We start from the raw sequence: 72,089 nt of genomic DNA on the forward strand, positions 1-72,089 counted from the left end.
CACACTTGAAAGCAGAAGGTAACAGCAATCTGTGTCATGTGCAGAAGGTACATGATGATAAGGGGAAAAACACTAACTCAGTTCAATTCCTTGCTATACTGCATCACCTCCGTGTCCTCAACATAAATATATTAACGGCCCATTCCAGATATAAATACCCTTTACCTCAGTCTCTAATATTCTTTTTTACACAATGTGAAGTACTTAATAAAAACCCATGAGATATACAAAGGAGCAATACAATAGAGCAAGAAGGAAAAAAAAAACACATTGCCAAGAGATAAAGCAGTAAAAAAAATAATATTCAGAGATGACCCTAATATTATTATCTAGGAGGCAGAGACTTTCAAAATACTATGATTAATGTGGTAAAGTAACAAGTGGAAGAAGTGCACAGCATGCACAAAGAGATGCAGAATTTCATCAGAGAAATAAAAAGTATTTTTAAAAAAGATCAATGAAAATCTAGAAATAAAAAAGTAATATCAGAGATAATTCTTTCAGTGTGAAGAAGTAAGACTGTATATATCTGATTAAAGAATCATTTAACTTGCAGATAGATCCATAAAAATTATCTAAACTGAACAAAGAGAAATAGTGCAAAAGATAGAATATTCATCAGCTATGGTACAATATCAAACAGTCTAATCTATATGTAATTGGACTTGCAGAACAAGAATAGAGTAGGACAGAAAAAAATATTTTAAGATACAATGACCATTTGGTTTTTCAAAATTTAATAAAAATGAGAAAATCCTACATCTGTCTTTCTCCCCCTTTCTGTCTCTCTGTTTCTCTCTCTCTCTCTCTCTCTCTCTCTCTCTCTCTCTCTCTCTCACACACACACACACAGGCATATTATACTCAAATGGTTGAAAATCAGAAATAGAAAATATCTTGAAAACAGACAGATAAAAAGAAATACACATGCAGAGGAGAAAGGTAAGAATTATGGCACACTTTTTAGTTTTTTTCAAAAATAAGAAAATAGAGTTATATCTTTAATGTGCCAAAATTGAAACAAACAAAACACATCAATTTAGAGTCAAACATTTGGGGAGCATATCTTTAAAAAATGAAAGTAAAATAAAAAAAATTTTCAGAGAAATGGAAGATGACAGAATTCGTTACCAGCAGGTAGGAAATGTGGCAGAAAATAAACTTGAATACACACAAAGAAATGAAGAGAGCCATAAATACTAAAAGTAAAGGTGAATTTTTTTTAACATTTATTTATTTTTGAGAAAGAAAGAGAGCATGAACGGGGGAGGGTCAGAGAGAGGGAAGCACAGAATCTGAAACAGGCTCCAGGATCTGAGCTGTTGGCACAGAGCCCGACCCAGGGCTCGAACCCACGGACCGCGAGATCATGACCTGAGCCCAAGTCGGCTGCTTAACGGACTGAGACACCCAGGCGCCCCAGTAAGGGTGAATTTAAAAGATAGTTTTCATATAACTAATTGCTGTAAAGAATGACTATAGTAACAATGTATTTTGGCAAGTATACTTAGAAGTAAAATATATGACAATAATACTACACAAAATGGAATTAAGGAAAAGGACTTATACCATTGTATAGGTTTTACACTATGTTTGATGTGGCATAATATTATTGAAGTTAGGCTATAATAAGGTAAAAACTCAGGCTGTAAATGCTGAAACAACAAATAAAAAAATTTAAAAGAGAATAATTCCCAAGCCAATAGTGGAGATAAAATGAAATAATGATAAAATAGGTCAGGAAAGAGGGGAGAAAAAAAGGAACAAGGAACAGATATGTCAATTAAAAAAAACAATTCCATTAGTAATATGTTAGATTTATTAATAAATACATTAAATGTAAATGGCTAAACACCCCCATTTAAAATGTGAAGAATAACAAACTGAATACAAATAAAACCAAGACCAAACTACATGCAGTCTACAGCAATGTCCCTTAAATATAGAGATAAATTAAAAGATGAAAAATCAAGCCATGTGAAAACATCAAAGACATTGGGAATGTCCCTATTAATATCATAGAAAGTATACTTCAAAGGAATAAATAATACCAGGAATCCAGAGGGCATCACATAATTATAAAAGTGTCAATTTAATAACATAGAGTTCCCAAATGTATACGCTTCTAATAACAGAGGTTCAAAATGCACAGAAAAAAAAAAATCAAATTTAAAGTAGAAATACACAAATTCCCAATTAGGGCTGGAGACTTAACACTCCTTTCAGTAATTTATAGAACAAACAGCAAATCAGGAGGGATAGAAGAGACTCCAGATACTCCATCAACCAGCCTGACATAACTGCTGCTTCTGGAACATCCCACACAGCAATAGACAACTTTGTGTTCATAAGTGTTCATGGAATATTCACCAAGAGAGACCATATTCTGGGCCAGAAATGAAGTTCTAATAATTTTAAAAGAATTGAAGCCATACATGCAACATATGCTCTCTGATTACAACAGAAGTAAACTAGATTACAGCAAAGATACTTGGAAAATTTCCAAAGAGTTGATAATCAACACAAATATAAATGCAAACAACATAATTCCAAGTAACCCATATGTTGAGTTAAAAAATAATTACAAAGGAATTTGGAAAATTCTTGGAATGCAATGAAAATAAAAACAGAACTTATCAATATTGGGAATCAGCTAAAGAAGTATTTAGAGGAAATTTTATAGTATTCAATATTCTTATTAGAAAATAATATTGCACATAAATAATTTAAACATCTGTGAGAAAGTAGAACATAAGAGTAATTAAGACTCAAAGGAAACAATTGGAAAGCAGAAATTTACAATAAGAGAAAAAATCAGTATCTGAAAAAAAGAAAGGGAGAATCAATGATACGAAAAGCCTAGCCAGAATGATTACTAAGAAAAAAAGAAGACATAAAAATTATCAATATCAAGAATAAAGGAAATACTAAGCCATAAAATTCCCAGAAGATAACAAAGGAAAAATCTAGAAACTTAGGGTTTGGCAATGACTTTTTAGATACAACATTAAAGGCATGATCCATGAAATAAAGGATTGATAAACTGAACCTCATTAAAATTAAGAATTTCTGTTCTGTGAAAGACACTATCAAGATAATGGATAAGAAAGCCACCAACTGGGAGGAAGTAATTGCAAAAGACATATCTGATAAAGGACTGTTACCTAAAATATACAAAGAACTCCTGAAACTCAACAATAAGGAAATGAACAATTCAATTCAACATGGGCCAAAAACCTTAGGAAGCAGCTACTCAAAGAAGATATGCAGATGGAAAAATAAACATATGGAAAGATACACCACATCATAAGTCATAGGGAAATGCAAATTAAAGCAATGAAATGTTACTGCACACCTATTAGAATGGCCAAAACCCAGAGCGCTAACAGTACCGAGTGCTGGCAAGGATGTGAAGTGAAGAACATTCATATATTTCTGGTGGGAATGCAGAAGAGTACAGCTATTTTGGAAGGCAGTTTGGCAGCCTTTTACAGAATTGAACATATTCTTATCAAACAATCCAGCAACCATGTTCCTTTGGTGCTTACCCTAAGGAAGTGAAAACTCATATTTACAAAAAACAGAAACAACCCTGCTCACAGATATTTATAACAGCTTTATTCCTAATTGCCAAAAATTGGAAGCAACCAGCATGTCCTTCAGTAGGAGAATGAATAAAGAAACTGGTACAATAAAAAGATATGGAGGAACCTTTAATGTATGTGTATTAGTAAATAAAAGGAGCCAATCTGAAAGTGTTACATACTGCATGATTCCAACTATATGATATTCTAGAAAAGTCAAAACTATGGAGACAGTAAAAAGAATCAGTGGTTTCCAGGGTTTAGGAAGGAAAGACAGATGAATAAGCAGGGCACAGAATATTTTCTAAGGCAGTGAAATTATTCTGTATAATACTACTATGGTGAACACCTTCCATTTGAAATTTGTCCAAACCCATAGAATTTACAAGACAAAGAATGAAACCTAATGTAAACTGTGGACTCTAGGTAGTCATGATGTGTCAGTGTAGGCTGTTGAATTATAATGAATGCACCTCTTTGGTAGGGAATGTTGATAATGGGAGAGACTATGTTTGTGTGTAAGCAGAGAATGTGGGAAATCTCTCTACATTCTGTTCAGCTTTGCTGTGAACTGAAAACTGCTCTAAAAAATAGTCTATTAAAAAAAAATGAAGACGTTGTTAAAAAATCCCCCAGATCAACACTGCCCTTCCCCTGCTCGCTCACTCACTCACTCTCTCTCTTAAAGTAAATAAACATTGAAAAAATTATTCCCATAAATTTTACAACTTAGATGAAATAGAGAAATGCTTTAAAAGATATAAATTACCAAAGATTGGTCAAGAAAATAGGTATCCTGGATAGCCCTGTATCCATTAAAGACAATGAAAATGTGGTTAAAAGTATTTCCACAAAGAACATGTCACTGGTAAACTCTACCAAATATTTAAACGGCAAGTAATACTAACTTTACACAAGTTCTTCCAGAAACAAACAAACAAACAAACAAACAAAAACAGTAGGGAATTCTGGCACATTCATGAGGCCAGCAGTGATAACAAAACCAGACAGAGACATTATACATAATGAAAATCACTGTACCACTAATAAACATAGACAGAAAAAATCTTTAACAAAATAAAAGCAAACCAAATCTAGCAATATATAAAAACAACAATACATCATCAAGTATGATGTATACCAGGATTGCAAGGTTATTTAAACACTTAAAAAAAAAATCAATGTAGAGCAATGTATTAGGCTAAAAAGAAAAAAAAAGCATGCAGTTTTTTTTTTTTGCAGTTTTCTAAATAGATGAAAAAAGTTCTACACCCGTTCATAGTAAAAATTCTTAATCAATGAAGACAAGAAAGAACTATTTGCTTAATTGTGCTGCCTTGTGAATGCTCAGTATGGGAGTTGGTTAATGTTAAAGGAGAAACTGCATGTGTAAATAGGGATTCCTTTCTCTGTGGCTCTTGTTTTTGGAGGGAATCTTGATCCTCAAGCTCTAGCTTAAGGGTCAGTTGTTGCCTCCTTAACCTAGTATAACTGTCCCAAGCGTTAGGTCACTGCTTTCTGTCTGGCTTCTATGAAACTGGTTATTTATTTTAAAATGTTCTGAAAAGGAAAAAAAAGTGGAGGCAAGGATAGCACTCACCTCAGAGCACTTCCTGTCTCTTAGGGATCTTATCCCTGCAATTCTTGCATACCTTCTTTGCTCTGTGTTGCTTCCAAATAACTGTTTTCTATATTTTGTTCAACTTTAATGGTTGTTTTTGACAGGAAGATTAGTTTAATACCAATTACTCCATGAGAGCCAGAAACAGAAGTCTTTATGTCTTTACTTACACTTAATGTCTTATACCTTTAGACTTATTCAACATGATTATTTAGTATTCTGTGCAATAATTTCACTATTTGAGCTTTTTGTGGGACTCCTTCTTAGGTCTTTTGCAATAGTTGGGTTTTGATCATAGAGCACCCCCATCCCCAGCCTACCCATTTAATGATTTTTTTTCTTTTCTTTTTTTTAACTATAGGCTTATGTTTTTTGAGATCTAGGCTGAAGTCATGTTCCTCCAGAAGTGATTGTCATTCACTTCTCTTGTGCCATCTATGTGCACATCTAGAGTGCCACAATGGCAGGGATTTTTTAGGTTAAAATCTCCATGTCTTACTTACCATTGTAGGAAATTTATTTTTTCTTTCCCCCTGAAATCATTGCTTGAGAAAGGGGATTTGCCTAGTTTCCTGGGAAGAAAGGCTTACTTATTTCTAGATGCCCTTATATCAAAGTATTGCCCTGGATGGCCCTAGTCTAATGCCAAGGTAGGGGCACCTCCTCTTATATTTTCTACCTGAAGGTGGTCTTGGGCTTTGTCTTGTGTCTTCTCTGAAGCTGTGAAAGCCCAATATTAAGTTCATTCACATTCTTCATGGTAGAAGTAAAATTCAGTCTCTTGCTAATCCCCCTCTAAAGTTCCAGTTTTACTGACTTTTTAACCAATAATATTCCATTTCTAATTGCCAGTCTTTTACTATATTTTTTTAAAGGGAGCTTAAAATACTTTATCCATTTCTTTTGGTTGTTTTTATAGGGAAAGCTGGTAAGACCCTGTGGACTGCCTCACTCCCAGAAATAAATATCTATAATCACTTTCACGTATATCATTTTAGTTGATTCTTATGACTGTTTGTGAAAAAGATGTCATCATTAACAACATCACACAAATACAGATACTGTTACTGTTGCTGTCTTTTGCTCCAAATTCATGGCCAGAAAGCAGCATCGTTTTGCTTCAAATCAGATTTTGACACTGGACCTAATATTCTTTTCATGATACTTTTCTGGTCATTGTTCCACCTCTGGAGAACAATAATTTTGGCTTCCAAAATTTACACATCAGCTCAAAAGTTGGAAAGATAACACACACACACACACACACACACACACACACACACACACGTACACACACACACACACACACACATTCCACTCTGAGTCCTCACTTACACATCATTCTGAAATTTCTCTTGATTCATCAAACAAGCTCAATTTAGAAAGGACATAGCCATCATCATTTGTGCAGCTATTCCGAGTGGCATCACCAGATATTCTCCATCAAAGGAACATCTCTGAACAGCAGTGTAATGTCAGTGCTGGCTGCCTCCCAGAGAAAATTAATCATAATACCAGGAGTTAGAAAGATCCTACATAGATTTCAGGAATATTGCATTTCTTTACCCTAAAGTTCACATTCTACCTGCTGTGTTTCATTACAAAATCCAGATATCATACAAAAACATCACAGCTACACTCCTCACTGTATGTATTTTAATCAGAAATCTTTGATCCATGTGATATTGGCCCTGCAGGCAAAAGCTTCCTTTTGTGTTAAGATATGTTCTACTCTATCACCAGTATGAGGTCCATTCTAGTTGGTAAAAATATTTTCAGGAAAATCAGGGGGGGAACAGCATACTTAAACAAGTAGATCATGTGAGAATTAGCAAAAGGTAATATTTAGATTGGTAAGATAAATATTCATTTATCTTCATCCTCTCAAGTTGATAGAAGGTATATAATTTGGGGCTGCATTTGTTTTTACGTATCAGCCATTGTGGTAAGGTCTTCTATCTTTCCCTTAGAAGACCTTAGAAGCCCTTTCAGAGACTGGCCAGTTCTTTTGGAAACCCATATCCTGGATCTACCTGCAAAGAAATACATTGCTGGCTTTGGAAAATCTTGCCATTTGGGAATTCTTGCAAATGTTGGTTGATGTTTTTGTGTGTTGTGCTCAATTCCATTTGTTAATAACTTCTACATCTTCTTGGCAGTGTGTCTACACACGCCCCTGCCCTATTTGGTTTTCTCAAATTCTCTAGGTTTTTATATAGGGTCAGAGCACCAAGGGATTTTATATACTAAGACATATATTAAGAAATAAGGGAAATATTTTTATTAGCCATATGAATTTATCACATTTGTGTAGGGCTTGAGGTTCTAATATAAATATGGGCAGCAATATCATGTATTGAAACTTAAGAGAAAACAACAAACTTTTTCCATGGTCCCAGTGTTTATAAAACCATAGATAAGGTATTGTTGTTGCTCCTAATCTTATTTTCCCCAGCTTTATTGAGGTAAAACTAACAAATAAAATTGTACATATTTAAGCTGTACAGCTTGATGTTTTGATGTACATAGACATTGTGAAATACCACAATCAAGCTAATTAACATATCCATCACCTAATATAGCTATCTTTTTTTTCTTTCTTTTCTTGGCGGGGGGGGAGGGGTGGCTGAGAACACTTGGAATCTACTCACTTAGCAAATTTCAAGTACAGTGTTATTAACTATAGTTACATTGCTTACCTAATCTTAATTTTTTAACGATTCAGGAAAGTAAGCAGTTGAGAGACTCCCCCAGATACACACAGCTCCAGAAGAATTAAAGCCTCCTTCATGGTGGCAGGATATATGAATTTATGACACCGTTTTCACTAAGTGTAATTGTGTCTTCATAACCTTTATGAAAAAAAAAGAGAAAAAATGCTTTTGCTTCTGGAAAAGGCTGCCCTCTCTCTCCCTTTTGCCTCTTTGTTCTTTTCTCTTCACACTCAATCCAGTTGCTCTATTTCTGCAGTTCTGTCACCAAAGCAGTTCATTATTTAGTCAGCTCAGTATCAAGTAAAACTTGTTGCTGGTCTGGTTCTGATCTTTTGACCTATTTTCAATAATTGGTTCTTTTTTTTTTTCTTAACAACATAGTGTGATAAAATGTGTATGGGTTTTGGACAGCTGGGCTCAAGTGTCAGTTGTGCTAATTTTAGAGGTGGGTCTTAATTCTCTTTTATACCTTATTCCATAAAATGGGGATGATAATTCATACTCTGGAGGACATTTGTGATAACCAGATGAAGTAATGTATATTAACTTGTTTGGAACATCATAGACACTCAACAAATAGTTCTTTTGTCACCGAGAGTCCTAGCCCAATAAACTGAGATGATAAACTCAAAAGTTAATTAAAGACAATTTAATTAGGATACTTTAATTAAAGATACTTTAATCAGGTGTGGGCAGGGTTAAGGGATGATCAGCAGGTGGTGAAACACACAGGAAATAATAGCAAATCGAAGTTGTTACCACTCTAGCGCTGAATGGATAGAGGATCCGTGTTCCCTACTGAGAATTATAGGCATATGTGAGAGGCTTCTTGACATGATCTGTGACCTTCAGCAGAAGAAAGTAGCTGTTGCCAAAACCCCCCTGCCAGGAGTAGAGGAAGGGTAGGTGGAGACAAAAATAATATGGTTATCTATCTTCATGCCCTCTTATATCCTTCTGGGATCCTTTATCAACTGATCCCAACTGGATACTAAAAGGCAAGGAAGCCCAAATAATGCTGTCTGGAGCCATCACCCTTCTGGGACACAGAGTAGAAATAGAAAGATAAATAATGAATGCAAAGAAACAAATGAAGAATCATCAGCACAATTTATTTTCTTCACCTTCTACTTCTCTTACTCCAGTATTTTATTTACCTACATTGATCACTTTTCCCACTATTAGCTGCCAATATAGACTGTGAGGTTTTTGAAAGCAAGGATAGTATTTACTCATGACTTTAGCATTTCCTAAAAGATGCATCACCAAACAGGTTGTGTGTGAAAATGCTACCTGCTATATACCTCTTTTGAAAAAGCACATTAGCAGTACAAAAGCTCTCAAAACTTCTGTACAAAATGATAGTAATAATAAATATCTGCTCACAGAGTTACTTTTCAAGTAATGCCACTAATCCATAAGCACTAGTTCCAGGAAATGCAGTTTTGAAAATTAATGCATCCCTAGTGCCTCATGCCTAGTGTCTAGGAGGCAGAATATACTGTATGGTCAATAGACATATAGTAGATGCATAAATAATGGGCTTCCTCTATGACTGGTCCTGAATTGCTTTTGCTGAAGTCCTTATCTTCTCTTTCCCCCCCTCCAGAAACTGGATTTTTTTCTTCTAGCAGGAATATAATTGGAGTTCCATATTTGTCTCAGGGTACCTACATGCCTAGCTGCCTATAGGTGATCTAGATTATATTATAGATCTATATTATATTATGAGTGAACAGTAAGTATTATCAGCAGCATCAAAATCTCTGCATTTGGCTTCTATTTTAGATTCCCAAATATTATGTTCTATCTTACTGTGTTTTAGGATAACTTATTACTCCTGAGAGAAATGCCATCAGTACTGGATGTATCTGGCTCTGAATTCAGAAAAAGCCACCTTGCAGCCATTTGCCTTAGCTTCCTTCCATAACCTGTACCTGAGTGTGTTCCTTTTGGATTGGTACAATCAGATTGGATAACGCTATCCCAGTTCCTAATGCCTTGGCTCACTCCCAGTGAATTTTCACCACCATTTCCTTTCCCTACAGATTCTTCACCATGAAGCAGCATCTGATTTATTTATTTTCTAGGTCAAAGAATCCATACAGATGAGGTGATATTTCTGCAGAAATTTCTTCAAATGCCCCTATGCCTTCTGCACAACATCATACCCCCTTTATGTCTTTAAATAACAATTAAATATGAATTAAACTAAAATTAACATAGGAGAGTCAAATTTAATGAGAAAGCAGAAGAGATGAGGAAAGCGATTTTCTAGAGGAGATTAACTGTATTTTTCTCAAGAGAGTTCCTTATCTTAGTGAGTATAAGAGCCAGAAGGAATAAGAGACCAAGAAAAAAAAAAAAAGACAATTGCCATAGAAGAGATAAAGTCTTTAATAATCACCCATGTTCAGGATTTTTTCCTCCTCCCTTCCTGGTTTAGTAATAACGGAAACAGACTGGTGGAGGAAAAAAGCGTCCAACATTACACAGAAATGTATATGTTCTTGAAGATTTGGAATAGCAAAAGCAATGACCTGGAGTCTCCTCAGTGGAGACTCTGATCATAATAAGCCAAGGTCCTGTGACTTCATTTCCACATATTCCCTGGATAGTATAAGGTGGTCTTCTGCATTTTAAAAAAGGTACAGTGGCACTGCATGCCTTGGTTAAGCATCTCAGCTCAGATCTTGATCTCAGTGTCATGAGTTCAAGACCCACAATGGGCTTCATGCTGGGCATGGAGCCTACTTAAAAAAAAATACATCTGTACATACATAAAAATTCAAGATTTTCCCTTTTGGTCATAGAAGCATGTTGACATATACCATAAAGCCACAGAGAGGAAAATGCATGCTCCTTCCCCAGTTATCAGCTGAAAGAAAATCACTGGCCTATAATTCAGCCTTTATTATTGTATTGTGAGGGTTCAGTCAGGGAAGCAGAACCACTAGGAGTTATATGGAAAAAGGAGTTTATTATAGGTATTAGGCAGTATACGTTGTAAAAGGTAATAAAGAAGTCTATGAAAGCTCTTGTTGCATCTGGCGACGGACCCGGTGTTTCTGTAGGTCAGCACAGTTGGCAGTGGGGAGAAAACCTGGGACATGAAGCAAAGGAGAGTGACCAGTTGGAACCCAGGAGAACAGAATGAAACCCACATCTATACCCAATCTCAATAATGTGGTGTTTTCATAGACCAATGGAATAGAATAGAGACTCCAGAATTGGACCCACAAAAGTATGGCCAACTAATCTTTGACAAAGCAGGAAAGACTATCCAATGGAAAAAAGATAGTCTCTTTAACAAATGGTGCTGGGAGAACTGGGCAGCAACATGCAGAAGATTGAAACTAGACCACTCTCTTACACCATTCACAAAAATAGAGTCAAAATGGATGAAGGACCTGAATGTGAGATAGGAAACCATCAAAACCCTAAAGGAGAAATCAGGAAAAGACCTCTCTGACCTCAGCCACAGCAATTTCTTACTTGACACATCCCCAAAGGCAAGGGAATTAAAAGCAAAAATGAACTATTGGGACTTCATGAAGATAAAAAGCTTCTGCACTGCAAAGGAAACAATCAACAAAACTAAAAGACAACCAACGGAATGGAAAAAGATATTTGCAAATGACATATTGGACAAAGGGCTAGTATCCAAAATCTATAAAGAACTCACCAAACTCCACATCCAAAAAACAAAGAATCCAGTGAAGAAATGGGAAGAAAAAATGAATAGACACTTTTCTAAAAAAGACATCCAGATGGCCAACAGGCACATGAAAAGATGCTCAACATCAGTCCTCATCAGGAAAATACTAATCAAAAGCACACTGAGATACCACCTCACGCCTGTCACAGTGGCTAAAATGAACAAATCAGGAGACTATAGATGCTGGTGAGGATGTCTAGAAATGGGAACCCTCTTGCACTGTTGGTGGGAATGCAAACTGGTACAGCCGCTCTGGAAAACAGTGTGGAGGTTCCTCAAAAAATTAAAAATAGATCTACCCCATGATCCAGCAATAGCACTGCTAGGAATTTACCCAAGAGATACAGGAGTGCTAATGCATAGGGGCACTTGTACCCCAATGTTTATAGCAGCACTTTCAACAATAGCCAAATTATGGAAAGAGCCTAAATGCCCATCAACTGATGAATGGATAAAGAAATTGTGGTTTATATACACAATGGAATACTACATGGCAATGAGAAAGAATGAAATATGGCCTTTTGTAGCAACATGGATGGAACTGGAGAGTGTTATGCTAAGTGAAATAAGTCCTACAGAGAAAGACAGATATCATATGTTTTCACTCTTATGTGGATCCTGAGAAACTTAACAAAAGACCATGGGGGGAGGGAAAGGGGGGAAAAAGAGAGGAAGGGAGGCAAACCAGAAGAGACTCTTAAAAACTGAGAATAAACTGAGGGTTGATGGGGGGTGGAAGGGAGGGGAAAGTGGGTGATGGACTTTGAGGAGGACACCTGTTGGGATGAGCACTGGGCATTGTATGGAAACCAATTTGACAATAAATTTCATATTACAATTTTAAATATAATGTGGTGTTTAGCAGAACCTGGTACCCTTCACCACTAAGCTACACATGTGCCTGAGAAAAGCTAAAAGTGATAAGAAAGGACCTTGGATGAGCTCCAGGTTGGTCTTTTCTCTTTTCCAATCAGGTGAGGTAGCAGATCAGTGACAATATGCATGTGTTTCAATAGTACCTGTCATGCTACACCAACCCTCAGAGTGGAATAACTGCTGATTTTCTTCATCTTTCCAAATCTTGCACAAATTTTTCCTACAGCTCATCTTAACCCAGAACCATATAGGAAGAAAATTCTGGAAATCATACTTCTAATATGGTGCAGTTGACACAGTGTAAAACCACAGCAATTGTGATACTTTTGTGCTATAAATTTAGGAACTCAGGCATCTGAATAGATTCTGGGACTAATATCTCTGATACTTATGGAACTCGGAGTGGTTTGGAACACAAAGGGCCTCCTAGACATTGAGGTCAAATAGCCATGTGTCTACTTGTTCTGATGCTGCTAGAAGGTGTGGTCATGAACCTTTGTTCTTTGTATAAAATGAGGATTTCATGGAGCTGCAGCCTGTCCTATGTCTGAATGTCAAACATTTTACTCAGGAATTAAATAGACTTCACTATTAGTAATGCTAAAACCTCTCCCTGTTCTTGTATTTGGTTTATTTCTAAAACACTTTTCATAAGGGTTCAAAGATCTGTGATAAGAATGCAGATGGGATTTATACCAAAATCATTCTGACAGCTGAAGATTATACTGTGAGTGCAAATTATCAATCTGAAAAGAGAGGGCTTTACTGCATGTAAAATAAAAAAGGTGTTGATTTATATCTGATTCATGGTGTGAGTAGTTGCATTATGAAAGATCAATGAACATTATCATCAGAATAATGTCACACTATTACAATTATGGTGCATCAAAAATGCAAACCTAATTGCTTAACTTTAATGAAATACAAAAGCCACATTTTAATAACGTTAGGGTTGTGGTTCAAACTGAAAAAAAAACCATATATAATCAAAGTTAAGGTAATTCATCCTTAACCCTTTGACGTCATAATCTAAAATAGATCATAGAGATTCCACACCTCACTTCCACCTCTCTTCATCATGAATAGCAGAGGATGTCTTTTCAAAATCTAGTTGGCTGGCTTTCATAGGAAACAACACGGTCCTTGGTCAGATTGGCAACTCAATTTACTTCATCTGGTTGCATCTGAAAACAGATCAACTTCTACAGTTAAGGGAAAACAAAATACAGATTTTGCTATACTTAAAAACATTTTGCATCAGAATTTAATCATAGGTCAAATTTGTACCAAGCAACAACCCTTAAGGCAAACCTTTAGTATAACAGGGGGATGTAGCTACAGTATCTCTTGCATAATCTTAAGAAAATATGTATACAAAGAGCAAGGCGGAAGGAGAGAGACAAGGAAGGTTGAGATGACTAAAGTATAGGGTCATACCTACACATGTATAACAAATAAATATTTCTTCAGTGGATTAAGACTTTAATTATCCTGATCTTCTACTTCAACTACTGAAGAAATACCATCCACCAAATCATCCAACTCTTGAAAAAAATGTTGCCAAGATCAAATGCCTTTGTTAAGACAACAAAAAATAGTTGCTGAAAGAGATTATGGGAAATATATAAAGTGGGCATGTTTTGCACTTATTACCTCTTTGAATTCATTCACATTACCATATAGTACTAACTGCTGGTAAAGGACAGAATCAACAAAACCTCAGATAAATACGACATTCTAAGTTCACCCCCCTATTCTATTCATAAGCATATGATAATTCCCTTGATGACTTTTATCTCCATAGATTATTCTTATATCAGCTGTAAAATTTAGTACGGGGCTTGGCTTTCATAATTCAGATAGCACAAGTAATTGTGGGCCTAGTAGCATCTGAATTCATAAGTTACACATTTTATCCATTATTTCAGTAACTTCACTCTCTCAAATCTAGGGGATGCATCTGAGTAAAATGGTTATTTGTTTATTTATGTACTTGTTTATTTTTGGATATTTTTTTCACATGTATACTATGTCAGGAGATCTGGAACAGCCTTGTGAGAATACAGCTAGCATCCCTAATCCCTCTGACCTATTTGCTTCAAAGAATAAATTAGGTGTGGGAATCTAACAACTTCAGTGAAGTCAATAATAATGAAACCACTGAGTTTTCCTGATAATCTTCTTTTCATCCCTAAAGCACCTTGTACACCAGAGTTATCAGCATCCCCCACCTTATATAACTTAAAGATGTTTTATTATTGGCTTAGGATTCCTTTTACAAAATACTCATTAAATTACTGTTTCACCCTTAGGAAATTCTGATTTCCGTACTTTAATATACACAGAGAAATTCTCTTCTCTACACTTCAGCAATATTTCCACATGTAAAGACCTTTCTTTCATTCTACTTTGATATTTGTCCAAGCAAGGATTTTCTTTCAGTACTTCTTCTTCCGAATATTGAGTGCATCTTTTCTGGCTCTGGTACCTGGATTGCCAATTGGGTAAACCCTTCCTGGATGCTTATAGCAGACACAAAACACTGTTTTAAAATATGATCTCTTGCAGATTAGGTATTATGACAGCTCTTTCTCTGCATTGAAAAAAATGGTTTTTTGGATACTAAGATCCACCTTTTACTATAGTGGTCCCCTCTCTTCTGTGGTTTCACTTTCTGCTGTGTCAATAATCTGGGTTCTGTGGGACAGAGGCAGATGACTCTCAGATGACACATCAGAAGGGCAAAAGTAGCCTAATGCAATGTCACAATGCCCACATCACTCACCTCACTTCATCCTGTCACATTGGCATTTTATCATCTCACATCTGCACAAGAAGAAGAGTGAATGCAGTACCATATTTTGAGAGAGAATGAGACTACAATCACATAAATTATTATAGCATATTATTATAATTATTCCATTTTATTATAAATTATTGTTGTTAATCTCTTACTGTGCCTAATTTATAAATTAATCTTTATCATACGGATATATATATGAAAAAAGAGTATATATATTTATATATGTAAATATATATATATACACACACACACATATATATGTATATATGTGTATATGTATATATGTGTATATATATGGAGGATTGGGTACTATCCAAAGTTTCAGCCATCCACTGGGGATCTTGTCACATATCCCTTGCAGATAAGGTGAGGGGGCTACTGTATTCTTAAACTGAAGAATTATAGGAGAAAATGTTTTCCTTATCAAGTAAAATACCCCAAATCCTGATTCTTCTAAAAACTTTCTTTTTGAAAAAATCTCATCTCTACCAAAAGGTTTAAAAGCACTCTCTAGTTTACATTATCAACATCAAGCATATTGGCATAATCTGCTCAGTCCTTAACCTTTTCCTCTCTATCCATAGTCAAGATTCAAAGTAATCTTTGTAGTTGCTGGAGATGAGATTTAGCTTGCTGACTTCTTACCCTCAATGGAAATCACTTATTTTTCGTTGCTGCGTTTTGCCCCTTTCCCCATAACCATGGGTCTGCCTTTATGCTCTGCTCCTGTGATGTTTCACTTTGATTATCTGAATTTCTTCTGGCTTCTCCAGATTCTGACTTTAGTTCTGAACATTGCTTCCTATCCTCATGATACAGACTAGAACTTTCTAACTTCTTACTCAGCTCAGATTCCTGGGATCCATTCCCTCAAAACTGGATATGACATCCCAGATGATCTAAATATTCAGAAGGAAATTCTCTCTCCCTCTCTCTCTCCTTCTCTCTCCCTCGTCCTATCTACTTTCCATATTTAAATCTGTATCACTTATTTTTACAGAAAGAATACTCAGTGAAAGTCACTGTTCCTGCCATTAAGAAAACAAAATAGGCAAAGTCTGTTTTGGGAAGCAGCAACGTTTCAGAAAGAACCAGTTTAGAAGTTAGAGTTTCTAATCTTTTATTTATTTATTTATTTATTTATTTATTTATTTATTTATTTATTTTTATTTTCTGACTTGCAACCAAATTTTGAATAAAGAAAACTAATACACTTTCCTACTGGGGAGGCTATCATTGTCACTTAATTGCCACTTCCCCCCTAAAAAAAAACAAAACAAAAAAACATGAAGAGCGATTCAAGTTAGATCAATAATTTTAGAAATTTAGAGATGAGGAGTGCTACAAACCAAATAAATTGAATACAAAGATAAGCAGATTTGGGGGTATCTGAGGAACAGTTTTCAAGTCATAATTTTGACGATCCCCCCAAAGGACATGCATATTACCAACTTATTACAGTGTCATTATTTAGTATCTGTATAATATTTTTACTGTTTGTTTCCACTAATAAGTGTCACTGGGCAAACTGCCTCCCCCTTTCCAGGATGAAGCTGCTGCCTTATAAAACAGGGACTTGATACGGATGTCACTGAGGCTCCTACCAACTCAGACCTTTCATGATTTGTACACCAGCCATTTATTCTATTCTAGAAACTTGCCAACAACCCAGTTCTGAGCAGTGTGAACATATTTTCACATTCCTAGTTAACACAAATCCATCCAACTTTTACATCTTAGAATGGACAATCATTTATTTACTAACACATTAAATTAGCTGTGTCAATACATTTTGTGTGTGTGTGTGTGTCTATAAAAATGAAGTGTTACATGCAAATATCTTTTTCTCCTGTCATCTTCTTGATCTGATGAATCAAAATGTGATTTCCTTTGTGAAGCCTTACTGGCTTTCCTAGAATTAGTTGTCCCTTTATGTTCTTTTGTAATATTTTGTTAGCATTTTTAATATTAGATTTTTTTTCACATTACATTGTAATGGTTTTTATATATATATCTGTCTTCCTACTAGACTTTGGTCATCTTTTTTTAAATGTTTATTCATTTATTTTGAGAGAGAAAGAGAACACATGTGTGTTCACATGCAAGCGGGGAGGGGTAAAGAGAGGGAGAGAGAATCCCAAGCAGGCTCTGCACTGTCAGCACAGAGCCCAATGCGGGGCTCGACCTCATAAACTGTAAAAAAATGACCCAAGCCAAAAACCAGAGTCATCCAAGCTCAACCCACTGAGTCATCCAGGCACTCCTGCATTTTGACATCTTAAGAATTTTTTATTTTGTCTTAGTCTCTCATATTGAGCATATCATCTGACATAGAGCAAAATAAATAAATAAATAAATATTCATTCATTAATGAATGAATATCCTTTGTATTTAGTTTATGCTAGTTCAGAAGAGGCTTAAGTCCAAAATCATCAGAGATATTTTGGATGTAAAATATCTTGAAATTTGTTCTTCTGCTTTGAGCAATACTAAAATTGGTTTACATTTTTTGGCAAATAATAGCGTAGAAAGATTATTAAATAGACATAACATAGAAGTTTTAGTTTTTTACTCTTACCATGAGACTCAGTGAATTGTGCCACAAAGGTTTACTTTACTTTTCAGAGTTTACACATTATCTATTTATAATTAATTTCAATTAACTTCCCTCAGCCAATCAACAGACCATACATTCAAATTAAGCAGTTAGGAGCAGAGCTTTGTGATGAGAATTCATCCTTATATTAATTTAGTTCATTAAAAGTTTGGGCTCAGGGAATGACAATAGCAATATTTAAGTTCCTCATTTATGGTTGCATTAATGTATTTAAAATAAAACTTCTCAATCAAGGAGCCCAGAATATTAAATATTTTAAATCATCTTTGTCAGAATTCTTAAGATGGCTCTAAGAATGCAGTAAACACATTCGGGAAGATTCTAGAATATAGAATTTTGTGTCACTTGACCCCAGTGTGGATATACTCCATTTCCAATTGTGCATATATGTAGTTACACTCCTCTAGCTAAAACAATAATCTCAAGCAAATATGGCTATTTCGAATTGAGACCTATATCTGATAGAAGTTACTTAGAAGAAAATAAAACCACAATGGAATAAAATACATGAGGCCTCTCCAGTCTAAAGCAGAAATTTGGCACAAGGTGAGGAACCCTGACAAAATAAGAAAGAAGCAAAAAAGAGAACTGATAATATAATCTAGTGATCAATAAAAAGCAAATGCTGCATGAGTGCAGTATGTGAGGGCTTGAAGTCCACTGAATGCCTCGACAAGAGAAATTTTAAAGTTTCCTTGTGAAGGGTTGGGAACATGGAGAGAATGAGCCATTGGAATATCACAGGAATATAGCAGATATAAGAGAGATCTGAACTCTAATAAAACCAGCTAGAGAAGATCTTGATTTGGGGGTACTAATAATGAACTTGATAAAATTAGAAGGCTGGAAAATGAAACCAGCTAAAGTTAATGGATGAAGCCTCTCTGTGTGAAGCTGGACATAATCCTGAACCTCAAGCTGTAGCAACTTGAATTTTGCAGTATGAACATGAGGTTACTATGTTACTGAAGGGAAAAAAAGCAGGAATTCAGCACTAAAAATAAATGCCTTATCAAGCCATGAATGCATAGAACCTTAAATGCATAGAACTAAGTGAAAGAAGCAGGTCTGAGAAGGCTACATACTATGTGATTCCAAACATTATGAAAAAGGAAAAACTACAGAGAAATAAAAAGATCAGTGATGCCAAGGGGAGAGGAGGGAAGTAAAATTAAATAGGCGGAACAGAGAGGATTTTTAAGGCAGTGAAAATACTCTATATATTATAATGATGAGCATATGTCACTAGATTTTTGTCCAGATCCACAGAATGTGCAACACCAAGAGTGAACCCTAAGGTGAATAATAGATTTGGGGTTACTATGATGTGTCAATGTAGGTTCATCCTTGATTAAAAAAAATACCATTCTGGTGAGTTATGTTGATAATCGGGGAGGCTATGTATGTGTAGGGGCAGGGGATATTCGGAAAATCTCTGTACCTTCCTCTCCCTAAAAAATGGTCTTTAATTTTTTTTAATAAATATTTTTTAAAAAAAGCGAGAGAAGATAAAGCAACCAAAATTAAAGTATCTAGATTTTTCACGTTGAAAGAACTGAGAACAGGAAAGATTAGCATATGCTCCACATAAAAAGAGTAAGCAAAGGCAAAAACGTCTGTTGATCTCTTGGAAGTTAGTGGTGGAAATGATGATCGTAAGTTGCATGGACCCTTTGTTTGGTGGGCATCCTCACAACTCTTAAAGATTCCAAATAGTTTTTAACATGGTAAAAAGTTAATTCAGATAGATGATAAATTAGTAAGGTTAGATTAAGTTATGTGGTCATAATAACCTCTAAATCTCAGTGATTTACCACAAAAAAAGGTTTCTCTCTAGTACAGAGTTCTGGGGAAACTGTTCTCTGTGTAGTTGGACATCTACGTTAATGAAAGCTCCATTATTTCTACAGTCTAACAGTAAGCCTCCTTAATTGATGAGAGTGGAAAAGAAAATACTGTGGAGTCTTGGACTAGCAATTAGACACTTTAGCAAGGCGATGACACCTACCACTTCTCCTTGCAATTCATTGGCGATAGTTTGTCTTAAGACCCTTTCCGATTGCCAAGTGCTGGGAAGCTTAATCTTTGCCCGACCTAAAAAGAAACTCAGATATTAGTAAGCACCAAGTAATACTACCACAGGTGGTTTCCCTGAGCGGTGTGTTTATTGTCCCCTAAATTCCTGATCTGTATTCTAGATTCTCTCCATGTAATTTATTGTACGTCTTTCACTAAAACTGTGAAATGGCCTGTTACAAAGATTCTGTGAATTGGAAGACCTAAGTTGTTTTTTTTTTTTACATAATGGGGTTTGAATGTTTGAAAATAACAGGGAATATCGGGGACCGGTGCGAGAAGACTCACACTGCCCTTCTCTATGTCTTTCGAAATCTTTCCAAATGAACCATATCTATCTATCTGCTTATGTGAGAAACATTTAGGGTTTCCTGGTTAGCATTCTTTGTTAGACTCTCAGGAAATACTGTACAGGAGATACTTAAGACCTGAAAGGTATGGCAAAACTGAGACTAGGACAGATCCCAAATAGTGAAGAACCAGAGTGGCAAGCATGAAGAACTGGGCCCTGAGCCCTGTGGAGGTAAAGGCCCTGAGCTCCTTTACCTGCATTCTTGCAGTGTGCACAGTGCCCAGCAATTGATAGGAGTTCAATAAAAATGTGAGGCAAAATGACTGAACTTAAAAATATAAAAACTAAATAAAGTTTAGTTAATGACAGTGATAACCCCCAATACTTTTATTTCTCTATAGCCCTGTATCTCCACCCCATCGCTTCCAAAATCTTCAATAAAATCATAGGTCTGAAAGGTTCCTCAGAAAATCATCTAAGAATTTTTCCCAGAGTGACTAATGGACATTTCCCCAAATACATGGGAGGCAGTGAGACAAGATGAGACAAAATGCAAATCTTCTTGGCCTTCAGTCCAATTCCCTTTTTCTCTGGTGAAGTGGTTCTCCTTCCCACAGGGCCATCAGGCTTCTCCATTCATAATGAACTTAACTGTCTTCTCTCTTGTTCCTTGCACATACACATCACAACCACTGCCATTCTCAAATGCTTTAATTTTCTTCCTAGGTTTTTATCACACTCTGACTTTATATTATATAAAAAGTTTTATTGGTTATTTGTGTCGTCCATTCAAACAAATTCCATGAGGGCAGCTCTTTTTTTTTTTCTCTTTGGCCCACTCTTGCATTCTGAAACTTAGAATGGTACCTGGAAAATAGTAGAATCTCAATATATATTTTTGGGTAAATTAACAAAGTGATAAATGAATGTGTTTCACAGGGAATATTTGGGTATGAATGATGTGAATTCTCTAGAGCATAGAAAGGTGAAAATCGCCTTTATAAAAGTTAACATTTCTTCATGTATTTTAAGGTTCAACTATAGGAGTAGCCAGGAATGCTTAGAGAGATGATGTAAATTATGAAAAGAGGAGAGCTTAGTACTGATCCTTGAGAAACTTCATGATTTAAAATTTGGAGAAGCAGGCCACTCCAGGAACGAATAGTAGAAAAAGCAAGAGCTATTAAAGTAGGGGAAAAACTAAGAGGAGTTTAAATCTGGTATCAGTGACCAGTTGTGTCAATGCTGCTGGGAGGAAATAAATTATAAAACATGGAGGCAATCAATGATCTTTGCATATGTAGTTTTGCTCTGAAGCGATAGGAGTGGAAGTCTGATTGGAGTGAGTGAGGAATACATAGAAACACCATTCTGTTTGTTTGAAACCTGTTTTGGGAACACAACTGCTATATGATATTGAATCATCCTATCTGTGACCTAGTTTCTTCATATCTTTAAAAATGAAGATAATAAAACATGTCGCATTTACCTTACAGGGTTACTGTAAGGATCAAGTGATCACAACAGACAGGCCTTCCTATCGTGTGAAATCTACCTATGCAAAATATTATCTTTGGCAATAATATTTCAACTGAATTCCTTAAAGGAAAAAAAAACCACATGAACATTCATTTGAGTTCTCTTTCCCCATAACCTAGGCTTACCTGTAACCTAGACCAAATGTGTCAAAAGATCACTAACCATTTCCTTTTTTTTTTTTTTTTTTTTTTTTTTACAATACTAGCCTATGGTAAACAGGGAAATAGGGGAACTACATGTATTGGGCAAAGACTACACAATCTGTGATACTTAGTTTTAAAAACAATCTGTTATCAGGACATCAGGTTAAGGAGCATGTTTTAGCTTCCTCAGCCCCAGGCAGCATCGAGTTATCTCATGCTTACTCTATAACTAATATTCACTGCTTTCCATGTCAAACCCTAGTCCACCAGTCTTTAGCACTCCTTCAACATGCAAGTGTGCATAGAAAGCCCAGGTTTCATTTATGCCACTTGGAGGAACAAGCAAAACACTAACAATGAAGAGAGAATGACAGTTTTATCACAGTTAGCCACAGCTCTGAGAGGTCTGTAGCAAAGGCAACAAAAGGAAAGGATAGGAAGCTTTCTGAAGTCTACTTTCTCCACACCCTTTATATAAAGGAGGTGTCTGGGCACTGTAAAGGGGCTTGTTACTAGTGCCTTTGTTTTGTTTTTTTACTCTCTCTCTCTCTCTGATTTCAGAATAATTATATGAGTAGGTAACAAAGTCTTCACTAATTTTATTTTTCTTATCCACAGAATAGGTCAGTGGTATTTACCTTAAAAATCTGTCTGCAGTGATTACATGATGTGTATATATTTACTATGTCTCTCATATCCGTTTCATTTCTGTTCACCTGTTTATTTTTGTTCCCTCCTAGGTTTTCACATAATTTCAAATACCCACTACTAATCTGTGAACTGAAATAGCATGTGTTCTGTATATAAAAAGCCATCCAACCTTGACAAAGGGTGCACTTCTCCATTGGAAGGCCAAAGTTAGAATGAACACTTCTCAATAGCTAAGTGTGAGCTTCTAACTTCTATTAGCAGTGTTCTTCCTGAAAATATATTGTTTCTGGAGTGTAGTGCCCTATGGGTCATTAGAAAGAAAGTTCTGTTCTCCAGATTATTTACCACTAAAAGAAAAAAAAAAAAACTAGAAACATGGAACTAAATGCCTAAGTACACGAATAAAAATGAAATGACCTGGGATCCTGGGTTAGATGGAATCAGAATACTCTACCCTGTGTCTCTCAAGGAATGTACTCATAAAACCTAGACAGGTGCATGGAGGAGATCTTTAAGGACTCAGAAAAGGCAGAAGCAGGCAGATCGTAGAATACTAGAATTTGAAGTACCCTTGAATGAAGGGTGGTAAGTTAGTTTTTTTCACACCTAGCATTCCCCAGCCAAAAACTAAGAAGTAGTCTTGGGCATGAACAAGAGGTCCAGAAGAACATCCCAGTTCAGGCTGAAGGAGTGGAAAATGGAGTTCTTGTAAGCATCAATAGTAGCATCTGAGAACCACAAGCACCTAAAGCTATGAAGAAGTAGGGAAACCTTCACTTCTAATAAAAATAACTGTCATCACAAAAGAATGTGGGAAAAAAAACCGCATCCTTTTTCTCTTTGTCTCTCTCTCTCTCTCTGTTTCTGTCTCTCTTTCATTCTCTTTTCTCCTGCCACTTGACCCCAGGCAGGAGCATAGTGTTAGGAACACATGATAGAATAAAATAAATAATGCCCAGCTTTCTGGTCACAGCACCATAGAAAGTGCCAGGAATCAGAGTACAAGGGAGATAGATGATGGAGAAAGTTACCACGTACAGTTTTTTAAGCACTCTGAGTTTTACCCTCAAGATGTGCATGTGGTGGTCCTATAGAGCATACCAGAGACGTAGAGAATTGAATACAAAGACAGACCACCACCTGAGTCCCAGACTGGCCACTAGGTGATGCATGCCCAGGAAGAGTCCAAATAGAATTACAAAAGCTTTGAAAATGTAATGTAAAAATGTAAATTTCATTTACATTGACATTTAACAAATTACATTTACATTTTCAAATGATACTGAAATCACATCCTAAGAAGGCTGATGGTCACAACTTGTGACCTGAACTTATTAGAGCTATTGCCTGATAAAACCAAAGTATCAACATTCTTCACAGGATTTAAACAAGACCCAAAGCCTCATAATATAATAATAATATAATAATATCAGATGCAATACAAATTTGACTAGCATATAAAGAAACAGACAAATCTCAATTTGTCTGGAGAAAAAAAAAAGACACCCATGCAGAGATAACACATGTTGGATATATCTAATAAAGACTTTAAGGCAGCTATTGTAATAACACTCCCAAGAAATAAGGGCAAATACTCTTGAAGCAAATGAAAATATAGAGAATCTAGCAATAAAATAGAAAACTTAAAGAACAAAATGAAAATTTTAGAATTAAAAAACAATTCTCATCAAAATAAAATCCTTATTCAAAAGAATAGCAGAATGGAAGTGACACAGGAAATAGGCATTCAGTTTGAAGATACATAAATAAAAAATATCTAATATAAAAACAGAGAAGGGGTGCCTGGGTGGCTCAGTCTGTTAAGCTTCTAACTTCAGCTTAGGTCATGATCTCGCAGTTCATGAGTTCAAACCCCACGTAGGGCTATGTGCTGACAGCTCAGAGCCTGGCGCCTGCTTTGGATTCTGTGTCTCTCTCTTTCTCTGCCCCTCCCCTGCTCACATTCTGTCTCTCTCAAAACTAAATAATAAACATTAAAAAAATTAAAAAATAAAATAAAATAAAAACAGAGAAGAGCACCTGGCTGGTTCAGTTTGTAAAGCATGCAAATCTTGATCTTGAGGTTGTGAGTTCAAACCTCACATTGGGTGTAGAAATTACTTAAAGATAAAATCTTTTAAAAAATATATTAAATATAAGTAAGTATGTATGTGAGTGAATAAATAAATAAATACAAACAGAGATAATAGGTTGAATAAAAAAATAACAGAGATGCAGAGACCTGAATGACAATACCAAAGTACAGATGCCTAACATTGATGTTGTCATATTGCCAAAACTTTTTAAAATAATGGCTAAAAACTTTCCAAATCTGGTAAAAGACATAAAGTTAAAGATTTAAGAAACTCCATGAATTTTCAAAACTACAAACCCAAAGAAACCCAAATTTTAAACATCATAATCAAATTGCTGAAAATTAAGATTAAGAAAAAAAAAATCAAAAAAGTAGCCAAAGAAAAATGACACATTATTCCTGAGAGAATAAAAATTCACATGACTGAAGATTTCAAATCAGAAATTTAGGAGACAAGAAGCATGTGGAACACTTTTAAAGTGCTGGACTTTAGAACATGAACTTATACAGGTACTAAAATTCATAATTATAACCCACAAGGCAATGTTACTGTATATTAATTAAAAAGTGCAATTCAAAATAAAATAAAAAGAATAAAATTATCAGACTCAAGTAACTTTACTTTGTTTTTTTCTCCTTCAAAACTGCTACATTCTGTTTCATTTATTTTTACTTCAAAATCTTTTTTTTTTTTTTTTTTTTAGTTTACTTATTTTGAGAGAGAGTACAAGCAGGAGAGAGGCAAAGAGAGAGTGAGAGAATCCCAAGTAGGCTCCACACCATTAGCATAGAGCCCAAACTCACCAACCATGAGGTCATGATTTGAGCCAAAATCAAGAGTCAGATGCTCAGCTGACTGAGCCACCCAGGTGCCCCTACCTCAAAATCTTCTGAAAGAAGGACCCCATCTTCCAAATCCTCACTTCTGCTTTCACTGAGGTCAGGCTCACATAAAGTAATCACTGAAGAAACAAAGATCATAACAAAAACCCAAGGAAGTGTGCATAGACTACAGTGTCTCAAATGTGCTTTATTTAAATAATTTAGCTTTAAAATTTTACTAAAGTTATACTCTTAATTTTAAGAGTCAAACAGTTCTATGAGGCTAATTAATTAATTATTCTGACTACTCCCAATTACCAGTTCCCTGAAGGCAGACACCTTCAACATTTTAAGCTGACCCTTTTGGTGCTTAATGTAGTAAGATTTTATTGCTACTTTAAGCTTTTTTAGTGATGAGAATTATCTTTTAGCTTTTCTAAATGCAATGTGATGATTTAGTCTCTTTCTTATACATAAACTGAAAATTTATGCCTTTGCATTCTTCCTGTCTCCCATATTCTCTCAAAATACACCAACTTTTAAAAGATATTCACTGTTTGCATTATTTTACATTATAACAACTACTATTAAACGAGCCAGGCATATCACTATGGTTATTTTTCCCCTTGCATTTTTTTCTTATCTGTACGTTGACAATTATCACAGTTTAATTAATTTATTTTTCTATGTATTTATCTTAAATCACACCACAGCCTTCAACGTGATGCAGATCTCTCTCAATGTGTTTAAACCCATTGGACATACTAGCGCGTTTTTCTTTGGAAAGGTAACTCCTAGCCTTTGGACCTTCCTTAGTGTTGTCTGGTGGATCTCTAGACTTGCTGAACATTAGACATGAAGACTCTTTTCACCATCCTCCCAAAGATTCCCTTTGCTTTTGTCTTCTGATATTCCATTTCCTAGATCAAATATTTTTAAATGTTCTCATTTCATATTAGTTGTGTGATACATGTGTTTTTCTATGACACTTGCAGGCTAAAAGAAATACATAACATTTCTGTGTATTAAGTATTTAGGTGCCAACAAGTTGATATTGGTAATTCACATGGTTTCTAACAGATGTCCCTATATCTCCTTTGATGACTGGAATATTCCATGGCACCCTCTGATTTTGCTGTGGCTCTCCAGGCCATATTGGTGTGGTTTGAGAAGTGTGGCTCCAGATTCTCTGTCTCCCTCTTTCACGGTTCACTTTTCTGTTTTGATGGATGCATGTCTTCTAGAACTTTTATGCAAAGGAGTTTAAGCAAAGTTAATTTTTTTTTTTGAGACATTGACATTTAAAAATGTCTGTCTTCTGTCTTGACACTTGATTGATGTTTTGTCTCAAGATAGATTTGAATAAATCTAATACCATAGGCACATTTTGGAGCTTTATGTATGCAAGGTCAGTGAGGATGGTGACTTTTTTAATATACTATTTCCATATACCTGGCAGATAATAGGCAGATGGCAGTGAGAGAATGAATAAAGATATCCCTGTATAGACCTAAGATGTTTTCACCAATGATATGCCAACATGATTACATCTGCCATTTAAAAAAAATGAATACATGATCAATTGTCTAGTAAAGTATAAAATCCAATTATCTGAGACTGTCATGCCAAAATAGATTAAATACTTATGTTTTACCAAGTAGCAGTGGAAAATTGGAGGTAAATTTGTAGTTTTTAGCTGAATTGTGCCATTTAATTATAATATTGTCACCCATCCTTTAAATTAGTAAAATAGTGCTCCTGTTTTTAATGGTGTTGTCAATAATGCAGTCAGCTTGAGCTCAATAGGTAAGCTAGTTTATCATAACTTGAAAGCCATCCTATATTTATAGTATATTAAATGCATGAGCCAATAATTCCTAGTCTGGAATAATGCATCAATCCATAATGAGAATTGCTTTTAATTTAACCATTGATAAGTAAAAGATAACTCAATATTCCTCTTCTAGGAAGGCTATTCTAATAATGATCCAGTTGTCCTTTCTCAATAATAAAGTCAACCACTCAAGCAAACATGCCATGTTCTGATCCCAGTGAAAATGAGCGTGTCTAAGCATGTTAGATCAGTGCTAATGAGACTGGCCTTAGAGACTTGAATCCTTCATGAGTCTCATGGCCTCATACTATATTCCATTCCAAGGCAAACTACTTGCAATTGCCAAGTAGGATAATTAAATGGGAATCTATCACTGCAAACTTTCCATTATTGCAATAAAACAATTCAAATCAGCAGCAGCAGCAGCAGCTTATATGAAAAGGGTAGAATATCATATATTTATTTCATTAACCTTGGTTCTGTATCTTGAATTCACACATTCTCAAGTTGGGAGTATCCTACATTTCATGTATCTTAACCTCCCTTCTACTTGTAGAGAAGTTGATTTGAAATTTTTAAGTAGCCCAACTTAACTTCAAAAGAAAAAATGAACTTTCTTTGACTTCCATATAAAACTCTTCAGTTTGAAAACAGCTATTATCTTCAGCCCTATTACACATTGCAACAATCCTCACTTCTCCTGTTTGAATATCCCCTGTTCTTCATATGGTACTGTTTGTCTACTCTTTGTTAGAGTATGTTAAGTTAGGTTGAATACAATTCTTTACACAAGGTCTGACTAGCTGAATAAACAGAGGTATTAATAGCCTCGTCAGAGTTGAATTAATCTACCAACACATCCAAAGGTTGCCTTAGCTTTTGCTACAACAACGTGATAGCCCTATTTCACTCGGAGTTTACTGTTGACTGCAACTCATAGAAGTTTTATAGTGGGTGTTCTTGTTTTGTCATAGGCTACCCAGTCTATTCTCAACACCATTCTCTTCGGGAATCCAAGTACCAGACTTGGTGTTCATACCTGGACATGTATTGATCTTAGTGCCATGAAGCAAATGTTCCTAAAAGACCATTTTAATCCTTTAACTTCCTGACATAACTCCATAATCATGGAAACACCACCATGGTTTCAGGTGCAAGTTTTGATGACCCTATCTGTCTTAATGCAGCCCATCTTGCATTTGGTCCCAAGAAACCATTAGAAAGAAGTTCTAGTACAGTCCACCCTCCATATTGACTTTTTGGTTTCAGGAAGAGACAATGTGTTCTTCCATAAACCTCCTTTCTTCACCTTCTGAATTTCTTTGTGCCACAGGAAGCATTTCCTCCCTTTTCATGAAGCACCAAATACTCCATGATTTTTCTATTCCTAACTGCTGCTGAGGCTGTTTGTGTTTTATTTCTAATTCTTTTATTCTTTCTAAGAAGCTTCTACAATTTCCTTTTTGTAGGTTACTTAAATTTAAGCATAGAAAGCTAGATGCAGTTTTAAAGCTACACTTGAGAGGTTCTATTTTAAGCTATTTTAATATGGAGAAGTTTTAAGTTATAGAAATGAAATGTTACAATAAAAAAAAGATTGTGACTGATTTTATCACACACATAATGCCATAATCAATCTAAATATACATGTTCAAAAGAGAGGTAAATACCTAAACGTCCTAATCTTACTGAAAATAGAAGACTCTTAGTATTTATATTTGGAAATGCTTTATATAACTCTTAAGTAGCTATTGAATTGCTATTATGTTCTCTGCATTCAAGATACTTACAATATATTTGGGGAGACATTTAAACTTTCTGAAAACATCAGATTAGAGTGAAATAATAACAGGCACTTTCAAAGATATGATTTTACTTATTTATTGCAACAACCATGTGATTTAAGACTTAATGGTGTTATAATCTTCATTTTACAAGTGAGAAATCTGTGGCTAACAGAAGAAAGGGGATGTGCCTGAAGTCACATGTCCTAGAAGTAGAACAAACTTGTGTCAGCCTCAAACATGCCAACTCCTAACCTACTGCTCTTTCTTTTAGTTCTAACATAATCTCTGCCCTACCCCTCCCAAATTTCAGAAGAGAATCTAATTAGAAATTTATTTCTTACTTACTCTCTCAGTATATTACATTGCATCTAAATTTCTTACCTATTTCCCATTTTTATCATCAAATTCTTAGAAGTTGAGGTGAGTACACGGCTATAAACAAATATTGGGCATAAAGTATATATAATAGATGATATCAGTCAATGATGTGCTAATAAGTATTTAACAGTAAGTTCGTGGGGGCAGGGGAGATGCCAGTTGTAGCATTTACCTATATCCATGGTGTAAATACTCCTACTGTGGCTGATTTCAAGCCATCATTAAGATGTCTTTGACTGTCCAGTGTTTGTGGTGTTAGGAAAGATGTACACAATCAGCTCTAATGGACTGGGATGAGTTGCATGAGCCCTCATTGGTTATTCTTCCAATAGGACATTAAATTAGTCATACACTGGGCTGTCATCCATGGTTTTTATTTTTCCCTTGATGAACTTTACTGAAGAATAATTTACATGCAATAGACTACATCCATTTAAAGTATACAATTCAATAATTTTTGACAATTGTATACACCTGTGAAACCAAAAACTGCGCTAAAGATCACCTCTGTTGTGACCCATGGTAGGGCATCCTCCTCCATTCCTGGGAACAACTGATTTGCTTTATGTCCCTACAGATTGTTTATATAAGTGCCATAAAAGCTGCTTGAACAGGTTGGCACAGGGGATTAAAGGCAAGGATAACAGTATTCAGTAGAGGAAATCATGGAGATAGGCTTTGAGAGACTCAAGCTTCTACTTAGTAGTTGTTTTTCTCACCAGAAAGGGAAACCCATCTGAAAATAAAGTCAAAATAAAGTAAAGTGGTGTCAAAGAGTGGAGAAAGAGTGGGGTGTCTAGGTGGCTCAGTCAGTTGAGAGTCATAGTCTTGGTTTTGGCTCAGGTCATGATCTCACACAGTTCATGGGTTCAAGCCCCACATTGGGCTCTGCACTAACAGTGCAGAGCCTGCCTAAGATTATCTTCCTCTCTTTCTGCCCCTCCCCTTCTCTCTCTCTCTCTCTCTCTCACTCTCTCTCTCTCTCAAAATAAATAAACATTATTAAAAAAGAGTGGAGAGAGAGAGATCCCCACAGATATGATTTGCACATCTGGATTCAGCCATCCCTGAATCTACATTACCCCACACTGTCAGTAAAAATCTACATATACCAGTATTAATTCAGTATTATTTGGAGATCAGAAAGGCCATGAGAGGATATCCTGTGATGATGTGGTGCAGAACACACACAAGAGGGATGTCAATGTAATTTTAAAATTATTCTGTTAAAAACAGTATTTGATTTTTTTTTTTTTTACCGAATCTCATTTGTTTTTCCCTTGCCTCCTGGCACCCTATCACAAACATAAATCAATGGTGCTTAGTTGAATACAGTGTGTGCCTTGCCCACCAGCACATACATGCATCCTTCCTGCCAAGCTTGTGGTTTCTCTGGACAGTGTTGTGTTGTAAATCAATACTGTTGCCATTGCCTCTTGGTAAGAAAATTCTTCCTAATGCCCATATTCGTTATGTCTATGAAGTGTAACGGTGTATTCTGACAGACTGACTTATTTTGATCATCATCTGAAAGAATTTTGACTGGCAGAGGTGGGAAAGTAGGCATGCAGCCAGAGGAAAGAATAAAGATATCAAGACACAAATGTGTAAGAAATATAAAACATTCCTTTCCAGCTGGTCCATAGAGGATGAATAGGTAACAAGAGTAGAAAGACGAGCTGAGGAAAAGATGGAGAGAGCCCCACTTGGCAGGCTGAAGACTCTGGATTTCCCTCCTTAAATAAAAGAGAGTTGGACAGTGGATTTCAGCAAGACAGTACCCTCTTTAGAACTGTGAGCCAGAGTAGAATGGCTTAATGGAGAGAAACAGGCAAGAGGGAACCACATAGAAGATTCTGATAATACTTTAAATGGTAAATAAGAAAAACCTGACCCAGAGGCATAGCAGTAGCAATCAGTAGTAGATGCATCTTGGGGAATAGAAATATAGATCCTGTCACATTTTTGGTTACAGAGGGTAAAAGAAGAAACAGAGGTGACTCTTGACTTTCGATCAAATCTGACTGATAGGATTTCTTGATGCCATTCACAGAGCAAGGACCTGCAAAGAGAAGAAGAAACAGGTGTTTTATGGAAGGTAGGATTCAGATTGAAGATAACTTAGTTGTAGATGGTAACTTAATTTTGAGATTAGCATGTAGCAATGTTAGTCAAGGAGCCGGCAATTGGGAACAAGTAAATAGATCAAGAGAGAGAGAGTCAAGGACCAGAAGTAGAAAATTGGAAACCATATTCGTGGAAGCTAGATTTTAAAAACAGATGAAGAAATGATTGTTCTAGGGCAAGAGTCAGCAAACTAGAGCCCACAGGCCAAATCTGACCTGCCACCTGTTTATTACTATTGTTAAACTTTTTATTTTCAAATAATTGTAGGTTGACATAAAAATTGTAAAAAAAAAAAAATAGTAGATATCCCTCCCATGTAACCTTTACTCACAGTAGTTTCTATAATGTCTTATAAAACTCCAGTATAATATCATAACGAAAACACTGACAAAATAACAATCTTATTCAGATTTCCCCAGTTTTTCTTATATTCATGTGTATGTGTGTGCATGTGTGTATGTGTTTAGTTCTGTTCAGTTTTATCACATGTTTGGTTTCATATATCTACCACCTGCGTCAAGATACAGAATAGTTCGATGACCATAAGGATCTCTTATGCTGCCCTTTTATATAACCACACTCACCTCTCTCCCCGACCCCAACCTCGCCTGGAAACCACTAATCTTTTCTCCATTGTAATCTCAGAATGGTTATATAGATAGAGTTATACACTATGAAATCTTTTTGGATTGGCTTTTTCCACTCAGTATTATTCCCTGGAAATTTTTCCAGGTTGTTGTGTATTTCGGAAGTTCATATCTTTTATTGGTGGCTAATATTACAAGATATGAATCTACCACGATTTGTTTACTTTTCACCTATTGAAGGGCCTCTGGGTTGTTTTCAGGGTTTGATTATAATAAATGAGCTGTTAGGAACATTTGCATATAGGTTTTTATGTGAACATAAGTTTTCATTTCTCTGGGATAAATGCCCAAATAGTGCAATTGTTGGGGTCACACGGTAACTGCATGTTTAATTTTATAAGACACTAGAAAACTGTTTTACAGACTAGCTGTGCTATTTTACATTACTAACAGCAATGTGTGAGTCATCCCTTACCACCTGATTTTGTAAGTATTGTTTTATTGGAACACTGCAGAACTCACTTGTTTACATATATGTCTATCACTATTTTGACACTACCATGACAGAGTTGAATAGTTGTGACAGAAGCCATGTGGTTCATACTGACTAAAATAGTTACTACCTGATCCTTTACAAAAAAAGGTTTCTGACCTCTTCCCTAGGGATCGATGTCTGTCTTTTTTGGGAAGGTAGAACAGGGCTCAGAAGCCTGGGCTGGGTGTGGTTAGCTTAGAGCTGTAGAGTAAAAGAGAGGAATGAAGTCTGAGTTTCAGGCAACGTGATCCATGGCTACTGAAGGCAAAGTGGATTCCTGTACTTGTCCCAAGTTTGATAGATAGCTTTGAAGGAAATTCTGAAAAGAATCGAGGAAATCCAGGATTGGATGGGAGAACTGGATCCTCTAGAGGGGTTACCTAGAAAGATTTTCTGAGGCAGCAACCTACAATGGGTGGAAGTCATTAATGAAGTGCCATGAACATGGGACAGGTAGGAGATGGTAAAGATATCAGCTGAGACGGGGAATTGTCATATTTCTTCAGTTCTAATGACATCAGTTGTAAGAAACACAGTAATTCAAGTAGCAAGATTTTAAGAAAAAAAATGGTTGAACATTACAAAATATCACTTGGAAAATACTCCCAACAGAAACTGAAACTTTGAAACATTTGTGTCTGAGAATGGAAGAAATGTAGGTCAGGAGAGGTATAGTAGAGTATAATTGCTAGAGAGATAAAGTGGTCACCATCACAGGATGTTGAAGTCCTGGAGGATGATTTAACTGATAGGTTGGAAAAGAAAATTTGGAACAGATGCTAAAATCTTGAGACATTTGACAATATCAATAATCTCATCAGTCACCACCAAGTAATACATTTCCAGAAAATTACAGTTGTTTCCTTCCCATTGCATCATTTTTGTTTCCCTTAACATTTTCCTAAAATAGGTGTCATTATCTCCATTTTGCAGACATGTAAACTGACCTGATAGTTCTAGGGATTTGCCTAAAGCCAAGATAGGGGAGTGGCAGAACTGATGTATAAATTCAAGCAAGCTCAGCTGCCGGCTGGCGTGCCTGAAGTCTATACAGGTAAAGGTGACTAGGATGAAGAGTGTGTCATATGGATAGCATGGCCTTTGCTCCAGTCCCTTTTATGATAAAATTTCTTCATCTGAATGGCCTAGTAGAGCCAGCAAAGAACAAAAATAAAAACATTAATTCTTCCAACTCTGTCCCCTCCTCCACGTGTCAGAGGTATGGTTACAGGAATATGGAAGGCACTATCACCAGGGAAAAGTTAGGATCTAGGAGGCCAGGTAAGGAGGTATGAATGGAAGAGAAAGATGTGGGAAATTGGTTCCCAATCATACAGGGCCTTCCGAGTTACAGTGTAAGAGGCCCAATGGCAGGTAGGAGGGAGGAGAGAACCTTGAGAACGCTCAGCCACTCAGGATGCAAACCCTACATCTAACTCTCCTTCTGCTTCTTCTGCTCTTGTATATTGGCTTACGATGTGTTTCCATCAGACTTCTGTTCCAAACAGCTTCACTCTCTGTCAGCTCCAAAGCACAGAGCCTCATACTACTTTATTATCCTTGCTGGATCACATCAGCTTGCTTAAGCAATGTTGATGTCAGGTATTCTGGGTACATTTGCATGTTGCAGAGTATCCATTCAATTTTTGTATCCTGCAGCATTAAAACAGAACAATTGCTTTATATTCTTTTCTTCCGTCTCCATCCTCTATAGAACCTTCTTTCAGTTCAGTGGTGTTTTGGGGAAAGGTCTCTGTTCTATTTTGCTATTTTATTTATACTTTTGCCACATCCATCCTGATTTCTTTACAAGACTCTTACAATTTCTTTCAGGCTCTCAGTTCATGGTTTGTGTAACCTATGTGGTAATATCAGATGGCCCAGGAAACAAAAAGGAGTAGAGAACAAAGTGGAACATTAATCTATAGACGATTAAATGGGGGTACATAAGAGCTAACATGGCAACTGAAAGCTCACCAAAGAGCTTATGGGTCCACTAAGGATGACCTCAGATAAATTTGGCAGATGGCCAAATATGAAGAACTGAGCAAGCATTTTGGTTGCTTTTTTCTCCCTCTCTTATTCATTCAATAGATTAAAAAAAAAAAAAAAACATACGAGTGATTAATTCTGTCTCAAGAGGCTGACTGTGATCTAATTCACTGAGGCTGTCTGAAAAACAAAAGAGAAACAAAATCAGAGGATTTGGGAATTTCAGCAAGGCTAAAATAAAATGGCACATTTGTTTGATTTCTCCCTTTGTTTCCCATTTAATAATATCTGTACTAGTTAAGCAGATCCTCAAATATCTTAGAAATGGAAAAAAGATGATTACAGCAGTAAAATGACAGTTGCCCTCTTATTTCTACTTTAACTGAAACCACTGACTTTGTTTGTTTTGGACTTGATGAAGACCACCAAAGCAGTTTTACGGTAATTCCCTCTTCCAGTCTTTACCACTTGATTTTCTAGCACTGATTAGTAGGTGTAGTAATCCCAGTTCTCATACTAAGTAAAGACAAGATGATAAAGCAACACATGTGTGCTCTGGAAAATAAATTTATATAAAAGCAACTAATGCTTTTTTTCTTTTTCTTTATTTTTCTTTCTTATTTTTTCTTTTTCCTTTTCCATTCTCTTTCCTTCTTTTTTTTTTTTTTTTTAATTTTCTTTTTGCTATGTGGTCAGAAAGAAGGTAGGCGTTCTAAGAATTTTCTAACATGGATTCGTCCTGCTACTTCCCAGCATTGAGCCTACCTGTAAGCTTGTGAATATGGTACTATTAAGAGATACATGTAGGGGGTCTGGGTGGCTCAGTTAAGCATCTGACTTTGGCTCAGGTCACGATGTTGGAGGTTCCTGAGTTTGAGCCCCGCATCAGGACTCTGTCCTGACAGCATGGAGCTGTCAGATTCTGTGACTCCCTCCTCTCTGCCCCTCCCCCCACTCTCACGTGCTCTCTCTCTCGCTCTCAAAAGTAAATAAACATTAAAAAAAATTTTTAAAAAAAGGAGACACATATATTTTGAATTGGGAGGAGACAAGCATAAGAAAGACCTGAGTGACCCAGTTCTAAGCTTCAAATTTATCTATTATGAAAATAACTAAGAGGATGGAACTATGATTTAAGAAACAATAAGCAAATGACACTGACAGGGTTATTTAAAAAGTAATTTTTAGATGCAAAAGGAAATATGGTTTGATTGTATAACAGTTTTAATATTACTATGTACTTTCTTTTGAGCTTCTCAGAATTTATTACCCACATTCTACTGACTTATAAATAATTTAATTTTGATTACTTAAAATTGGCTAGGTAAATTGAATCTGCTATACAAATTCATCAAACACTTGAAATAATGTTATTGATAGTTCCTGCCTCACCAGTTTGAGAAATAAAATAGAAAAACATTCTTTTATATTCAAATTAGAATTACTGAGCTCCAATCCCCTTTTCTTGGGCTTCTTACTAGACCCTCAAAGTATGTGTCAGAGTCTGAGAATCAGCCCTTTGCATGGCTAGGCTTCAAATACCTGCCCAGTGAGCAAGAACATCTATAGATAAGCCCTACTGAAGGTATTTTCAAGACAAAAAAAAAAAAAAAAAAAGTGAACTTGTTAGTGTTCCTGTTAAATTTCCTGTGGGCTACTGGTATTTTGTATTAAACACCCCTTTCCTATTAGCACTATAAAAATCCCCACAAAATATAAGGGCATCCAGAATTTTAAAATAGGACTTAAATCCATCCTTGTTTCCCCCAACATCCAGCATTTCTATATTTAAAAAATCCATCAATACTGTTAATATCCTACATAGGAGTACCCTACAAACAAATAGGAAAATGTTGAAGGATTTAGTATAATTAGGTAAGAAAATATAAGATATTACAGAAGTTTTCCGGGCGGGGGGCGGGGGAAGCAAACTCCTCAGGTGGTATCCTGCAAATGAAGATACATACCCAAGCAGCATTCACACCGGGCCTGATTTATTTCAGTAGGGAAATCTCATAGTGACATGAGCAATGGTAATTACATAGGTCTTGAATTGCCAGTTGCATTCTACAATAACACACAGAAATCCGGCATAACTGAATATCAGATTCCAGGAATTGGATGCTGACTCTTCATTAAGGGGCTTGTAAATTTTATGATTAGGAAGCAGAAACTTTCCTCTGTTGTGACCCAGGGCAGAGGTATAAGCCTGGAAATTATAGCCATCTGACTTTGCCAGTGACTTTAGAAAATGGCTTTGCCATATGGCTGGCAAGCTAGTAGCAACATGTCACCGTGACAATAGCAACATGTCACCATGTCACCCCTAGCCCTTCCCTGGCATAATGTGGAAGGCAGTTTGGAGGACTTGTTTCCAAATGTATTTGTTGAACAGGAATCTTGGGCTATACCTCGTTTCCATAGAATTTTGAAGGAATTCTTCAACTCATTTCTTGAGAGGCCATACACAGGCAGTCAGACAAGTTATTTCTTAATACACAGTCCATTTCCCAAAGATGGCCTCTAACTGTATGGCATGCTTTATTATATAAACAACTTGTACTATTTCAATTTGTATGGGAAACTCTAAAAGATGGTCAATATTGACCAAGTGACTAATTCCAGAGTGTTGATCATATTCATCCAAAGCATAGAGGGTCCACTTTATAAGAATTTTGGGTTTTTGTTTGTTTTAGAGAAAGAGAGCTTGCATGAGCAGGGAGAGGGGCAGGAAAGAGGGAGGGAGGGAGGAAAAGAGGGAGAGAGAGAGAGAGAGAGAGAGAGAATGAGAATGAGAATGAGAATATATTAAGCAGGCTCCATCATGGGGCTTGATCTCACCACCCTGAGACCATGACCTGAGCAGAAATCAAGAGTCAGATGCTTAACAGACTGAGCCATCCAGGTGCCCCACTTTGTAAGAATTTGTAAGAATAGCCCGAGGAAGAGTACATGGTCAAGTCCAGAGAAGTAAGACGACTGGTATCATTGGCTGTGGTTCAAAGGTTAAACAAAGTTCATCCATCCAGGGCTCCCAAGCCTTTTCTGTGACTGAGGAACCTGTGTCATGTTAAAGGAAGGAATAGTTGTACTGTGTGCCTTGCTTAGCCTCTAAGGACACATTGGTGACCATCAATTTTATTGGCATGTACTTGTGGCATATCTTAATTTGGCAAAAGAGCAATAGGACTGGGGGAAAGGTTATTTTATTTGCAGACACTAAGATGGCTATCGTCTCTCCCCATATCACTTCTGGTACTGGTCTATCATCAGGACATGTTGGCTGAGGAAGGTCATCGTTGTGGGAGAAGCACAGTCTTATGTTTTCTCATGTTGTGTCACCAAACTGAAAAGGAAACAGAGTTGTCCATCTAGTATATGAATTCCATGTGGAGCCTTCTGTAGTCCGACAGCCTGTGTCTCTGCATCAACCTCTGGGTCACTCAGTGACTTTGGAGTGTCAAGGAAATGGTCAGCTATCCCTCTATTCTATTTGGGATTCTATTTGGGAGCCTCCTTTATCCCCATCTTATAGACGGCCTTCATACTCCTCTAATATCTCTTCTATCTTACACCAACCAGTCAGTCAGTCCTTCAGTAAACATCTGGTGAGTTCATCTCCATTGCGTGTGTATGTGTATGTGCACACGTATGAATGTGTGTGGTTTATGAGGGGGCATAGTTCGATATTACCCTAAATGTAGCTCACTCCTTTCTGACTCTTAAGACCTTTATCAACAACCTAGGAATTTAATATAGGTCGTCTTATTCCTGCTAATCTTCCATTTCTGAGGACTTCATGGGCTAGTTTCCATTAACTGTGATCAGCCATGCCAGTAGCCAGCTATGCTGCCCAAACTAGACACCTGTAAGACTTACCCTATCCGCAAGGCAGGACTTTGATCTCTAATCCTTTTATTTACACTGGAAGTCCTAGATGGGTCTTTGGTCAGATGTCTGGTACCAATTGTTACGGAAACAAGGGCAAATAGTCAACAAGCACTCTCACAAAGCTTACTGTAGCAGGGTCATGGGTAAATTCCAAGAAACAGAGAGGTAGCAGAAATGTGAGCCCCTATTGCCTGTTACATGTTAGGACTGAGCACAGAGATCTCACAAGGTTAAGAATCAGACTCTGGGCAGGAAACCCTAACTCTTCTAAGTTGTATGACAAAACTATCACTGGCCCATGCTGGTGTGATGAGGGGCCAGAATCACATAGTGTAGTAAAATTATATATTTGGCCATATCCTGCTAGCTCAGCTTAACCTGGTTGAGGGTGAGGACTCCCTCTCCTCTGACACGGTCAAGGGATCAGTCTCAAGCCTTACAGTTGCAATCATATGACATGGCAAGCCAGTAGCACAATTTATCACAGCCATATCCATGGTGGAGGAAGAACCAATCTTACTTTTCATTATTATCAGAGGTGGATTATGGTCCAGACCACCACTGATTGCCATAAGCAATGGGCTATACCCAGCTTCTGCTGAACATGAGGAGGCCAGTTTGCAAGGGATCATTCTTGAATAAATTTACCCTTACCTTTCAGAAGGCTTCTGGTAGAAATTGGGAATGGCTCCAGAGTTCAACCAAGTTACTTAAATGAATGAAGTGAAATACATGAGGAGATGGTAAACACCATGGTGAGCTAGACAGGAACTATTCAAATGAGAAAATCATTGCCCAGCAGCAGCCATTGTTACCCTGTGGGAATGTGAATCATGTTTTGCCACGTTCTTCTCTTATCCAGAAAGCAAGACAAATGACAAATATGGGATTTGATCTATAATATTATTTTTACAACAAAGCCTCTCTTCAAACTGGCTTGAGTTCTAATGTCATTAGCTTGCACCTCCAATAACATATAGCTTGTCACAAAGTTCCAAAGCACCTAAACAAGGTGTGGCAAGCTAAGGAGAATTCTGGCCAAGGCTCCAAGGCTGTTTCAGCTCCTTCAAACCTCTGTCCCTTAAGGTATTGCTAAGGAAAGGGTTCTGTGATTCTATTTGAGTAGCCCCCTTTTTAAGCCTAATCAGCATCTACTAACCCTATAAATTTGTCTGTTCCTTTGAGAAATGACTTTATATCTGTTTGGAAGCCTGAGTACATTTTACTGCTGCCAAGATTCCCAATGATATTTCAAAAATATTATCTGCTGCCTTCTTGTTGTTTTGCAGGATTTTTTATGCTACCATAAATGTAAACATGAGACAAAAGAACTTGTTTAGATAAAGCATAACCCTCTGGAGCTAAATCTGGGGTGTTACTACAAAATACTATAAATAATATCATTTTATCCTTGAGATGGAAGAAGGGGGTGTGGTGGTGGGCGTGTTTGAATGGCAGCTCAATCTCTTCTCATCAGCTTATCACTTTCCTATGGGTTATCTCAGGGGTAAAGCCAAGAATGGTTTTGGAGAAAAAATAGCTCTCAAATTTAGGGGTTTTTGAAATGTGCAGTTCTTTGCCCAGTCATCAATGATATTTTTAATTTTAATTTTCAATTATGCAAAATAAAACAAAAACAAGACAGAAATAGGGAACAAAAGAGTGCCAAGTTTCTTTAAAGAAAGCATGTAGTAGAAAAATGAATAAAATCAGATGGAGATAGGAATTCAGGGATCATTACCTTGAGGCAGGAGGTGTTATGAATTCAGGGATCATTACCTGTGGGGAAAATGAGGAAGAGAGAGTTGAGAAAAAGAAAACATGTGAGATGGTCTACATTAAGACACTGACAAACTGTTCGGTCAAAAATGTGTTCGACCAATCTGCAAGGTTGTAAAAACATCCGTTTCAAGGGTGGGAGGAATTTGGGGAGGTAGGCTTATATTGGAATTTATCGCCGCTCTTCCTGGGATGTCAATGAACTAGCCTTACTCAGGGGAAATTAAATTACTCAGTCGTTCAAAATATCGAGAAGAATTACTTGGGGCCTTCTAGGTTCCCAGCACAATGCTTGGCACTCAAGGTTAAAAACAAAATAATAACAACAAAAATAAGCACCCACAAAATCTATGACATAGTCTCTGTCTCCAAGGGATTTGCAGACTACGTGTATGTAGTGATCTCTCTCCTTTACTGATGATGTACAAGGGAATAATCTAAAGCCCATGTGCCAGGCAGGATATGGACACCTATGACTTTTATCCTGAGTCAGCATTACTGTGTTGATGAATCTGGTCAGCTGTGGTGAGATGTATGTCATGGTGGTGGTGGTATTTGGGAAGGGGAACACTTAAATTAGATAAAGTGAAAAGATCAGAGAGAAGGAAATTTGTAGGTTTGTGGTGTTATTTTTGGTCTGATGGTGTGGCAGTCTCTCAAGTTAGTTTTTTTTTTCCTTCCAAAGACTATGGAAGTAGATGAGCAGCTGTTCTTGCATAAGCATATGGAACAAGCCTGAGAGAAGAGATAGACTCAGTGTGTGTGAGCCAGCAGTTCAGGTCACAACGACAGGAACACATGATGGTCCAGGGTGAACTGGGTAGTCAGTGAGAGAAGTAGAAGATGGTGTGATCCAGGTGAACAGTGACCTTGTGACAGTGAGACCAGGAGAGATGATATAAGATGACCTGAGCTCTGTCATTAGGGGGCAGGTGGGGAAAGAGAAAAAACTGTCAGGCTACTGTATACAGAACCTGACATGGGAGCAAATGTGGAAGGGAAAATGAACTGCCACACTTTCTCGCTGTGAATTCATATACAGGAAGCAAAAATATGGAAAACAGAAATCAGAAATGTAATGACCATGACCCAGAAAACAAACAAACAAAACTAGTGATGATGGCAGAGATAAAAAAAAAAAAATGAAAAGAGATTCTTCTCATTAGAATGGAAAAAGCCTTGGCATAAAATGGCTAGAGAAGAGTAGAGAGTCAAAGGGACTCTGTAAGACCTGCAGTATGGACGAAGAGGAGCAGGCATACTGAACTAGACAGAGACACAGAGGCTGTTGAGGTGGAAGAGGGTTCTAAGCTAAACAAGACACACAGCTGAAAGAGTGAAAGAGGACAGTTTTAATGTTTATTTACTTTGAGAGAGAGAGAGAGAGAGAGACAGACAGACAGACCATGAGTGAGGGAGGGGCAAAGAGAGAGGGAGACCCAGAATTGAAGCAGGCTCCAGGCTCCGAGCTGTCAGCACAGAGCCCAGCGTAGGGTTCAAACCCACAAACCCTGAGATCATGACCTGAGCTGAAGTTGGATGCTTAACCAACTGAGCCACCCAGGCACCCCAAAGACCCAACTCCATAGTCTGGCCCTGCTCCTTTGCCACATCTTCCTTGAATAACTCCCTTTTGAGGCATATAACTACCTTCTAAGGTCATGCATTACTGGCTTGTTTGTTTGTTTGTTTGTTTTCCCCCTGAAAGGTTTATAGAGTCCTTTGGGGATTGGGTATATTTAGAGTTGGAGTTCTTGACCTTTACAATGTTTGCTCTGGAGGGCCAGTGCAATGCAGTGTTGCCTTATTTATTTCAGCTGGATTGCAGGGGTGGGAGGGCAGCTGGGGATGGGAGGCATGTGCCTCTGGGCAGTATCCTTATGCCAGGAACCCTGAAAAATCCAGAATCAATAAGGTGTTCTGATTCTGAGTTGGGGGAGCTACTAACCTCAGGTTTGTTAAGGGTCCAGGAGCTCACTAGATAAAATGCCCCCTAGACACAAAACAGAGCTTATAGACCCTCACTTTGGATCACAGTATTGTGAAGATGGGGGCTGGGGCAGGGGACTTAATCTGTAGAGGACAAGGAATGATGTTGCAATACAGAGAGGCTGAGTTTGCATAAACTCAAAGCTTCTTCCTTTAAGCCACACATCAGGAAATCAATAAATTTTGGTAAAATTCCACAAGCAAAATCAGCCTCTATTTTCCAATTGCATCCAATTGGTCCCACCAGAAAGACTGAAAGCACTCGAGAATCAATCTAATTCTTAGCTATAGGATCACTAGCAAATATCTGCTAGAAAGATGCTGGCAGATAAAATTTGTAGCTATAACTATAATAACCTGGAATGTTAGGGGATTTAGCAAAATTGTATACCTTTTTACCTCATAGTGTGCTTTAGTTGCTTTAAAATGCCTTTATTTCTCAATTCCCAGATAAGAAACACTTCTACATAATATTTAGGGTAGATCTACAGGAACTCATGAAGAGCCAATATGCAATCCAATCATTGTAACATGTTAACTAAAACCTTCCGAGTTTTAAAAGGGACAGGTTATAAAATTATATGTCTCTATAGATATCATCTTTGATTAAAACTACTTCTTTTCACCAGGTAAGGAGATGCGTAGATGGGCTAGGGTAGGGAGATTTAAAAATGATTATGAATGTGAATTAATCAACTCTTACGTTACTCCGAGCAGCCAAAACTGGCCACTACCAAACTGAAATCCTAAAATCCTTGCCTGTTTCATAGAGACTCCAGAACAGGATAAAACACCAGAAGCAATCACTCATAAGACCTAAGTAATATGGTTAAAACCAGGTTGACCCTGATGCACTGGGGTTAGATGCCTGAGGATTCCAATATCAATAAGATTCAGGCTTGGATTCAAGTGAGTATGTACGAGATAATTCAATAAAGAGACCATCTTCAACTAAAAGAAAATTCAGGTACAGAAACATTTTTAAATAAGCAGAGCCCTCAGCTCAGTTTCCTGAAGCTGTCCTTGGCCATGGCTTGTGGGAGCATTATTTTTGGTGAGGGCTGTGTGTCTCTTAAACCTCTCCTCCTTCTCTGTCCTTCTTTGCAGGTATCTGAATAGTACACAAGCAATGCATTTACTCACAGCCCTTCTGCAGAGGAGCCTCTTCACCTGACATCTCCTGCAACAGTTTACATGACTCATGCATTTGGGTCTCTCCATTACACTGAATTATGGAATAGCACAAATTTTAGTAAGATTAGAGCTCGTTTAAACCATAATTTGGGACAATTGGCCTGGCTTGGCACTCCTTCCTCCCACCTCCCAGGCAGTCACAGTGTGCCACCTCACATACCTTTGAAAGAGTCACATAGAAAATTTGCTAAGCATATCCATAGTGCCAAATTATTAAGGGAGAATGCTTTTCCTAATTAAGAGGAGAAAATTGTTTTAAGACATGTTAGCACGAGCATTAATATGCTTCCAGCACTGCAAACATTAGCTCATGTTGAAAGGCAAATAAGCAAAGGCACTTTTGAATTGGAGATTGGTAAACTCCCCAAATAGATTGACCAGAGACAGAATCTGTGCAGGTCTGGACAGCACACTTTGCCCAATTCCCTTTCCTCCTTTGATCCAGAACTTTGTGTTTGACATCTCTTAGCAAGTAGCTGGCACTGACTTGCAGATGTGTTAATGCAGTGCTCACTATAGCACTTAAATAAAGCATTTAGGGTTTCTTTGTTTTTGATCTTCAATATCCCTGAATCATAGATTGGTTCATCCATACATTGTTCCATTTAATTAGTCATTGCCTGGCATCTAATTGTTTCAGGGGTGTGTGTGTGTGTGTGTGTGTGTGTGTGTAAACTTCCCATGACATCACACAGTGCTTGGTGACATGGTCCACTTCTTATCCTTTCCAGTTCATCAGCAGTAGTGAAGCACAGTGGAAGTGTTAAGAGCATGGATGCTGGCTGGAGCATCAGGGCTCTGGCTTTGAAATTTGGCTCCACTGCTTGCCAGATTTGTTACCTCAGGAGGTAACATCTTCAATTTTTTCATTAGTTGTGGTAATGAGTAAATCACTTAACCCTAAACCATGCCTGGCACTGCTAGGGTAAGGTGAGGAAGGCTCTTACCTGGGGTGCAGAATTTAAGGGAGTACCAAAAACCACAGTTATCAAGATAAATAATATTTTAATGTTTTGAAAACTCAAAAGGTCAATGGTGGTTAACTTGTTCATTTGAATTCCCAGTTTAATTCTCCAGATCCACAGTTTTTTGGGGGGCGGGGGGGCTAAAAGACAAGAACCCTGACTGAGACATTTATGGCCACCTTGCAAAGTACACGCATCCATCGTTTTTTCACCCACAGTTACTAAGTCCGTGGTTCCACATAGACCACAGACATACGTGAAATCACCGGGGATGCTAAGACATATGTGTTACTTATTTTGAACCCCCTTTAATATTAGTGCACACAGATAAACCCTGGGCTGCTCCCTTGTAATTGTGCTTGCCTTTTCTTATTTGTAAATGAAATCGTATATAATTCCACCCTGGCAATTTTTCTGATTACTCTTTCCCAAGACAGTGCTAAATCACAGACAGTGACACCTGGAACCACCGTGATCTCTGGGCACATAGCAAAACTCCTGAATTATCTATTGGCAATAGCCTATCAGCAGGTTCTTCCATTGCTTTGTGACTTTGGAATGTGTAGCTATTTGGAAGATCAGAATGCTCCCACGCACCCTTCCCTCCTCCCCAAGGCAGACCGCCTTTTCCCCTCTCCCTCCTTCAAGGAAAATTAAATGAAGACAGCTAACGAGCAGTTTTATTTTCTTTCAGCAAAGGTCAGCAATCCCACAGCAGCAAATTAATCCCAATTAGTAATGATATTTTGTCTTGATAAATGATGACACATTTGATTTACTGTGTTTCCAGGATGCAGGCGGCAAATGTTAATGATTTGGTTTGCTGGGAATTTATATTCTTGCTCATTTCCTATTTGCTGATCAGTTGCAGCTCTTGAAGACTTGGCTGCTTCAACTAATGAACTGAGGGCCTCGCAGGAATAATGGTGTGTTCTGCGGGCCTCATTTTTTTTCTGCCATCTGTAGAAATGCAGGTTCCTCTCAGAAAATATCTCTGGCAGCCAGGAAGGAATGATTATGATCATATCAATGTCACTTGTAATTTGTATTTCACTTGTTTAATAGCATCCCCAATAAATGAAGCTTTCTGCAGAGAACAAAACTAATTATAGCAAATTCAGCATTTGTGTGTGTGTGTGTGTGTGTGTGTGTGTGTGTGTATGTGTGTGTGTGTGTGTGTGTGTAGGAAGGAGAGAATTCATGAATAGAAACATACCTAATCTTTCCTCATTTCCTTAAAATATTCTGATAGCAGTGATACGGTTTACATAATGATTTATCTGCCCAGCTGGTATGGTTTTAAATTAGACCAATGAAGATGTTTTCTTGAGGTCTTCATAAATGAACATGCCATCCTTTTGTCTGCATTAAATGCAGATATAAGTCAAATGTTCTCTCTTTCTCACCCCCTCGTTCCTGCAGAGATCATTCAGTACTTTGGGGATTGCTGGAAGCATTTTGACTCCTGACAAAGGATGCCAGGCTGTCCCCTGAGGCCGTGCAAGTCAGTCTATGGGCGATTCTGGGACCGGCGCCCACCTTCTGAGCATCACCAAAGATTGAAGCCAACAGGAAGCCCTGGGGAAGGTTGGCTCTTCTACCTCTGAAAAGCTGATGTGCCTTTCACACATCAGACAGAATCCTTGCTACAGAAAACTGCTGTGATTGGCTGCAACTCCAGGCAGGCTGGTCTCCTAGTTGTTTACGTGACACTGTGAAAATGAAATATGAGGGATCATTACCCATGCTCATTTAAGAGCTGGAAATGCTCCTTCAGGGGAGTGGATGTTTTCCTCTCATTCTTAATCATTGTTCTTAGAACCAACTAATATAAAATCAATAAACCTCACTCTTCTTGCTTAAGGGGACACTTATTATGGTACATTACTGGATCCACATTATGTGTCTTCCATTTTCCTTTCCTTTCCTGAGGCTTCTGTTCTAGCACTCGACTCCTGACCCAATTGGTTTTTCACTCCTAGATGGAGCTGACATTCTCTGGTGTCTCTAGAATGCAAATGACTGGGGACATTTGACTATGATTTCAAAGCCTGATGATTTGGACTGGTGCAGGGAGAAGTATCCCTAAAGTATTTTTGCCAGACAACTTGCCTGTTTCAGTGATGTGCCCTGCTTTTCAGGTGGTGATGAATATTTTTTCCCCTTGTCCTTCCCATAACATCCAGGCAAGCATTACTTCCCTCTATTAATCCTGATCCTCTGGGAAGCAAACATCCAAATGGAATTAAATGTGTCAGGATTTCACAAGAATTTGAAATATTTATATGAAGAAATAAGGAAGGATTTAGAGGAGGAACAGAGGACCTGAGGTTATTCTAATGCCAGTGTTTTAAAGTTTCTCTCATAGTGAACAACGTATAGGATTTACCTATATCCTCCAGCTTCAATACTGTACCTAAGGGAGGAATTTTATCCTAGTGCTACTTTCCAGTGGACACATTACATATTCTAGAAGACATAAACAGAGAGGGGGGATAATGGATTGAAAGGAATAATAATCCTTTTAATCTTCAACCCTAGGTTTGGGATAGAACTTTACATTTACCAAGCACTTTCATATAAGTTTTTGCTTTTGATTCTGACAACAAAACATGAAGTCAGCGTTGTTCCTGTCAACGCTGCCTAGCCTGAATTAACGGGTGAAGAAACATCAAAAACCCTATTGCGGGACAAAATAACTGGCCGATACTCTTCAAAAAGGTTAGAGTCATAAAAGACAAGGACTGAGGAACTGTCCAGATTAAAAGAGACTTACTAGACTTGACAGCTAAATGCATTGTAAGATCCTGGATTAGATTTTATACCACATCAAAAAAGAAAACAAAGTCTTTTTCTCTAAAGGGAATTTTAGGATAATTGGAAAAATTTGGATTTCTTTATTTTAGATGATTAATTTCCTGATTTTTAGAACTATTTTTATGTAAGAAAATGTTCTTGTTTTGAGGAAATGCAAACTGAAGTATTTGGGGGTAAAGGGACAATTTATCTGTAACCTACCCTCAAATGGTTCAGAAAGAAAATTAAATACACACACATATAGAATGATAAAGCCAATGCGATTTAGAAAAAGTTAATATTGGGGGAATCTTGTTAAAGGGCATACAGTGTATATGGTCCTCCTTTGTACTATTTTTGTGACTCTTTTGTAAATCTGAAATTATTTTGAATTTTAACTTTACCCAAAAAAGATGAAATGAGCAAGGCAGTCCACCTGCCCCATTTTGCAGAACAAATTTGGCTCAAGGAGTTGAAGTAAGTGCCTTAACTTGGTCCATACAATAGATTAGTGTCACATGTCAAATTTTAACCCTAGATTTATCTCCAATCCCAGTGATTTCTTAAGGCCAAACACATCATCCCTAGGTATGTGGGAGCAGCAAAATGACTTGGCTCCGGTGCCCACAGCTCTGTCTCCCTAGTTTTACTATGGTAATACCTTTCTCAGTATGGCACACTATTGCATGTTAACCTAGCTGACGCTCAGGGCGCCTGGGTGGCTCAGTCTGTTAAGAATCTGATTCCTGGTTTTGGCTCAGGTCATGATACCATAGTTCGTGGGCCTCTTCTTGATCTCAGCTCAGGTCATGATCTCACAGTTTGTGACATGCAACCCCACATTGGGCTCTGTGCTGACAGCATGGAGCCTACTTGGGATTCTCTCTCTCACACTCTGTCTCTGCCCCTCCCTGGCTCATGCGTTCTTCTCTCAAAATAAATGAAGTTTTTAAAAAAAAAATATAGCTGACCCTCAGAGGAAGAAATCTATCCCTTTTGAGAGTGAAATGCTTCAATCCTAGATTCCATTTCCCTAACAATCCAAATTATAGTCCGTTAACTCACCTATTTCTACCCATAGATAAATCTGTTTTTGGTCAAGGGGAATTATCAAGTCCTTGGGCTAGGAGATAAGGGTCATATCAGCTATGCTCTACTCTGACCATATACCTGAGTACCAATACCTCTGATACTGTTTTGTTTGATTCCTTGAAATTAATGTCCCTCTTCTTATCCCAATTCCAATATACCTTATTCCATTATACCTGAATCCCTGCCTTTGCTTACTTTCCAGTATCCTTTTTTTTTCTTTGTTTGTTTTCTAGATTCTATTTACACAGACAATCTTCCTGGGGAATTAATTCCTGTAACCAAAATCCCAGTCTCTAGGAATAAGTTAACTTCAGGATCTCTCTGGACCTTCCTGGACCTTCTGTTCCTACATCTTGGATCAGTTCATCAGTGTCTCAGTTTTCCAGATCCCAGACATTCCTTGCATGACTGTCTTTCCAAATATCTCTCCACATTTCATTACAATTACCATCCCCTGTGTTCCATAATAGTTCCATGATAATGCATTGAGCATTATCCCTTTTAATTTTGACTTTCTTATTGGAAAACTAAACTTGCATCTGCTTTATTCTTCCTTTGAAGTCCAGCTTCAGTGCCACATATCCCTTAAACTTTCTTGGCCACACCTGTCCTTATGACATATACCATTCAAATAACTCAGCATAAGCACACATATTTTGCATATTACAGGTTACTTGGCTTGGTAGCATTCTTGTGTCTAAAGCATATTCTATATCCTTTTGGAGACAGCATTATTTGGAGGAGAATGAAGCTGCTTCTAACTTTCTAGGTTGTCTTGCACAAGTCACTTAATACCGCTGAACCTCAGATTTCTAATCTGTGAGTAGAGAGAGTTGGATTAATGAGTCTCTAAAGTTTTTCTCAGTGCCAGTTTGTAGAACATTGGACTATCCAGTGTCAAATAGTAAACATTCAATTAGTGTTTGATGAATGTGATTCTGACCTCACAAGGGGTTTATCATCATCAGAAGGTCAAGTAATGGAGTGTCTCCCATGAAGGCACTAAAATGCCCTCACTGAACCCATTTTCCATTATGTCTCCAGAGGGTCTGATTTGGAAGCAGGAAATATTATGCTATTTCAAAGGCAATAGAATCAGTTCCCCCAAACAGCCACATGACTATCCAATTACATGTCTACTCCCAACTATGTTGAGTATGCCCTGACATCACAGTACATGACCCAGTGAAAATTCAAGATCAAGTCATGTGGCCACATATGAACTAAGGGGTTTTTGGCCAGGGTAACTATGATGGCAGTGTTAATATGACACAGAGGAAAATGGAAAGTCCAATGCAGTGTTTAATTTTGTCCTTACTCATAATGTTCTCTGTCCTTATTACTTATGTGCCCCCAGAAAGATCACCAGCTTTGGTGTCGGCCTGTTAGAAATCTAGAATCTTGCATCCATCCCAGATATAATGAATAAAATATGTCTTTTAATAAAATGTCTAAGCGGTGCATATGCACATTTGAGAAATTTTGAGAATCACTGCTAACCTTGACCAAGGAGGATCCATGTCTTGTGGGGCTCAAAACATATAATTTTGGAAACCATCTTTAAGAATAATTACTATACACACATACACACACACACACACACACACACACACACACACACACCAAGTCTATATTCCCTTAACAGTCTTTAGTACTCAAGACATATCATGACCTTCCCCTCATTGTTCTCTGCTCCATCCGTGCAGAATCCACCTAGAATGAGAAGTACATTTTAATAAAGAATTTAGCACTTGGTAATTGGTGATGAATTTGTTTAGTCTCTTAGGTAATATTAATAGCTAATATTGAATGAGTGCTTACTAAATGTCAGGAGTTGTTTTAGAAACTGGGTATGGATATTTCATTTAATCCTCATATCAGTCTTAAGGGATTACAAGACCTGTTTCAGGTTAACCCTTTATCTTATAAATAATATGAAGTATATTTCTCATAGTAAATATTGGAGCAAAAATTAGAGTACAGGGCATCTGGTTATATGGACCACATTCTTAAAGGTTGAGCTGTATTGCCTCTTGATGATAAAAACTAAGATTTCAGGGGCACATGGGTGGCTCAGTCGGTTGAGTGTCCAACTTTGGCTCAGGTCACCATCTCGCAGTTCATGAGTCATGAGTTGGAGCCCCTCATTGTGCTCTCAGTTGTCAGTGTGCGGCCTGCTTTGGAACCTCTGTCCCTGTCTCTCCCTGTCCCTCCCCCTCCCCCACTTGTGCGCGCGCGCTCTCTCTCTCAAAAATAAACATTAAAAAAATAGATTTTAAAAGAATCTTAAGACACTAAGCAAAAAGAAAGAATGAACTGTAGGGGCCTAAGATACTGTGATGTTGAAATAAAGCCTGCATTTGGGAAGGGCATAAAGGGAAGAGTCTGCCTTTTGGTCTTTCCTATTTCATCTCCTAAAGCAGCTCTATTATTCCACCAGCCCATAAGGGAGATTCTGACACTGGCTCTTTTATTAAGCATTTTTACTGATGACTTGATGGTAGAGATAGTCCTAACTGTAAAACTCAAAGTGGGAGTGGAATTTTCCAAGAGCTAATAACAAATGAAGTGTGTCATTAGTGTGTTTTTACTAGATCTTTCTGTAAGAAAGTCCCTGATATTCTATTAGATTTTTTTTAACAATTTACGACAAAAGCCATTGGAACTCATAAAAGTAATTAACTTTTCTATATCACTATCTAGAAAGAGAGAAGTAGATGCTTTTTAAAAATTACCTCCACCATCAAAAAAAGAAAAGAACAAAAATGCATATAGAGAGAGCTAAAATTAACTTTTTTGTTTTGTTTTGATGACAAGGAAAATGCTATTTAGTATATGTATCATTTCCTATTTTCTTTCTCCTGGTCACATTTTTAGGACTGCAGCCCAACCAATAAGATATAAAACACACACACACACACACACACACACACACACACACACACACACACGAGTCTACTGTATCATTAACTCAGTGTAATGGACAAATACATGTCAAAACTGATCTTATTGGACTACACTGGCTGTGAGATGCTAGTATAGCCCAGCAAGATTGGTTTTTACATGTATATGGCCCCTGTATCTTGGCCTATTACCACTGACCCTTGGGACCTCAGTGGGAGGCTGCTTATTTCCTTGATCCTTACAGTTCACATTAGTTGATTATTCTTCAAGTCAGTCACATAAAGAATAAAGAAATCTTATTTATCTATATTTTGAGATTCTTTGTATGATTCATAGTCAAATTTCTAAAATGTAGGAAAGCATATATTAATGAGAAATAAGAATATTACACTATTTTGACTTAAAAATGCTAAGGAAAAATTAAATCTGTTGGGATTATGTGTGTAAGTAGGGGAAGGGAATGGGGAAGACAAGCTGTGAAGAGAAAGGGTATATCTCCATGGAAATTGAAACCAGAAAGCATGTTCACAAAAATTGCAGCCAGAAGAGCAAAGGTTGTCTGAAAATGCTGTTTCTAAATATAGCCTTAATCATATTGACATGGAAAAGAAATGACATAAAAGTGAGGAAATCAAAATAAGGCAATTTATGCGATGAAGAAACATGAGCTATAATGATTTCTGAAACAGATGTTATAAAGAAAAAAGATTGCATAACTTTTTAACTGCACTGTTATATTTAAGAAAAATGAAAATTATGTAAGAGGCCTATGGAAATTTGCAAAAGATCAAGAGTAAAGAGGTTAGTAAAGTAACTCTATTATATCTTAGTGCTAGACTTTGGGGGAAGAAAGTGTGGTTGAATGATGAGTAAGTATGAATACCAAGACCACCATTTTCTACTGGTGGAAGAAAATTATGAACTATATGGAGCAGGAAATCAGAAAGTCATTCAACAGACTGGTATAATTATGTCAGCTGCTTAGACATGAGGTAAATGTTCTAGAAAAGCTCAAGTGGTGATTTTGGACATGACTCAACAAGTAGAAGCAGCACTGGGCTACTTTTATAATTAGGAGCAAGGGGGAAATTATTTAAAATGTCAAAACCCAGGCTGACCTTCTGCAAGAACCCAAATTTTACTGTTATTGCTTTAGTTCTCATGATCTCTTGCCTGGACTCTTACTATTAAATGATTGTCCAAAAAAATCCTCACCTACTTCAGTCCATCGGTAGACTAATCCATCAATGGACTAATGATGATTATAGATAATGAGCCCAAAGAATATAATGACCTTAATCATCTATACTTAAGGTGTATTGAGAAATAATAAAACTGATAAAAACCACTTTGGAAAGCAGTTCGTCAGTTCCTGAAAATGTCAAAAATAGAGTGACCATATACTTAGCAATTCCACTCCTAGGTAAATACCCAAGGTAAATGAAAAACCTCGTACACAAATTTTAATAGTAGAATTATTGATAATAACCAAAAAGTGGAAAAATACAAATGTCTACCAAATGATGAATATGGTATATCCATACAATGGAATATTATTCATCCATATAAAGAAATTAAGTTTTGATACTTTTTATAACAATGGGTGAACCTTAAAAACATGGTAAATGAAAGAATCCAGTCACAAAATACCATATATTATATGATTCCATGTATATAAAATGTCGAGAATAGACAGAACTATAGAAATAGAAGGTATATTGGAGGTTATTTAGGGCTGGGAAAGAAACGTGCAAAGTGACTGCTCATGTGTATAGGGTTTCTTTCGGGGCTGATGAAATGTTTGAAAATTAGCTAGTGATATTGATTGCAACACTCTACAAATATATTTAAAAAACTATTTTAAATGGGTGGATATTATGGTATTTGAATCATATCTCAATAAAGATGTTAAAAATAACCATAATCATTAATAGAATTCTACTTACACCTAGAACATAAAAATCTGGTTAAGATTCTTACTCTCAACAATAAGCAAAAGATGGGTTAATTACAAAATCATAATTTTTCTTGACCTTATAAGAGACCTGATGTCATCAGGCAGTCAAATAGCTTGGAATCCAAAGAAAGCAAATTGCCTTGCAATGGAAGATGAGAGACATGGACACTGACTCACATATTACAGAGGAATAGATAAAGAAGTGCTTGGTGCCATATTTGAAATCTTGGGATAGGAAAAGATGTGTTAGAAATGAGGCTAAATGCAAGACCCATAAAAGAAAAACTTGAATTGGACTGCATCAAACTTGAGGACTCTCTGTAAGACACTGTAAAGAGCAAACAAGACACAAACTGAGAGAAAACATTTTCAAATCACTTTTCTCACAATGGATGTGTACTCAGTATATATAAAGATGCCCCTAATAATAATAATAATAATAACAGAATTTTTTTAATGGAGAAAAAGTTCAAACCAACGTATCATGAAAGAGGGTGTACAAATGACAAATAAGCTCATGAAAATATTTTCAACATTATTAGCAAACCACTTGCCTATTCCAATGGCTAAAGAAAAAGGGAAAACCGCCAATAGTAAGTGCTGGTGAGGATGAGAAGCAAATGGAAATCCATACATTTTTTGGTGGGAATGCAAAAGTGATACAGCAACTTCAGAAAAGAGTTCAGAAGTTTCTTTAAAAGTTACGTATATACTTACCATACAGCCCAGTACTTCCACAGCTAGGTATTTATCCAAATGAAATGAAAACTTCATCTGCAAGTGAACAATTATGGCATGTTCATAATCACTGAAAACTTGAAACAATTCAAATGTCTTTCACCTGGTGACTGAATGAACAAACCGTAATACATCCATACGGTATAGTACTTCTCAGAAGTAAAAGGAATGAACTACTGAACCAAGCAATAACATGAATAAATTCCTGTATGATTCCCATTTATGTAACATTCTGGAAAAGGAAAACCTATAGGGATCCAAAAGAGATCAGTCATTGCCAGGAACTAGAGGTCAAGGGAGTGGTTAGCTACTAATGGGCATAAAGGGAATTTCAGGTGATTAAAATGATTTGTGTCTTGATTTTGATGGTAGATACATGATTGTTTACATTTTTCAAAAGTCACAGAACTATACACTCCAAGGTAAATTTTAATGCTTCTAAATTTTACAATTAGCAAACAGAGTTAAGAAAAAAATAATAAAATTATAAGTAAAATTTATTAATGCCTTATTCTTGCACAAAATGAAAAAAAGTATATCTTTTTAGAGATGCATTAAAGTTCTTTCCTATAAAGACGTATCTGCTTTCTCTTACACCCAACTTCTACTAGTGTTCATTTTCCCAGACACACAGCTCTCATAGTTCCATGACTTGGTGAAGAATTTCTGCTTATCAGTCATACCATTGTGTCTAAGCATTTGAACAATCTGTGTTGTTTTGTTTTGTTTTGTTTTGTTTGCTTGGAGAGTGTAAATAAACATGAATATGGCACAAGGCCAGTATTGGTAGTAGTCAAATTAGGTAGTTTTCTTTCCGGAAATGTTTAACAAGTTCCCAGAAAAATGCTCTATCTTACCAGCCCAAATAGCTCCCTTGGCAATGTAAGAGTTCCCAGTTGTTTAATTTGTCAAAGAAAGTAAAACAAAGTAAGAAACGTGGCAGATGATTGACAGAATGGAAACTAGATATGCCTTGGGAAATGTATGTGCTGTACCCAGCACTTCAGTTGTAAATTCTTGATTTTTTTATCTTAATGTTCATAGTTTCAGTGATCCAAGGGCGTTTCTCTGCCAAGACCACCACAATTGATAAGTTTATTGAGTAGACCATCCCATCAGTTTGTTAGTATTAGTTTATCAAGAGAAGTAACTTACCTGACCGTGCTATATATGCATCTGAAATAGCCATTTGTTTCTGATTTTTTGTCACAAACCCTTTTAATTTTGAAGAGGAATTTTATAATATAGCATTAAAAACAGGAAAGTTTTAAAACTCTGGAATCATATTGACATGAGTGCCAAGGCACCATTGTATTGGGAAAGCTAGTGGTAGTATACTGTGGTGCTCTCTCCAAATTCCTAAAGGAATATTGTTCTGACTCATTTATTAAGGGGGCCCAGAGGGCTGTTAGCTTTGAGTAGAGCCCATACCAAAAAAGGATTACAACACGTCCAAGTGGTGGTACGTATATTTCTACCAATTGGGCCCAAAAGCCTGGCAGATCATATATTAAAGGCATCTGTGATGGGAAAAGATTCCATGCAGAGTTTATGGCAAGCTCTAATAGGAAAATCAGATCGCTAGATTCTTGGTGTTCTGGAGTAAAGAAATATCACCTGCAGAGAAAAGATAGCTTTTTCTTTTTTAATTTTTTTAATGTTTATTTATTTTTGAGGGAGAGAGAGAGAGAGAGAGAGCAAGCAGGGGAGGGGCAGAGAGAGAGGGAGACACAGAATCGGAAGCAGGCTCCACTCTGAGCTGTCAGCACAGAGCCTGATGCAGGGCTCGAACTCATGAACCATGAGATCATGACTTAAGCTGAAGTTGGATGCTTAACCAACTGAGCCACCCAGGTGCCCCAAGGCAGCTTTTTCTTTTTAATTGAGGTATAGTTTACATATAACATTATATTAGTCACAGGTGTACAAAATAATAATTAGATATTTGTATATGTAAAGAAATGATCACCAAACATAGTTACACATTTTTTTCTTGTGATCTACTTAAAACAACTTTCAAATATGCAATACGGTATCATTAACTGTAGTCACCATGATTTACATTATATTCCTACCACCAATGCATGACTTACTTATTTCATAACCAGAAGTTTGTATCCCCTTCACTTATTTTGCCTATCTTCTCCCACCCCCCACTTCTGGCAACCACCACCAATCTGTTCTCTGTATCTGTGAGCATTTCTTTTGGATTCCACATATAAGTGAGGTCATATGGTATTTGTCTTTCTCTGACTTATTTCTTGTAGCATAATGCTCTCAAGGTCCATCCATGTTGCCATGATGGCAAGAATTCATTTTTTTTTATGGATGATTAATTTCCCATTGTATATATACACATGTGTATGTATATAATATATACAAATACATATTTAATATTTTATATAACATATATATCACATTTTCTTTATCACTTCATATTTTTCAATTAGCACTTTTATTTTGTTCAAATAAATAACCAGAAGTGGAATTGTTGGATCATATGGTAGTTCTATTCTTAATTTTTTTGAGGAACTTCTGTACTGTTTTTCCTAGTGACCGCAATTTACATTTTCATCAAGATTGCATGAGGGTTCTGTTTTCTTCACATCCTTAAAAACATTTGTTTTTCTTGCTTTTATTTATTTGTTTATTTAGTTAGTTAGTTAGTTAGTTAGTTTTGAAAATAGCCATTCTAACAAGTGTGAAGTGATATCTTGTTGGGTTTGAATTTGCATTTCTCTGATGATTAGTGATTTTGAGCACCTCTTTATGTACCTCTTAGCCATCTGTATACAAATATTTTCTCCCATTGGATAGATTGTCTTTTCATTTTGTTGATGGTTTCCTTTGCTGTACAGAAGCTTTTTAGTTGACATAGTCACACTTGTTTATTTCGGCTTTTGTTTCTTTTGCTTTGATGTCGAATCCAAAAAGAAAAAAGTCATTGCCAAGACCAGTATCAAGGAGCTTACTAACTATGGCAGTAAAAAAAAAAAAAAAAAAAAAAAAAGATAGCTTTTCTTATATGCTACTAGATGCTTTCAGTATGGAAATATCAACTGTCCTCTGTTCTATGAGATCCATTAAGTCATAAGATTGTGGTGGCACAGCAGCAATCTGTCTTGAGTTAGACTGGTATATTTGGTATTGGATATGAGCAGAGCCAGAATGCATAAGCAGGTGGTCTAAGTCCATTTCTTATACTAGTTACTGTTGCCTGGCCCCGTCCCCCTCATCTTATATCTAGGGCCTATGAGGGAGCTTAATGACTAGCTGACAGAGAAAGGAGAAGTTCAGACTTGTTTTCTGGACAGATTGATTTAGTATGTTTGTGTGAATCAAAACCTGATGGCTGCTACACTAAACCTCACTTTGATATCTTCCTGAAAGAGAAATGCAGGAGGGGAAAATCCTCCCAATCAGCAGAATTCAGGGTGGTATAATTGGTCAGCTACTTTGTGTGGATAAAGAAATGGCCCTCCTCCCCCAAAATGTCCAAAAGTTCATGGTCAGCAGCAGATGGGCTAGATAGTTGGTTAGAGGCCTTCCTTGAAAGAGAAATGTTGAAACATCAAAATCATAAAGGTCTAGGGCAACAAGCATGTGGATGGACAAATGGGAGTAGGTACAACATGCAAAGATCTTTATATCACATGTTAACTGACACCAGAAGGCATACACTACAAATGAATCACGAAACATCTGAGTAGACAGAATGGGACACTCAGCTGTTGGCATGATGGGCTCATGAGCAGCAATAAAGGCAGGGATGAAGCCCATGCATGTGCTTAATAGCAAAGGCTGCAACTCATCAAGACTGATCTAGCTACTGCCACTGCTGAATGGCTCAAACTGCCAGCAAAGATCAAGCCAGCCTTGCCAATATCTCCTCAGAGAGGAGACCAACCAGCCATTTGATAACAAGCTGACTAGATTGGGCACTTTCTACCCTGAAAGGGGCAGGGATTCATCTTGACTGGGATTGCCTGGATTCAGGGTACATGTTTGTCCTTTCTGCCCTCAGGACCTTAGCCAGCACAAGTTCCAAGGGCTTACTGAGTACTTGCAACACAGACACAGGATCCCTCACAATATCACCTCAGACCCAGGGGCCTATTTTATAGCAAAGGAAGTCTGGAAGGGGCCAACGGTGGGATCTACAGTGAAGCTTCACACACTGCAACCACCCAGCAGCTCCTGGTCTAAGAGGTCACTGAAATAGCCTCTGAAGAAACATTGCTCAGGCATCAGTTTAGAGATGATAAGAGTATGGGGAACCATCCTTCAGGATGTGGTAATTTCTGTTACTTAAGTAGAATGGCCTCAATAGGCAGAATTCATGGGTCTGGGAACCAACATGTCCAAGTAGGGGTGGTTCTCCCAAATATCATACACATTGATCTATTTAGGGTAGAGTTCCATCCCTGTAATATTTTAGGCTTTATGCATCTAGAAGACCTTGCTCCAGATGGCAATCACTTCCACCAGAGAATTTGATGGTTTCACTGAAATTTAAGCTATGACTACCACTCAGTCATTTGTACGAAAAACCAGTAGGCAAGCAAATGAGTCATCAGATTGGAAGGGTGCTAGGTAAGAATACATCCGGCATACAGGTGATATTAGGGTAACTGCTGGTGTCTCCAGGCTTAGATTTAATAGTAAATGAATAAACGCAACAGCCATAGCCTCCTCATAACATAGGGAAGGGCATGTTAACCAATGGCTCATACCCCTCAGGGATGAGGATCTTGGTGCACACACCAGGAAGAGTCATTGAAACCAGGAGAGGTGCTAGCGGAGTGTAAGAGGAATAGAACAAGGATAGTAGAGGAAATAAGTGGTGAGTATCAGTTGTCATTCTAAGGCCAATATTAGTGGTGGACGCTATAATACTTACCACTAACCCATGAAACAAGAATAAGCCAAATATTGGCTATATTCTCTCCTCGGTGAGGCACTCATCTCCCAGCTACTTGAATATCAGCAGCTTCATTCACAGGTAATTGTGCTCAGCATTAAGGAACTGCTTGTTGTTAAGGTTACATTCCTTCCTGCTAGCAGCCAATGATTGGTTTGTATTTATGTACAAAGGCTTGTGTCCTCCCCTCAATTTAAGGCTACTGTGAAGGGCTATTCTAGCTTTAGAGTAACCTGTCCATAACCAACCTGTAGGTTCTACTGAGGTCTTAGTTGCAACCATATCGCAGGTCAGATTCTCCCCGTTTCCACTCCTCGCCACTTTCCTGTAGAATTCCTTCCCAAACTTTTGCCCAATTGTCTACATCAAAGTCTTTTCCAGGAACACATTCTAAAATTACAGGTTGAGGGGCGCCAAGGTGGCTCAGTCGGTTAAGCATTGACTTCAGCTCAGGTCATTGTCTTGCAGTTTGTGTGTTCAGGCCCCGTGTTGGTCTCTGTGCTGACAGCTCATGTCCTGGAGCCTGTTTCAGATTCTGTGTCTTCTCTCTCTCTGCCCCTCCCCTGCTTGAGCTCTGTCTCTCTCTCTCACCCTCTCAAAAATAAATAAAACATTTAAAAAAAATTTTAATTGCAGGTTGAATCACAGTTTACATGGTTAATCATTAATCTCAGTAAAAACTTGGTTTTGATGTACCACCTAATCAAATCAATATGTCGGTGATGGAGCTCACAGGAAGCAATGAAGATATAGAAGATAACAGAGTTTGTCAAAATGGGCTTTGGCAATTCTGATCCTATCTAACAGTGCCATCTGATTCCAATAGACTGAAATCTTTTAGGACCAATGACTCAGAATAAACAAACTGGCAACTTTGCCATGGGTTTACATAGGCGCCATTTTTCCTTGCACTTTTTTTGGTAATGTTTATTTGTTTTTGAGAGACAGATACAGAGCATGACTGGGGGAGGAGAAGAGAGAGAGGGAGACACAGAATCCGAAGAAGGCTCCAGGCTCTGAGCTGTCAGCATAGAGCCCAACGGAGGGCTCGAACTCACAGTCTTCAAGATAATCATGACCTGAACTGAAGTCGGACGCTTAACCAACTGAGCCACCCAGCCGCCCCTTTCTTTGCATTTCTATACATAGTTTTGAAAGTAGAAATATACTGGCTGCTTTGTTTAGAGTTCAGAGAGCCAGTAGAAATATACTGGCTGCAGTACTGGCTGCTTTGTTTAGAGTTCAGTGAAAGAGTAGCCACCTTCTGTAGAAATCTATTTGCCTATATTCCAAAATCAATCAGTAGATTTATTAACTAGAAAAAAATTTGGTAATCCCCAGGAAACAATTCAGGATGAATACAGGTTGAGGACAAAAAAGATTTTTAAATACTTGCCTTCATGCCAAACTTCAGTGTGAAACTGAATATGAGCAAAGCACTGGAAAGAAATTTGGAGCAATGAAGAATTAGAATTTTCTACCTAGCAATAAAGAATCTAGAATTCCATGGAATTTGTGACAGAGTCTCCGTGGATCTTAAAAGAGACTTGACAGAGAAATGAAGGGACTTGATACATGTCTTGTCACAGGAAATAATGGATTACAATTATAGTACAAAGGATTGTTAAAGCATCGTGACAGATAGGGTTTTTGAGAACAAGTTTTAAACCTGAAGGGAGCACAGATTTATTAGACTGAAACTGGAGGTTAGCCTCTTAGAAGAGATATCTGTTTGAATGAGAGTTGTTGACATCAGTGTGCAAAATGAAAATACAGGAGCATTTTATTGGTTTCATAACATTGGACAAGACTAGGGGTCAGGAACTTTCCTAAGTCATCTTGTCAGTGCTGACAAGTCTAAAATTGACATCCAAATCTCTCAGGAGGTAAACTGGGACCAAGATAAGAACCTAACAGAAATTTTAGGCAAATTTCATTCCCTAAGCATAAACTTTTCTTCCATGTAAAATTATATTGCTACAAAACTATGTGGGTATGATGCCACATTTTCATTTATACTGAAGTGACTGGGTCTCTGAGCACTTATGTAAGAAGGAAAAAAAGCTTCCTTCTTTCATTTCTCATAGAATACTTGTGACAACGAAAATACTTAGAGTGTAGACTGTATCATCCTTATATCAATTAAGATGCTTTTGCATTTGGGATTTTTCTTGTTTCTTGAGATAGACCTGGATTACAATATATTTTCCTCTCAGGACTGCCTTCGCTGCATCCCAAAGCATTTGGATTGTTGTATTTTCATTTTCATTTGTTTCCATATATTTTTTAATTTCTTCTCTAATTGCCTGGTTGACCCATTAATTCTTTAGTAGGGTGTTCTTTAACCTCCATGCTTTTGGAGGTTTTCCAGACTTTTTCCTGTGGTTGATTTCAAGTTTCATAGCATTGTGGTCTGAAAGTGTGCATGATATGTCTCAATTCTTGTATACTTATGAAGGGCTGTTTTGTGACCCAGTATGTGATCTATCTTGGAGAATGTTCCATGTGCACTCAAGAAGAAAGTATATTCTGTTGCTTTGGGATGCAGAGTTCTAAATATATCTGTCAAGTCCATCTGATCCAATGTATCATTGAGGGCCTTGATTCTGTGTCTAGATGATCTATCCATTGTTGTAAGTGGGGTATTAAAGTCCCCTGCAATTACCACATTCTTATCAATAAGGTTGCTTATGTTTGTGATTAATTGTTTTATATATTTGGGGGCTCCTGTATTCGGCGCATAGATACTTACAGTTGTTAGCTCTTCCTGAAGGATAGACCCTGTAAATTACTATATAATGCCCTTCTTCATCTCTTGTTACAGCCTTTAATTTAAAGTCCAGTTTGTCTGATATAAGTATGGCTACGCCAGCTTTCTTTTGACTTCCAGTAGCATGATAGATAGTTCCCCATCCCCTCAATTTTTGAAAGAAATTGAAGAAGATACAAAGAAATGGAAAATCACTCCGTGCTCATGGATTGGAAGAATAAATATTGTTAAAATGTCAACACTACCCAGAGCTATCTACACATTCAATGCAATCACAATCAAAATTGCACCAGCATTCTTCTCGAAGCTAGAACAAGCAATCCTAAAATTTGTATGGAATCACAAAAGACCCCGAATAGCCAAGGTAATATTGAACAGGACCAAAACGGGAGGCATCACAATCCCAGACTTTAGCTTCTACTACAAAGCTGTAATCATCAATACAGCATGGTATTGGCACAAAAACAGACACAGACCAATGGAATAGAATAGAGACTTCAGAATTGGACCCACAAAAGTATGGCCAACTAATCTTTGACAAATCAGGAAAGACTATCCAATGGCAAAAAGACAGTCTCTTTAACAAATGGTGCAGGGAGAAATGGACAGCAACATGCAGAAGAATGAAACTAGACCACTTTCTTACACCATTCACAAAATTAACTCAAAATGGATGAAGGACCTGAATGTGAGACAGGAAACCATCAAAACCCTAGAGGAGAAAGCAGGAAAAAACTTCTCTGACCTCAGCCACAGCAATTTCTTACTTGACACATCCCCAAAGGCAAGGGAATTAAAAGCAAAAATGAACTATTGGGACCTCATGAAGATAAAAACTTCTGCACTGCAAAGGAAACAATCAACAAAACTAAAAGGCAACCAGTGGAATGGAAAAAGATATTTGCAAATGACATATTGGACAAAGGGCTAGCATCCAAAATCTATAAAGAACTCATCAAACTCCACACCTGGAAAACAAAGAATCCAGTGGAGAAATGGACAGAAGACATGAATAGACACTTCTCTAAAGAAGACATCCAGATGGCCAACAGGCACATGAAAAGATGCTCAACGTTACTACTCATCAGGGACATACAAATCAAAAGCACACTGAGATACCACCTCACGCCTATCAGAGTGGCTAAAATGAACAAATCAGGAGACTATAGATGCTGGCGAGGATGTGGGGAAACGGGAACCCTCTTGCACTGTTGGTGGGAATGCAAACTGGTACAGCCGCTCTGGAAAACAGTGTGGAGGTTCCTCAAAAACTTAAAAATAGAACTACCCTATGACCCAGCAATAGCACTGCTAGGAATTTACCCAAGGGATACAAGAGTGCTGATGCATAGGGGCACTTGTACCCCAATGTTTATAGCAGCACTGTCAACAATAGCCAAATTATGGAAAGAGCCTAAATGTCCATCAACTGATGAATGGATAAAGAAATTGTGGTTTATATCCACAATGGAATATTACATGGCAATGAGAAAGAATGAAATATGGCCCTTTGTAGCAACATGGATGGAACTGGAGAGTGGGAGGCTAAGTGAAATAAGTCCTACAGAGAAAGATAGATACCATATGTTTTCACTCTTATGTGGATCCTGAGAAACTTAACAGAAGACCATGGGGGAGGGGAAGGAAAAAAAAAAAGTTAGAGAGGGAGAGAGCCAAAGCATAAGAGACTCTTAAAAAGTGAGAATCAACTGAGGGTTGATGGGGGTGGGAGGGAGGGAATGGTGGGTGATGGGCATTGAGGAGGACACCTGTTGGGATGAGCACTGGGTGTTGTATGGAAACCAATTTGACAATAAATTTAATATTAAAAAAATTAAGATGCCTTTGGCTGTAAGAGGTAAGTTAATCCAATTCAAGTTGGCTTAAGAAAGAATAAAATACATTCATATGTATTTTAGACTTCAATAAGAAGTCTGGGCCTGGGCAATCCAAATGTTAATTCAACTCACTGCTCTCAGAGCTATGGGTCAGCTTCTTCATTGTGATTTCCTTGGCTTTCCATCATTTTTCTCTACCTTTCTTAGAGTTGATGAAGTATTACTCTCAGGACTCCAAGATATCTCTCTTTCGCTCAAGTCCTCATGTCACAAAATCTAAAGTCAGGAATTGGGCTACTTCCTCCATTGTGTCTCTATTCAAGAATAGGAAAACTTTCTGAGAAGTTTCCTAAAGCTCTTCCTCATAAGTCATATCTCATAGGGCAGGGTCATATCACTTATCCATGGCTAGAGACATGATTGGGAATGGGAGTGGAATGATCCTGGTTGGCCTAGATTATTCAGAGTTGAGGTACTGGAAGGGGCCGGAAGCCTAGGAAAAACTGGCACCAAACTCAGGTACTGTTAGCATAGAAGTGGGAGGTATTTTTATAATAGTTCTTGAATATGAAAAAGAAAGGAATTCTGCTACAGTCTTCAAGTTAGTTGATCTTATGGGCTGAATTGTGTTCCTCCAAAATTCATACGTTGAAGTCCTGATACTCAGCATCTCAGAATGTATTTGGAGAAAGTGTCTTTAGAGACGTAATTTCAGTTAAATGAGATCATTAGGGTGTACACTAACCCAAAATGACTGGAATCCTTATAAAATGAGGAAATTAGGACACAGACATGCACAGAGGGAAGACCACATGCAGGCAGGGAGACGGTCATCCAAAAGCAAGGAGAATGGCCTCAGAAGAAATCAACCCTGCTGACACCTTGATCTTAGACTCCTATTCTCCAAAACTGTGGCAACGTAAATTTCTGTTGTTTGAACAGCCCAGTCAGTGATGCTTTGTTACGACTGCTCTAGCAAATTAACACAATTGGTATTCTGGTTAAAATCCTGCTGCTTTTCTCTTTGCCCTCACCCTAGGAAGTCCTAATGATATTAAAGTACTGGTTACAGAAGAGTTAATTTTACTTAGTTTTCTCATTTTTTACATGGGATGGTAAATAATGTTCTTTCCCAGTTAGTCTCAGAACCAGAACGTTCAGAGTAGTTTTATGGGAAATATAGTAATGAGTTGTTCTAAATTTTTTTTTTCCAACGTTTTTTATTTATTTTTGGGACAGAGAGAGACAGAGCATGAACGCGGGAGGGGCAGAGAGAGAGGGAGACACAGAATCTGAAACAGGCTCCAGGCTCCGAGCCATCAGCCCAGAGCCTGACGCGGGGCTCGAACTCACGGACCGCGAGATCGTGACCTGGCTGAAGTCGGACGCTTAACCGACTGCGCCACCCGGGCGCCCCAAGTTGTTCTAAATTAAATGCCTTGAATTTTAACTTGGTGCTATGCCAAAATTTTCCTGCCTTTATGTGTATAAGAATAGAGGATTAGGAATTCAAAGTACATTTACAGAGTGTGTAGTGGGAACTTTTTCTATTATTTCAGAATTGAGCTGAGTCGCCAAAGCTAAAGGCAATGGATGTTTATTTTGTTAGGACTGCACTTTTCCCCTAATTTATATTTTTCTAATCTCTTAATTGAAGTGCATCACACACATAGGAAAGTATACAAACCATAAGTGTACGTATCGATGAATTTTACCAACTGACCATACTGGGGTAGGTATATTCATACATAGTCATTCAGCTGAAGAAGGAGATTTCCAATACCTCAGGAGTCCCTGGAGTCCCCTTCCTGTTTTACCCAACATTCAAGTGTGACCACTACATCAACATCTAACACTAGAAATTATATTCAGATATTTCAACTTAATGTTGTCATTGTAATCCCACAGTATATATATTTTTTGATTCTCTTTTTTCCCCCAAATGTGTGTCTAGTTTTCTATTATAACAACACCTCACAATGAATTTATCCCTCCTAGTAACAGGTGAACTTGAAGTCTGTAGTATAGACTTCTTAGGGTCAGGGCAAGGAGAAAAGCAGCAGAACTTTAACCAGGATACCGACTGGATTAGTCTGCTGGAGCTGCCATAGCAAAGCATCATGGACTGGGCTGTTCAAACAACAGAAATTTACATCGTCACAGGTTTGGAGAATGGGAGTCTAAGATCAAGATGTCAGCAGGGTTGATATCTCCTGAACAGTGGTAGTATAACAATTCTGGTAAAACTCTTTTGGTGAAATATGAGCATATTTCTGTTGGAACTATACCCAGAAGTAAAATTGCTGGGCCACAGGTTGCACACCCAGCTTTAGTAAACACTGCCAAACAGCTCTCCGATTTGTACCAATTTATACTTCCACCAAAAGTATTATGAGAGTTTGAGTTGGCACATATCTTCACCAACTCTTGATTTCTTCTTTCTTTTTCTCTTCACACATTCTGGTAGCACGTAATGGTATAGGCATTACAGCTTTAATTTGCATTTCTTAAATGAACCATTAATATAATCACTCTGTCTTATGTTGATTGGCAAATTGGACATACTCTTTTGAGATGTAGTTTTTGTTGTTGTTGTTGTTGTTTTCTTTCAAAATGTTTTTAATGGATTACCTACACTTCCCTTATTTCTTGGTAGGTTTTTGGGTGGTTTTTTTTTTGGCATATTCTTCATATGAATTTTCACTGGGTGTATGTATTATATATCCTTTTTCATACATTCTATACCTTATATTTTCATTCTTTTGATAGTTGTTTTTTTTTTTTTAGGAAATGCTGTTTATTTTGATATAGTACATTTTTTTTTTCTTTTTGATTAGACTACATTTTATCTTTACTTCAAGGTCATAAGGATGTTTTATTTTTTTCATGATTGTTTTACTTTTCATAATTATATCTGCAGTCTATTTGAACTTAAAGTCTGTGTATGCTGTGAATAGAAATCAAGATTCACTTTGTTTATATATTAGTATACAATTATCCCAGAACCATTAATTGAATAGAAAATGCTTTCTGTACTCAGTAATATCAGTTTTGACATGAATTAAAGTATAATATTTGTGTATCTGGATTCTATTCTGCAGCATTGGTCTGTTGGTCTGCCTTTAATTCACAACACACTGTTATAATTGGAATAGGTATATCATAGGTCTGAATAGATAGTATTGTCAGTATTTCAGCTGTGTTTCTATGGCTTCAACATTTGCCTTAGTTATTCCTGTTTGAATTTCTATATAAGTGTTAGAGTCAGTTTGTAAACTTCAAAACAGACATTTATTTTTTTTTCTTAATTTGTCACAATAAAATGTTGTAGATTTTCTTAAAGTTTTGAGAATGTTTTCTTAAAAATAATTCTAGGTACTTAATATTTTGTGATTTTAAAAATCCCTAGGGGCACGTGGGTGGCTCAGTCAGTTAAGCATCCAACTTTGGTTCAGGTCATGATCTTGCAGTTCGTAGGTTCGAGCCTGGCACCGGGCTCTGTGCTCACAGCTCAGAGCCTGGAGCCTGCTTCAGATTCTGTCTCCCTCTCTCTCTGCCCCTCCCCCACTCACACTCTGTGTGTGTGTGTGTGTGTGTGTGTGTGTGTGTGTGTGTCTCAAAAATAAACATTAATTTTTTTAATTCCTATAACGTTGTTGAGGTTTAATTTGCATAGGAAAAAAATGCATAAATTTTAAGGATACAGCTTGATACATTCTGACAAATATTTATATACTCATGTAACCACCATTACAATGGTATCAAACAAACAAGGTTATTTTTCACCCTTTCCCATTCAATCCTTAACCCTACTCCTATACCCAGGGTAAGGACTGATCGGCTTTTTGTAACTGTAGATTAAACTTGTCTTTTTATGAGTTTTATATAAATGGAATCAAGCAGTACATATTGATTTGTGTCTGGTTTCTTTTGTTTAGCATTTTTGAGATTCGTCCATGCTGTTGCATGTATCAGTAGTTCATTTTATATTTTTTGCAGTTTCATTTCACTAAATGTATATATTGCAATGTGTTTATCCAATCACCTGTTAAGCGACTTTGTGTCCAAATTTTGAATCTTATGGATAAAATTCTTATGAATGCACAGACATATCTTTTATCTTTCTCTTGGGTAAATACTATAAATGGAGTGACTGAGTCATATGGTAAATTTATGTTTATCTTTGTATGAAACTGATAAACTTTTTTTATGTGGTTGTATCATTTTGTGCCAACACATGGCAGGATCAATCTTTTTAATTTTCGCTATTCTAGCAGGTAGGTAGTGGTATCTCACTGTAGTTATGTTACAGTTTTCTGATAACTGATGAGGTTGAGCAAGCAATGAATTTGCCTATTAGTCATTTGTGTAACTTTGTGATGTTTTGTTCAAAAGTTCTTTTCCCAATTTTGGGGGTCCATCTTCTTTTATTGAAATGTATAATTTTATTATACATATGTTTTGAAAATATTTTCCCAAGGCTGTGGATTATCTTTTTCTTTTCTATATCATATTTTTGTAAACTGCAGGGTTTTTTGTGTTTTTTTTTAATTTTTTTAAAGTTTATTTACTTAATTTTTTTAATGTTTATTTATCTTTGAGAGACAGAGAGAGACACCGCACAAGCAGGGGAGGGGCAGAGCGAGAGGGAGACACAGTATCCGAAGAAGGCTCCAGGCTCTGAGCTATCCCACATTCACAGACCGTTAGATCATGACCTGAGCCCAAATCAGTTGCTTAACCGACTGAGCCACCCAGGTGCCCCTGTAAACTATAGTTTTTAATTTAATGAAGTACAATATATTTTGTATTTTGTGGTTCAAGCTTTTGAACCTATCTAAAATATCTTGATCTTTCTCCTGTATTTCCTTATTAAAGTCTTATTTTTCACTTTTAAGTATCTGTGAATAATGAAGTCAATTTTGGCATATGTTTGAAGGTAAGGGTAAAAGTTTATTTATTTTACATATAGATATCCAGTTTTTTCTAGCACCTTTGGTTGAAAATAATATGCTTTTCCCACTGAATGACCTGGGAACTTCTGTTGGACTTCAACTGTTGTATGTATGAGTCTATTTTTAGACCACTGTCTCTTGATTACTGCAGTCCATAGAAAGCTTTGAAATCAAGTAGTATAGGTTCTCCAACTTTGTCCTATTTAAAATTATTTTAGCTATTCTAGATCCTTTGTGTTTCCATAAAAAAAAATCAGAATCAGCTTGTTGCCTTTTATTTTATAAAAGCAGATTATGATTTTGATTGGGGCTGCTTTGAATCTATAGGTTACATTGGGGAAAAACTAGTATCTTAAAAATATTTAGTCTTTTGGTATCACTTCATTTATTTTGGTCTTTAATTTCTCTCAGAAGTGTTTTTGTTCTTTTCAGTGTATGTGTCATATACAAAATGTATCTCTAAGCATTTCAGGGGTATTTTTTGATATTATTATAAATGGCCATTTTTAGATCAATTTACATTTTTTCAATTACATAGCAGTGCAGCTGATTTTTTTTTTTTTTTGTACATTGACTTTATATCATACAATCTTACCAAACTCACTTAAGCATTCTAGTAGCTTCTTTGTGGATCTCTTAGGATTTACTGAATAAATAATCATGCTGTTTTAATCAAGCAGTTAATAATCAGGAACTCAAGACAGTTTCAATTTTTCTGTTTCAATCTTAAATCCTTTTACTGTTTCTTTCTTCCCTGCTGCACTGACCAGGATCACTAGTATATTGTGGCTTCCTGTATTTGCAGTGCAAGTCTCTCCAACATTCTGCGCCACAAATTCTAGCCAGTGTTTCCTCCCCCAAACCCAATTTCTGTCTCTTCAAATCTGCAAGGACGCCAGGCTCTATTTGGGTCCCTGCCACCGCCCCAGAAACTATTACCGGTCAGTAAACTAGTGCCATTTACAGAGCTTATCTTATTTGTTTGCTCTCTCTTAAGGATCAGAGTCTTGTTCTGCCTGTTGTCTTAAGTGTCTGAACTTACTGTTTCATATATTTTGCTTAGTTTATGAAAGTTTTTTTAAGGTGGTAGGGTATATCCAGTCCCTATTTTTCCAGATATCCTAAAGCAAAATTCCCGTTGTATTTCTTAGAGATACTTTAATTTCAAAGAGCATATACCTGGGTATTTCTATGTAATTCCTTATGGATATCTTTGTCTTTTAAGAAGACTCTTTGGTATGTTTACATTTACAGTGAAGATTTATATGGTTGAGTCTCAGTCTACTGTCTGGCCATGTATCCTTTGTTAGTTTTCTATGTTTCTCTCTTCTTTTATACCTTATTTCTTATCTGCTTTTCAAGTATTTCTGCTATTCCATTCCTTCCCCTCCATTGTCTATTGCTCTACCTTTGATACTTGGTATTTTGTTTTTAATGTACAGTTATTACTAGGATTAAAATGTGTTTCCTTAATTTATCACTGCCTAACCTGAATTATTATTATAGCACTATGCATGTAGTATAAGAAACTTCCAATATTATAATTCAGTTTTACTGTGTTTTATCTTATTCTTGTCCCTGTCTTATTTCTACATATATTACGAACTCTACACTCTGATTTTTTTGCTATGGTCAATTGACTTAAAAGTATTTAAGAACGCAAAAATTGTCTTTTATATTTGCTTGCGTCATGATAGTTTTCAATGATATTCTTTTTTTCCTGTAGACTCTGAATTTCATTAACTTGGAACTACATTCAGCCAAAAAACCTTTTTTTTTTTTTTTTTTTTTTTTAGGATTTCTTATTGTATTGACCTGCTAATGATAAATTTCTTCACTGTTAACTTACCTAAAAAATCATTATTTTGCCTTCATTTCTGAAAGATATTTTGGCTTCATGTTGAATTCTAAGTTGGAAGATTTTTTTTTCTAAATTCTGCATTTTAAAGATATGGCCATATTACCTTCTGGCCCCCGTTATTTCTGAGGATAAGTCAGTTGCTATTTTTGTCATTGTTTCTCAATTGGAATGTACCCATTTTCCTCTAGGTGTGTTTAGATTTTTTTTCCTCATCTTCAGTTTATAGAATATTAATTTGATGTGCATAAATGTGTTTTCCTCTAAATTTATCCTGCTGAAGATTTGCTGAATCTCCAAGATCTTTGAATTGATGACTTTCATTAATTTAGTTATACTTTTACACATTTTTTTTCAGATTATCTTTTGTTCCTCTTCCTCTATCTTCTTTCTTTCTGAAACTACAATTACATATATATTAGGTAGAATGATTTTGTTTTAAAGGTTCTGGGACTGTGCTAATCTGTTAATCTCAGCCAATGATTTTCTTTTTAATTTCAGATATTTTTTTATTTCTATAATTTCCATTTGCATCTTTTTTTAATTTTTGTAATGTTTTATTACTGATTTTTGAGAATGAGAGAGACAGAGCATAAGCAAGGCAGGGGCAGAGAGAGAGGGAGATATAGAATCTGAAGCAGCAGGCCATAAGCTGTCAGCACAGAGCCTGATGCGGGGCTTGAACTCACGAACCGTGAGACGATGACCTGAGCCACAGTCGGATGCTCACCTGACTGTGTCACCCAGTTGCCCTGATTTCCATTTGCATCTTAATTAAAGTTTCCATCATTCCACCATTGTATATATTTTTCTGTAAATAAGTGTATCCTAATATTTTACAGCCATTGCTAATTTCTACATCCATGTTGTCTGTGGTTCTATTACTGTTTATAGATTTTTCTCTTAACTATCAATCAAATTTTGTTTCTTCATCAATTTGGTATGTTTTAAAGTTTTATCATGTGCATTAGGGATGCTATTTTGTAGGTACTCTGGATTACACTGGGTTTTTTTCCTCTGTAGTATATTGAGTTTGTTCACTAATCAGATAAATAATTGGCAGAGAACCTCAACTTTATGGAATATTCATTTCAGTCTTTGTTAGGGTATCTTATTTTTACAAATTTCCCTAAGCCTAGGGCAAATCCTTTGGTCTTTAGAAATAATATTGACTTCTTAGTCTTGAAAATCCAGGTTATTTACCAAGCCCTTCTAACTGGAGCTTCACATTCTGTCTTCTCATTGGGCAGCCACTGAAATCTTAGATCAGGTATCTCCATCTTCCAGCTGTTGTTTACCTTGGGATCATTGGAGTCTTTTCTAGTGCATGCAGAGTTCAAGTATCATGCAAGGACTTAGGGAAAATTTATATGCTGCTTTAAGGATACCTCCCCCCCCAATTTGTGGCTATGTTCAGTTCTCTCCTTTTTTGACTCTTCAATACCTTAGTAGAGTTATTAATCAAATCTCAAACCTTGTCTCCCTACTCCCTGTTTCCCTACTCAGGTGTAATCTTCTCTTTCTGAGAATTATCTTGTCTTGGCATGGTTAGGCTGCTTTCTGAACTCTAATTTTTTTGTTTTTGGCATTCTCTAATTGAATATTCAGTCTTTTGTAGGGCTTGCAGATGGCTCTACTGGTTTAGGATATT

At 37.0% G+C, this 72,089-nt stretch overlaps 1 long non-coding RNA gene across 1 annotated transcript; it reads right to left on the reverse strand.

The window, feature by feature from the left end:
* Positions 1-39,336: 39,336 nt before the first annotated feature.
* On the reverse strand, positions 39,337-54,137 carry LOC122239229. Its single transcript, XR_006218184.1, has 4 exons — positions 54,076-54,137; positions 50,170-50,210; positions 40,424-40,461; positions 39,337-39,391 (listed from the first exon to the last, which is right to left on the reverse strand). It is a non-coding gene; the product is annotated as an uncharacterized LOC122239229 (long non-coding RNA).
* Positions 54,138-72,089: the final 17,952 nt, after the last annotated feature.

This window comes from Panthera tigris, chromosome B3 (assembly GCF_018350195.1).
Source record: "Panthera tigris isolate Pti1 chromosome B3, P.tigris_Pti1_mat1.1, whole genome shotgun sequence".
Classification (NCBI taxonomy): domain Eukaryota; kingdom Metazoa; phylum Chordata; class Mammalia; order Carnivora; family Felidae; genus Panthera; species Panthera tigris.